Source organism: Homarus americanus, unplaced genomic scaffold, assembly GCF_018991925.1.
Source record: "Homarus americanus isolate GMGI-L3 unplaced genomic scaffold, GMGI_Hamer_2.0 scaffold15500, whole genome shotgun sequence".
NCBI lineage: Eukaryota > Metazoa > Arthropoda > Malacostraca > Decapoda > Nephropidae > Homarus > Homarus americanus.
In genome coordinates, this window is record NW_024719447.1 from 1 (window position 1) to 61,332 (window position 61,332).

At 40.6% G+C, this 61,332-nt stretch overlaps 1 protein-coding gene across 1 annotated transcript; it reads left to right on the forward strand.

The window, feature by feature from the left end:
• Positions 1-25,393: 25,393 nt before the first annotated feature.
• LOC121860073 lies at positions 25,394-56,323 on the forward strand (the record flags this gene model as incomplete). Its single annotated transcript, XM_042357084.1, is given in 12 exon segments — positions 25,394-25,440; positions 25,651-25,864; positions 28,539-28,563; positions 33,698-33,750; positions 33,870-33,962; positions 40,569-40,693; positions 45,788-45,966; positions 46,854-47,050; positions 47,305-47,405; positions 48,260-48,314; positions 56,058-56,111; positions 56,231-56,323. Coding segments are annotated over 12 exon segments (1,236 nt in total), but the record flags the coding sequence as incomplete, so codon positions are not given.
• Positions 56,324-61,332: the final 5,009 nt, after the last annotated feature.

Below are 61,332 nucleotides of genomic sequence, written 5' to 3' on the forward strand. Positions count from 1 at the left end.
GATGTATGGTACAGGTAGATGTATGGTGGTAGTCTGTAGTGCAGTAGATGTACCGGTGATGTAGTACAGGTAGATGTATGGTACAGTACAGGTAGATGTATGGTGCAGATAGATGCTTGTATAATTTTATATGGTACAGGTAGATGTATGGTGCAGTGGTCTTATGGTGCAATTGGATTGTATGGTACAGGTGAATATCTATGGTACTGTGAATGTATGGCTGAGTGGATCATATGGTGCAGGTGGGTGTATGGTGCAAAATTACGGGCAGATGTATGGTACAGTGGATGTATGGTACGGAGTGGTCTTATGGTACGGAGTGAACCTGGTGCAGGAGTGGTCTTATGTTTGAATTGGATTACTGTGGTGCAGGTGGATGTTATGGTACCGGAGTGGATCTTGTGGAGCAGGTGGAGTCAATATGGGTGCAGGGTGGGATGTATAGTGGTGGTTGTATGGTACGGGCAGATGTATGGTACAGTGATGTATGGTGCAGTGAATCCATGTGGTGCAGAATGAATGTGTGTTTTAGATGTGGGTGTGGTGAGATGTAACAGTGTGATGTCTTATGGTACAGGTGGTGTGGTACAAGTACAGATGTGTTTGGAGTGGATGTATGGTACGGAGTAGATGTGTGGATGTATGGTGCAGATGATCTTGTGTTTGAATGAGATGTATGGTGCAGGGGTGGAATGTGAATTGCAAGTGCAGGGTGGATGTATGGTGCAAGTGGGTATGGTGCAAGGTGGATGAGCATGGTGCAGTTTAGTCTTGTGTTTTCAAGTGCAGATGGATGTGTTTTGGGATATGTGTATGTGATTTCCAGTGTTTTAGATGGAACAGGGTGGATGTATGGTTTTGGATGTATGGCACAGGGCAGGTGGATGTGTATGGGGTGTTACAGGTAGATGTATGCATTTGCAGTACAGGAGATGTATGGTACATGTAGATGTATGGTACAGAGTACAGGCCAGATGTGTGTTTGGGTAGATGTATGGTACAGTACAGATAACAGTGTACATTTGGGTGGTGTGTGTAGATGTTATGGTGCAGGCAGATGTATGGCACAGGTAGATGTGTGTGTTTGGAGTAGTGTATGGTGCAGGTAGATGTATGGTACGGGTGGATGTGTGCAGATTAGATGTATGGTTGCAGTGAATGTATGAATTTTTGGTGGAGATGTATGGGTGCAGATGGATGTGTGTTTTGGGTGGATGTATGGTGCAGGTGTGGTGGATGTGGATGTGTGGTACCAGGGTGATTGTATGGTGCAGTGCAGATGTGTAGTTTGGTGTGTGGGTGGTGTGTGTGGCAGATGGTCTTATGGTTGGGGTGGGGAGATGTATGGTACATGTAGATGTATGACATACTGATACAGGCCAGATGTATGGTACACAGGCAGATGTATCTTGGCTGAGGCCAGATGTGTATGGTGCAGGTAGATGTGTTTTGATGAATCAATAATTTTGGAAATGATGTATGGTACGTTAGATGTGTATGGTACAGGTGTTAGATGTATGGTACAGGTAGATGTATGGTACAGGCCAGATGTGTGCAGGTAGATGTATGGTCTGAGAGTACAGGTAGATGTATGGTACAGGTGATCATGTGGTACAGGTGAGTGTGTAGATGTATGGCACAGGTGGATGTATTAATTTTGGTGGGGTAGATGTATGGTGGTGGGAGTGTATGGGGCTGGAGTGAATGTATGGTGTAGATGTGTGTTACCAGTGGATGTATGAATTTTTGGTGGATGTATGAATTAGTGTGGCTGTTGGTTGCAGGTAGGTGTATGGTACGGAGTAGATGTGTAATTTGAATTGGATGTGGTACAGTGGTTGTGGAATTTTGGAGTAGATGTGTTGGGTGGATGTATGGCACAGGTGATGTGGTACAGGTGGTTGTATGGTGCAGGTAGATGTATGGTGCAGGTAGATGTGTGGTACAGGTAGATGTATGGTGCAGGTGGTTGTGTGGTGCAGATTCATGGTACAGGTAGATGTATGGTACAGGTGGATGTATGGTGCAGGTGGATGGTACAGGTGATGTATGGTGGATCTTGTGTTTAGATGTAGATGTATGGTACAGGTGGTTGTGTAGATGTATGGTACAGGTAGATGTGGTACAGGTGGTTGTATGAATACTGGAGTAGATGTGTGTGTTTTTGGTGGAGTGTGTATGGTATGGAGTGGATGTATGGTGCAGGTAGATGTATGGATATGTGGTGCAGTGGTTGTATGGTACAGGTAGATGTATGGTACAGGTAGATGTATGAATTTTAGGTAGATGTATGTATTTTAGATAGATGCTATGGTACAGGTAGATGTATGGGTATATGATGTGAATCTGAATTGCAGGTAGATCTTCATGCAGTTGTATGTGATGAATCAATTTTGGAATTAGATGTATGGTACCAGTGTATGTATTTGAATCATATGCAGATGTATGGTGCAGATGTATGTTTCTAGTGGATGTATGAATACTGAATGTATGGTACGGAGTAGATGTATGGCACAGATAGATGTGGTACAGGTGGTTGTATGGTGGTTGTGCATGGTACAGGGGTGGATGTATGGGTACAGGTAGATGTATGGGTACCAGGTGGTGTATGGTGCAGGTAGATGTATGGTTTGGGTATATGTAATTTCAGTGGGTGAATATTTTGGTGTATCAGAGCTTGTAATTACAAATGCAGTAGATGTATATGGCCTGTGATGGTGTGTGGGCTGTGGTGGATGTATGTTTGGTGAATGTGTAGATGTCTATGATGGGTGAAGTGTATGGTACAAGTACAGGTAGTTTAATTTTTTCAAGTGGTTGTATGGTGCTGGAGTAGATGTATGGTACAGAGTGGTTGTGTATGGTACAGGTGGATGTAGGAGTCATGTGGTACATGCGATGTATACAAGGTACAGGTGGATGTATGGTGCAGGTAGATGTGTGTGTTTTAGAGTGCAGATGTGTGGTGCAGGTGGGTCATGTGGTACGGAGTGGATGTGGGTGTGGATGTGTGGTTACTGGGTGGATGGTGCAGGTGAATCGTGCAGATTGGATGTGTATGGTGCAGGTGGATGTATGGCACAGATGGTGTATGGTGCAGGGGTACGGGTGGATTAGTGTGGGCAGATGTGGTGCAGATGGATGTATGGTGCAGATGTGTATGCTTTGAATGGTGCAGTGCCTGGTGCAATTGTAGATGTATGGTACACGAATTAGATGTGTAATTTTAATTAGATGTATGGTACAGGTAGATGTATGGTACGTTAGATGTATGGCACAGATAGATGTATGGTGCAGATGGTTGTGTGTTTTTTAATTGGTTGTATGGTACAACGTTAGATGTATGGGTACAGGTAGATGTATGGTGCAGGTGGCTGTATGAATTTTGAGATGGATGTATGGGTACAGGTAGATGTATGGGCTGGTGGATGTGTGTTCTGTGTTTTGGAGTAGATGTGAATTTTGGAGTAGATGTATGGCACAGATGGATGTGTATGGTGCAGATGGGTTCTTATGTTTTGGTGGATGTATGGGTGCAGGTGGTGTGGTGGAGATGTATGGTACAGATGGTTATGGTGCGGGTAGATGCTGGTGAGTGTATGGTGCAGGTAAGATGTATGGTGCAAGGCCAGATTAATGTGGGTACAGATGTGAATTTAGTGTGATGGTGCAGGTAGATGTATGAATGCAGGTAGTTGTATAGACACAGGTAGCATTATGGTACAGGTAGATGTATGTTTACAGATGGTTGTATGGTGCAGGTGGAATGCTGTGGTACAGACAGATGTATGGTACAGGTAGATGTAATTTTTTGGAGTAGATGTATGGGTATTGGAGTAGATGTATGGGTATGGGTAGATGTATGTTTTAGGGTAGATGTGTATGGTACAGGTAGATGTATGGTACAGGTAGTTGTATGGTGCAATTTAGTGTGTGCAAGATGTATATTGGGTAGATGTCCATGTTTAGTAGATGTATGTAATTTGAATAGATGTATGGTATGGTGTAGATGTGGTACAGGTGGTGTATGTTTTTGGAGTAGTTGTATGAATTTTGATGGATGTATGTATTGGGTAGATGTATGGTACAGTATATATATGTGTTTTGGTGGATGGTGCAGTGGTGTGCAGGTGTTTTTGGTGGTGTGCAGACCAAATGTATGGTGCAAGGAGATGTATGGCACAGATGGATGCTGGGTGCAATGGGTAGTTTGTATGGTGCAGGTGGTTGTATGGTACAGGGTGGTGTATGGGTACAGGTGGTGTGGTGCACAGGTGGAGTGTGTGAATTTCTGTGGTGTGTGTGGATGTCTGTGGTACAAATTTGGGTGGATGTGAATTTTAGATGGATGTATGGTACAGGTGGATGTATGGGTGCAGGTGGTCATGCAGTGCAGGGGTGGAGTGTGAGTGGATGTATGGTACAGGTAGATGTATGGTGCAGGTGGAGTGTATGGTGCAGGGTGGATGTGTATGTTGCAGATGTGGTGCTGGATAGATGTATGGTACAGATGTATGGTTGTGTGGATGTGCAGGTGGATGTGGTGGATGTATGGTGGTGTATGGTGCAGAATGCAGATTGGATGTATGGTGCAGGTGGATGTATGGTACAGGTGAATGCTTATGGTACAGAATAGATGTATGGTGCAGGTAGATGTATGGGTACAGGTAGTGTAATTAGGTGGGATTGTATGGTAGAATGGAATGTATGGAATACAGAGTAGATATCATTTTAGAACAGATATATGACCTGATTAAATCTTAGGTACCCCAGGTAGATGTATGGTACAGGTAGATGTATGGTACAGGTAGATGTATGGTACTAGGTAGATGTATGGTACAGGTAGATGTATGGTACCAGGTAGGTGTATAACAAGGTAGATGTATGGTACAGGTAGATGTATGGTACAGATGATGTAACATGGTACAGGAAGCAGATGTATGGTACAGGTAGTTGTATGGTACAGGTAGATGTACATGGTACAGGTAGATGTGGTACTGATAGATGTATGTACAAGGTAGATGTATATTTTAAATTCAGAATGTAAGTCACAGGTGAATGTATGGTACAGGTGGTTGTGCTAATTTTTTGGTAGATGTAATTTTGGGTGATGTGTGGTGCAGATAGTGTATGCTTTGAGTAGATGTATGGTACAGATAGATGTATGAAACAGGTAGATGTATGGTACAGCTGAGGCAATATATTTGGAAATTATAATTTTTAGTAGATGTATGGTACAGGTAGATGTATGGTACCAGGTAGATGTATGGGTACAGGTAGTTGTATGATACAGGTGGATGTGTCAACATTGAATCTTTGTTTTTGAGTGGATATACATTTGATGTATGCAGGTAGATGTATGTTAAGGTAGATGTATGGTGCAGGTAGATGTATGGTACGGGTAGATGTATGGTACAGGTAGTTGTATGGTACAATTAGATGTATGGTACAGGTAGATGTGGTACAGGCAGTTGTGTGTTTTGATAGATGTGAATAGATGTATGTTTAGATGTGGTGCAGATGGTCATGGTGCAGACAGATCTTGTTTTATGTAGATGTATCAGGTACAGATTGGATGTATGAACAGAGTGCAGATGGATGTGGTGGAATGATCTGTTTTGGTGTAGTCATATGTGTTTGGGAGTGCAGATTGGATGTAGTGGTTGGTGGATGTATGGTACGGGTGGATTAATGGTGCAGATTAATGGTGCTGGGTGGATGTATGGGGTACAGGTACGGGGTGGATGTATGGTGCAGGTAGATGTATGGGTACCAGATGAATCTTATGTTTGGGTGGATGTGTGTTTGGGGTGGATGTGTGGTGCAGTGGAGTGTGTGGTTTGGTGTGGTTGCAGATGGATGTGGGCCCTGAATGGATGTATGGTGGATTGGGTCTTAGATTGCAGATGGATGTGTGGTGCAGGTGGATGTGGTGCAAGTCAATGGTGCAGATTGGATGTGGTGCAGATTGGATGTGTGGTGTGCAGGTAGATGTATGGTACAGGTATATGTATGGGTACAGGTGGATGTATGGGTGCAGGTAGATGTATGGTACAGATGGTCATTTTGGTGGATGTATGGTGCAGTCAATCATGTTTGGTGATGTATGGCACAGGTAGATGTGGATTGTGGTACAATTGGTCATGGTGCTGGTAGATGTATGGTATGGGTAGATGTATGGTGCTGGTGGTTTTGGTGGATGTATGGTGCAGGTGGATGTATGGGCTGGGTGTATGGTGGGTGGATGTACAGGTGGATCAGATGGGTTATGGGTACAGGTGGATGTATGGGTACCTGATTGGATGTATGTTTGATTTGGATGTGGTTTAGATGGATCTGTGGTACGGGTGGTCTTAATGGGTGGAATTGGGGTCTTATGAATTTTTAGATTGGATCTTGTGGTACGGGTGGATGTATGTGCAGGTGATGTGTTTGTTTTAATTAGATGTATGGTACAGAGTAGATGTGTGTGCTGGAGTAGATGTATGGTATGGGTAGATTATGGTGGAGTGTATGAATTTTGGTGGATGTATGGTACAGGTAGATGTATATGGGCTGGAGTGGATTTATGAATTTTTGGAGTGGATGTGTGGTGCAAATTATGGGTGCAGGTGGATGTGGTGCGTTAGATCATGGTGTGGGTGGATGTGTATGGTATGGAGTGGGTGTATGGTGGATGTGTGGATTTTGGGTGGATGTATGGTGCAGGTTAGATGTATGTTGCAGGTGGATGTATGGTGCAGGTGTGGGTCTTATGTGCAGATGGATGTGTGAATTTTTGGAGTGGTCTGTGTGGCTGGGTGGATGTGGTGCAGATTGGATGTGTGGTGCGGGTGGATGTATGTGGATTGTATGGTGCAGATGGATGTATGGTACAGGTAGATGTATGGTACAGTACAGGTAGATGTATGGGTACAGGTAGATGTATGTTACTGATACAGGAGATGTATGGTACATGTAGATGTATGGTACAAAGGCACAGGTAGATGTATGTTTTGAGTGAATGTATGTGAGTACAGAGGCTGAGTAGATGTATGGTGGGTAGATGTATGGGTATTTTAAAACACAGGGAGATGTATGGTACAGGTAGATGTGGGTACAAGTACAGGCAGTGTGGTACGTGTGGTCTGTATGGTGCAAGTGGGCAGATGTATGGTGCAAGGTGGTCTTAATGGTGCAAAGTACGGGGTGGATGTATGGTGCAGATGGATGTGTGGGAGATGTATGTGGGCTGGTGGATGCATGGTACCCATGTGGATGTGGTGCAAGTGCAGGTAGATGTACTGGGCATGTGGATGTGGGCACAGAGTACAGGTGGATGTTGTGTGGATGCATGGTACTGGTAGATGTATGGTGCAGGTGGATGTATGGCACAGATGGTGTGTTTGAGCTGTTTGGTGCAAGGTGGATGTATGGCACAGGTGTGGATGTATGTGGTGCAGGTGGATGTGTGGTGCTGGTGGGGTGTGTGGTGCGGGTGGATGTATGGCTGCAGGTGGATGTATGAATTTTGGGTGGATGTGGCACGTGGATGTATGGTGCAGATGTGGGTGCAGGCCAGATGTGTGGTGCAGGTGGATGTGTGGTGCAGGTGGATGTATGGTGCTGTAGTGGATGTGTGGCTGGGTGGGTGTATGGGTGGATGTGTGTGGTGCATGTGGATGTATGGGTACAGAGTACAGGTGGATGTATGGTGCATGTGGATGTGTGGTGCAGTGCATGGTACTTTGTTGGATGTGTGGTACGGGTGGATGTATGGCACAGGTGGATGTATGGTGCAAGTACTGGTGGATGTGTGGTGCAAGTGCAGGTGGATGTGTTTCAGTTGGATGCATGGTGCTGGTGGGATGTGAACACGTTGGATGTATGGCACAGGTGGTGTATGGTACAGGTGGGTGTATGGTGCAGGGTGGATGTATGGTGCAGGTGGTGTGCTTATGTGGGTGGGTGTGTGGTTATGGGTAGATGTGTGGTGCATGTGGATGTATGTGGTGCACAGGTAGGTGGATGTGTGGTGCAATTGGATGCATGGTGCTGGTGGTGTATGGTACGGGTGGATGTGTGGCTGGGTGATGTATGGGTACAGAGCACAGATGGATGTATGGTACAGAATATGATGCATGGTATGAGCAGATGTGAATGCGGGGTGGATGTATGCTTTGGGTAGATGTATGTAGGTACAAGTACAGGTAGATGTATGGTGCAAAATTAGATGCATGGTACTGGTAGATGTATGGTACCATGGTCTAGATGTGTAACAGGTAGATGTATGGTACATGTAGATGTGTATGGTACAGAGGCTGGGCGTTGTGTGGTGCTGATTAGATGCATGGTACTGTGTGTGAATCTTCTGTTTGGTAGATGTATGGCACAGGTAGTGTATGGTGCAGGGTACAGCTATGGTACAGGTGAGAGATGTATGGTACAGGTACAACTACTGGTACGGAGTGTATGGTACAGGTAGATGTATGGTACAGGTGCAACTGGTACAGGTAGATATGGGTAGATGTGGTGCAAGGTAGATGTATGGTACGGAGTAGATGTATGGTACAGATAGATGTACGGTACAGGTAGATATATGGTACAGGTACTGGTGAACCTGACACATAGTGCACTTTACTCACCATACTCTGGACTTGGTGTGTGACTTAAACATTTCCTTCTTTACGGCTTTTACATCTGTGTTTTCCTCAAACGTGTACTTGGTGTTTTAAGTTTTCTTTCACTCTTCCTCTTCCCTGCAGGTGTGCCTGTAGGGAAGAGGAAAATGCGACGCATGCGTCACAATCGCTTTTCTTAGTTCACATCTTGATAATGATAAACACTTTTGTCTTTACGTGAAGGCTTGGGTGCACAGAGTATCAATGTCATGGTCACGTGACATTTTATTGTGCACCCCACACTCATCCTGTGAGCGGTAGCGCAAAATGATTACAGAGTAGAGTTTACAGAGGTTATAATAATTAACCCCCGTTGTCAGGATATTATGGCACTGAATGTTACACAGTATTTCATTTACATTATTTGTTTAGTTCTATACATAAAGGGTAACTTATTCACAAATGCGTGAGTACAGGCGTGTGAGGCAGTATGTCTGGCCTCACACTTTGTTATACATTTACGTGGGAGGTATTCAAGCTTACGTATTTTGTATTGGACATGAGAACTGATATAGTTACTAAGTAAAAAAGTGGATACAATTAATATGTCGGCTGTCTTGCCATTAGAGATGAAGTGTTGTGCCATTTCACACACAGTGTGCTTGGACCTGTCCTAAAGGTTCTATCTTCACACAGTCGAGGACGTATTCAAGTGTGTGGCCATATATGTACACTTTATTAGTCTTGTTTACATCTGCTTGAGGAACATACTGCAGAGGTACTTAATCTAGCCGTTACAACATCTTGTAATCTAGTGATCTTGTTACTTGCTCCATATACATGTTTCATGATACATCTCATCATGGTAACCAATGGATCGACTAGTGCCTGTTTGCAGCTTGCGTCAAACTCATCAATGAGTTCTTTCTAATACAATTTAAGGGTTCTTTTTGACAGACCCAAATTGTATTCACCGGTGTCTTTGTTAGACGCGAGTTTGGCGAGGCCTATGTGAGAGGATCCACAACAGTTTGACCCTGACACCCCGGTCAACAAGGCACGCATATTTGTGTCTGGCTTCAGAGACAAGAGCGTGACAACCTGAGTCGAGGGTGTCAGGGGAAATAGTGAGGATAGAGTCAGTGATGATGAGACTGTCAGTAACAGTGGTTTCAATGAATTTAATAGCTGTGAGTATGGTTCAGTTTGTAGAGTGGATGCCCAGTTGTTAATTCTAACTCCTTTCTCAATTATATTGTCAGATTGAGTCACAACAATAGCACTTCCAGCCCTCCACAGGCGGTGTTAAGAGATCCATCAGTGTAGATGGTCTGTGATATTATCATCAATTTGTAGAGTGTGTATGTGTTCAAGAGCTCAATTTGTGTGTTGGAGATAAATGCTTTGTATAATTAATTTTTAGGCGGATACGTCGGTATTGTGATATCGAAGGGAACTGTCCGCCAGGGTGTGGAAGGCTGTTGTGTCTCAACTTTGTACAGGTGGTCTAGTCCAAACATCTTCATATGTGTAGCTGTAGTTTGGATCCATTTAGACTCACCAGTCCCATGGTTCCTTTGGAAACAATGTTATCAGGATCACCACGCAGAAGCCTCAGGGCTATCATGAGGTTGACTTCAATTATTCTATCTTTAACACTGGGTATACGTTCTTCCTCATATTAAGTACTTTAGTGCTCATGGGACATCCTAGGATAATTCTGGGGGCTTTATTTTGCATTTTCTCGAGCTTGTCAACGCCTTTCCGTCACGAAGGACCAGGGCTGGTGCGTGGTAATCTATCAGAGATCTTATATAGCCTAGGTACATTGTTTTAACAATTCTAATATTAGCACCATAGTGCGGGCTGTACCCCTCTACACTTCTAAGAGGTCTCAGTCTGTCAGTACATTGGCGGGTTAGCTGTTGTATGGCAGGTAGGGTACAAGGGACGGAAACACCAAGATAATTAAAAGAAGAAACATAGTGAGTGAGTTAGCGACCACTAGAAGGAGCCTGTTTACCCTGGCGACCCCTCCCAGTAAGTCCCGCCATCGGAAACAGTTATCAATACGTTGTTTATTCCACTTTCTCCTGGGAAGCTCAATCTTGAATTAGTCTGTTTAAATCAACCCAAGTAATTCGCCAGACCTTTGTCAACTGAGGGTCATCTTTGAATGAGTAACAGTTAGTTTGTTTGTAATTATTGTTATTGCGTGAGTAGCGATCACTGGCAAGTCAGGGGTATATAAACTCAAGATGCCCAGGGAGAGCGTCCATACCCTAACTGCAATAGCTACAATAACGGAAATAATTGCAATAGAAAAAAACAGTAACCAGATCAATATAATTTTAAGGGACGTTTCTAAGGCTTTTGATAAAGTTTGGCATTTAGGCTTAAAATATAAAATATTAAAATTGAGACTTAACGAACACTTGCTAAGAATATTGTGTAACTATTTAGATGATAGGAGAACACAAATTCAAATTGGAAACTTTATGGGAACTATGTTTAATCTTGAGAGGAGTACCTCAAGGAGGATGCCTTTCTCCAACACTATACCTCAGACACTCAACCTACCCCTTTAGCGAATATGTAATGTTTGCTGATGATATTACTCAAATAGTATCATACCCAGGAAAATCAACCCAATTTATGGCACTCTACACGATAAGAGCGATAAAAAATATAAATGATTTTGAGAAAAAATGGAAAATCAGGACAAATAAGAACAAATTCAAGATAATACCAATAGCCAAGATCAAAACAAGTCCAGTAATGACCAGGAACTATACCCATACGACACTGAAGGCAGGATGCTTGGACTAACACTAACAAAAGAGGATATATAACATACTTAAAAGATAAAGAACGACAGGCAAGAATAAGATTATCAAAAATAAAAACGCTTTAAGAACCTTAGCATTAATAACAAAAGAAAGATTTGTATAGCCCTTGTCAAATCAATTATGGACTACCCACCCATCCCATTGAACACCCTTAGTAAAACGAGCATTAAAAGGTTACAAACAGTACAAAATATAGCCCTCAGATTTATATATAATACATAAAATATACAGACCACATCAATAATGAACAGCTACACAAGAGAGCAAACCTCTAGCAATCAATGATATACACAACAAAGCTGTAAATATTTGGAAAAAGTGACTGAACTTAACACAGAAACATATCAAAACTGGATAAATAATATAGACAACGAAGAATTCCAAGAACACAGTTGGTTTAAATCAGCCAGGAAGAAAGTAATTGAACCATCTCCTGCCCCAATATACACATAAAAACATATAGAGAGAATAAAGATGAGAATGACCTACCAGCTCCACAAGAACCTGGCAGGCCTCTCCATACAGTGTACCTTTAGACTAATACAACTAACACTTAACTAACACCTTAGCCAAAAAAAAAAAAAAAAAAGACAACCCTCCCATCTACACAAGGACCTGGGCGGGTTACTAACTCAAACAATAAATAATAATAATAATAATAATAAGCAGCATTATATAAATAAACCAATATTAATACAAAGGTCTGACAACCCAAGGGAGCAGAACAAAGATAAAACACCAATAGGAAAGATGAAGCGATCTGGTTGAGCCCAGATTCTTTCTACTTCTACTGTATTTCAGTTTCACCACTTTTCCTTCAACTCCTAATAATCTTTTTTCACCTCATAACTAAAGACCTGTACCGTACCGAGAGCGTCCTCTGACGCTGCTACAATTTGTCTCCAGGTATGATCTGTGTTCCCTAGTCATTCAGTTAATTCAGTCAATTGTAGTGAATATCAGTGTTCACCAGTGTTCATGATTTAACAGTTGAATTGTCATTCACCCAGTGTAGAAGTAATATAACGTAAATACGTCTGTCGTCTAGACAAGAGAGTTGTGTGTGTTGTCATGCTTCCCCAACGTCCTCTGACGCTGCTACAATTTGTCTCCAGATCCCATTGTGATTCTTGAAGCGCTCTACCATCCAACAGCGGCCTCGGATGTAGTAGATGGCCAGCCGGGATCATATATGAAAAGATGGCACCGATGCGGCCTGATTAATGTGCCCCACGACTTCGTTGGGCCAGACCCCAGACCCGCCATGTGTCTGGTCACCATCAACAAAGGTCGGGCCCTAGTGATCTGCCCTGGGTTACTCCCTTAAGTGAATGTCCAGAGAGTGGTGTAACATATGTTAGGGATAATTAGTTGGAAATAATTATCCCATGTTGGGTAGTGGACCCCTGCATATACTAGTGTCATTGTTTACGTATATGTTGAATAATCTACAAGGAGTGCCATGTAATGTACCACCAGTAATGTTGTGAGTAAGAGTAAAGAAGAAGGTACTGAGTTTGCACTAAGCCCAGGAGGTGAACCTGGTAATTATATGATTAATACAATATCTTTTCCCCATTGATTGCATATTAATAAACTTGTTTTTAGAGTGCTTTAGGTGTATTCATTTCTCCCACAGTATTTTACCTTTATTTCCATCCAAGTGACTTGATACCAAAATTACCATACTCACGTGCCTAGACCCTCGACCATGCTTCCAAAAGAATGTCCATGCTACCAAAGAATAGGTGACGGAACTGAGTAAGAGTAAGAACTAAGAGAAGTAAGTAAAGATGAGGGAGGCGGCAAGTGTAAAAACGCCCTCACATCAAGGGTTCGAGCCTCTGTCCGGACACACGTGAGAAGGGCGTTGTGACCCTCGCTACCAAACACCACAGGTTTTCCTGTTCCTGATTGCCTCCTGTACTAACATTGGATAAGCGGGAGAAAGGATGCCCTGTAAGGGGGCAAAGCTTTCTCTTTATTATTCTTCAATATATTTATTCTCTTTATTCTTATATACTTATAGGCTTACATTCTTGCTTCATATCTATATTTTATATTAATCTTTTCTTGTGTATATATATTAATAATTCTAGATTCTGAGTCTTTCTCTATTTAACATAAGAATGGAGGAAACTGCAGCGGGCCTATTGGCCCATACTGGGCAGTCCCGTTTACACCCAACCCCTATTGCTCATATGAGCATCCAACCTATGTTTGAAGCTATTCAGCGTATTCGAGTTAATGATGATATTTGGTAACTTGTTCCATTCATCCACTACCTGTTCCAAAACCAGTGTTTACACCTATTTCGCGCCTAAATCTAAATTTGTCTAACTTAAAACCATTGTTACGATTTCGCTCCTGGTTGGATAGTTTGAGTTCCTTTGTAATGTCCCCTTTGTTTCAGGGCTGACTTCCATTTTATACACCTCTACCATATCGCCCCTCACTCTACGTCTCCAGGGAGTGCACGATGGAGTCTTTAACCTGTCTCTATACTCAAGGTTCCTAATGCAGGATTAGTCTTGGCATTCTCCACTGAATTCTTTCCTGGGATTCTATATCCATTCTGTAATGCAGTGACCAAGAGCCAAGACTGCGTAATCCAGGTGTGGTCTCACTAGCACAAGATAAGTTTTAGGATGACCTCGCTAGTCTTGTAACTAACACTCCTTTGTATGAACGAAGTACTTTATTAGCCTTGTTCACGAGCAAAAAACACATTGTTTACTTGGTTTAAGGTTCCTACTTATCATTACTCTAAATCTCTCTCGCAGTCGGATTTCTCTATGGCATCGTTGTTCATCTGGTGTCTGGTTTCCCTGTTGTTTACATCTCCCTATACTGAGCACTTTGTTTGTCCACATTGAATTTCATCTGCCATTTTCCAGACCATTCAGAAGAATTTGTTTAGATCTTCCTGTAGTTTCTGCGAGTCCTCATCAGATTTAATAACACGTCCTATTTTAGTGTCATCAGCAAATTTACACTTATGTTGCTGTCTATACCGATATCTATATGTCGTTTATGCGCTAATAAATATGTGGTATAAGTACTGAGCCCTGGGGAACTCCACTAGTGACGTTGCTCCAATGAATTAGTGCGTTAATGCTCACTCTTTGTTTCCTGTCCTGTAACCACGCCCTAATCCATTTAAGGATGTCACCTTTGATGCCATGTGCTTCTACCTTCCTAATTAGTCTTTCGTGGGGACTCTGTCCGAAGGCTTTACTTTAAAGTCGAGATATACCACATCATAATTATTGCCCTTCGTCCACCGATTCGAAAACTGATGAAAAAGAATGTTAATAGATTAGTTAGACGCGAACGCCCTTGAAGCCATGTTGGGAATCATTGATCAACATGCTTCTCCAAGGTGATTTCGAATAGAGTTTGAAATGATTGATTCAAGTAATTTGCCTACTATTGATGTTAGGCTGATTGGGCGGTAGTTAGAGGATAGTGATCTATCCCCCCTTCTTGAAAATCGGAATTACATTCGCTATCCTCCAGAAGTTCTGGTACTACACCTGTATTTAAGGACATATTAAACAACTTTGCTAAGGGCATACTAAAGCTCTTCCTTACATTCCTTTTAATACTCTGGCAAATATCTCATCGGGACCAGGTGACTTATTAGGCACTAGATTATCTATTTGCTTACTAACATAAGCTACTAGTCACTACTATCTCGGCAATTTGTTTTCTTCACTATCTCTGTATAGAGTCGGTGCCTCTGGTATCATGTTTACATTTTTCGGTGGTGAAAACTGTTGAAATATGTTTTCAAATTGTACTCATTTCTCCGTCGTTGTCAGTAGGCTCATGAAGTCTGACCGTATTGGTCCAATCTTTCTCGTGTTTTAGTTTGATAAATTAGAGAATCCCTTGGGGGTTGTCTTCGCCTCCCTTGCTATCCTTACCTCATTATTCCTCTTGGCTTTCCTTATCTCGGTTTTTAACCCTACTGCATATTACCTTATAATAATCCTGGAGGTGGTACATACTTGATCTATCCTTCTACCTATAGCCTTCCTTTGGCCAATGATGTTCTTTTAAATAATTATTTTTTTCCATTAGGGTCATTGTTGTCTGATCTGATTTTTTGTATGGTATGTTCTGCCTTTGTTCATTAAAGTAACTCATTATTTAAATTGTCGTGGAACTTCGGCAATCTCAGATCTCGTTATCCAGGTCTGTGTCATCTGTCAGGTTCACCCAAGCGCGACACCCCTCTCTCCAGCTGCCTCTTTAAACTGTCAAGTTTGCCCTTCACAAAATCCTGTGGGTACTTTAGTGGAATTTTCCTTCGTCTGCCCTGAAAATCTAACTAAGTCTAATTTCTTTGTGATCGCTGTTTGAAGTTCGTTCCCTACCTCGACATTGCTAATGAGGTTTTCTCTGTTAGACAGAACTAAATCCAGTATAATGGCCCGGGTGGGTTCGGTTATATGTTGACTTGGAAACAGTCCTGGATAAATATCGAGAATCCTCTGATTCTGAGTTACCGGTAGGTCAGTCAATCTATTTGGCCAAGGTTAAAGTCGCCTACTATACAGACTTTGTTGTGTATGGAAGCCCTGCGCATTTCATCCCAGATAAGTCGCTCGTAACTCTATCAAGATTGGGAGGTCTATATATATTACTCCAGTGATTAATTTTTTCCCTACCCGTCGATTAATTCTATCAAATTGTTTCTGTATTCCTTAGTTTTTTATTTCCTATTTATTTCACACTTCCAGATTATCCCCTAACATAGATTGCTACTCCACCTCCTTTCCTGGTCTGCCTATCGGTATGGACAATTTGTATACAATTTGTTATTCGACCATTAACTCGTGAGTCTAGGTTGATCCATGTTTCAGTAGATACTAGCCCATCATTTTTTCGGCGAATTTTTATGCCAGGCTAATATCATCCATTTTGTTTCTCATGCTTCTGATTCGCGTAGTAGACATTTAAGTTAGTCTTGTTCTCAGTCCTCCTTTACTGCGTTTTAGGTTGAAACTCCCTGTCTGCTTTAGTTTTGGCGTCATTCTAACACTATTTCCCTGTAATCTTTCCGCTGTTTACCCGCTCCCACTGCAGTTTCTCCACCCCGTGCCCATATATGTTTCCCCCCTAGCAGTTTAAAGACTTCGATATCTTTTGAATTGCCCTCTAAAAGAAACCAGCCAGGGTTGCCACCCCATCCTGAGACAGGTGCACCCCATCCCTAACAAGGTCCCTTCTGCCTTAGAAGTTGTCCCAGTTATGCCAAATGAATGGGACTGATATTGACTTGCAATATCCGTCAAGACTGCCGTTGACACCAACTGCCCTTGACAACCATTCATTGCTAACTCTCGCTAGGCAAGGACACCACATATGATGAGGATCCTCTAGTCCTAATACGATCTATAGCTGTCTTGAACTTATCAAGCTCCTCACTCCTACACCGGCCAATATCATTGCCTCCTGCACTGAGGCAGATAATGGGATTTGTTCCCCATTACCAGACAGATGTTGTCCATCCTGTCAATTATATCCCCCCACCCCAGCCCCCCGACAAGCCACACCCCTCATCCTATTTTGTTTTTACCACAAAGGCTCTGTCCAGTACCTTACCTGTGAGTCACCAACAATTGAAGTTTTTATACCTTCCTTGTGGCCCTGTCCCTGCCTGTACTAACGTCCATTTCGTCTATCAAGGGACTGAACGAGTTGGTACACTTAGCTGTTGTTGTCGTTGTTGTCGTATCCTTGGTGTATTTCACAGGCCACCAACATTAGTCCCTCCTCACAACCTTCCATTCGTCATTCACCGGCTTTCCCTGTCTCGTTTCTTCCTTCTCTTTGATATCTCTTCCTTTAATTTCAAGTTTTCTTGCTCTAATTTCAGGTTTTTTTCCTTGGTATTCTGTAACTCGGGCCACAGATGAGCATTACCCTGTTTACAAGTAGCACTAGCCATATCTGGTAATTATCCCCGGGAGTGGAGCTAAGCTGCCGTGACCTTTCCCCTAGTGAGGTCAGAACACAATATTTCTTTGTTTATATTTTCAATGTCAATATTCCTTTCTTTACTTCATTTTTTCCTTCATATTTACTATTTCAATTCAATTTCAATTGTTTATTCCTTGATAGAGGAAGCGGAATATATATACTATTGTATTTTCTTAATTTTATGTCCTTACTTTCTCCTGTTTTTATTGTGTAACGGTTCAGACAATATCTAAATCTCTACGTTACTCGACTTAATTGGCACAGAATTCACTATGTTAACACATGAGCACTGATATTCACCAAAATTGACTAAGTTAAACTGAATTAATAGGCGGCGGGAACACGTTAACATACCTGGAGACGTTGGGGAAGTCACGAATGCGTGATTCTCCCTCGTGTAGAGGTATATACGTGACCCGCTGGGCAGCTTGGGCCTCCGTATTCATACCAGAAGGGTCGATCTTACCAACAACATAACTTCTCTATCATTTTGGACCACTGTATATTGGTTATGAACTCCGGTGTTCTTGATCAGGGTAATTTCTATGTCTATTCATATAATCTAATCAGAGGTTGAGCTTGCCAGGAAAAGGTGGAATACAACGTCGATAACATTAATTCTGCAAGCTCAGGCCTGAGACGAACAAGGCGCTATTCACGGGGGGCGCTAGATCTTGGAGATTATACCAGTTGACAGAATAGTTCAGGAGATTAATGACTTTCTCAAATAGACAACTGACACTAATTAAACTATAAACATCAGATTCTCTGATGTCGGGGCACAAAAATGATATAACTTCAGGCGCGATCAGAAACTCATGGATACCCCCACGGACGACAAATACGCCACTCTGGCTGCAAACTCGACACTCACTTACTTGACACGTTCTACTAACGATAAGGACAGTTGAAGCATTCTACCCCACTCACAATGGATCTTGAATGTTCCAACTGTAAACAGACATATCTAAGTTGACTCAAAACAAAGGTGTTCTCTCACTCACATTCATTTTATAGAGAGGTTGGTTTCAGTAAGTCAGAGAAAATGGGATAACGGAGGACTGAGGTGTCTTGAAGTGATGAGAAAACGGACTCCTCAGGTGGAGGACTCAAACAACCGAGTTACATGTTTTGTGGGCTATTGAGCGTAATATGAATCATTTGATTTTGGCGCTAACTGACGTGTAAGACCGTGGTCATTACAATTGTACCACCAAAACCGTTTTATAGGAAATTATCATGTAGATAGATAAGAAATTTGCCAACTAGACATAATACTGTGCAACCTATGTTGTACTGCTCCCCCATTATATTTTTGTGTTTCAATTCCACTAATTTATGTATATATTAATACTGACACGTTCCTTGATAAGAGAGAGGAGTTTGAAACACTACTGAAGGTCCACCAACCAGATATTGTAGGAGTTGTAGAACTGTTGTACAAGAACAGGAGAATCGACCCAGTGAAATGTGAGCTCAGTATTGCTGGATATGACTCATTTACGAACCTTTCTCAAGAAACTTGCAAGAGGGGTGTGGTTATCCATGCTAGGCAAGACCTTAGAGCCAGCCAGGCGAGGGTACAGGGAGAAGTTGTTTTAGAGGTCCAAGTGCTGAAAATTTAAATTAAAGGAGGGACTTACTTATCGTCGGGTGTATCTACAGATCCCCAAATTGTGGCCCACTAAATCAAAGGAACTTAAGAGCCTTAATAGACAGCGGCGATGCTCAACCCTAGCCACCTCCTTATCATGGAGGACTTTAACTACGGCGACATCGACTGGAGAAACGAGTTCACCCCAAGTGACTTGAATAACCCTGCTACTCTTTTTGTAGAAACTCTGAGAGATAATTTTCTGTTCCAACATGTGAGAGACCCGACACATTACAGAGGGGAGCATCCAAGAGTGCTAAGAGAGTTGTGCCACGAGCTTGCCGAGCCCCTGAAGATCATGTTTTGTAAATGCCTGGACGAACAAAAGGTCCCCAGTGAATGGAAAGTGGCTTATGTGAGTCCTATCTTCAAGAAGGGCGCGATGGAACATCTACTACAAAACAACCTTGTAAAGGATTGCCAACACGGTTTTATGCCGGGGCGCTCCTGCTTAACACAATTGCTCAAGGTACTGGATATTTGGACCCATATTCTTGAACGGGGTGGTAATATCGACAATATTTACTTAGATTTTGTCAAGGCAACGACAGTGTACCCCACGAAAGGCTGAAAATCAAACCGGAAGGGTACTGAATTCGGGGAAATGTCGTGGATAGAAGACTTTCTACATGACCGCAAATCATCGTCCGTATCTGTCACAAGTGGGGTACCACAAGGCAGTGTATTGGGCCACTGTTGTTTGTTTGTTTCATAAATGACATGCCTGACGTTGTACACTCCTCCATACAAATGCTTGCCGATGCCGCCAAGTTATTTCGGGAAACCAAGAACCAAGCGGACTGTGAAGAGCTGCAGAAGGACCTCTGTGGGCTCCAAGAATGGTCGAAGAAATGGCTGCTGAGATTCAATGTCACGAAGTGTAAGAGGATGAACCTGGGGCGTACCAACGGTAAGGAGGCGTATCATATGTCCCAACGGGATGAAGAAACTGCACTATTTGAGACAATGTGAGAAGGACCTAGGTGTGTATGTTGACAATGAGCTGAAGTTCTCGGGCCATTGCGAGAAGAAGGTCCGTCCCTCGTAACGATCTTCAAGAGTGAAGTGCTTCCCCATCTGGAGTACTGTCACCCCGTCTGGTCCCCGAGATATGCTAGGAGTTGCAGTTGGTTGAAAATGTTCAAAGGAGGGCCACCAGACTGGTGCCTGCACTTCGGCACCTCAACTACCCTGAAAGATTGGAGCGCCTGAACTCAGCTTATACTGCACAGACGGGCAAGGGGGACCTAGTTAGGTGTATAAGCATCTCAGGGGCACTACTCAGTTGAGTGTCCTTACTTGAGCTGGCGGACGCTCGCCCCTAAGGGCACAGCTCAAGATTGAAGAAGCCGCAAGTCCAGAAAACTGTGAGGGCAAACTTTTCGGAATGAGGGTTTGTAACTCTTGGAACAATCTACCAGAGAGTGTTAGACGGCACCGAGTGTGAGCTCTTTCAAGACCAGACTTGACCAACACTGGAGCAGGTTCAGGTACATTCAGGAGCCGGTGCATGCCCAGTACTAAATAATAATAATAATAATAATAATAATAATTAACGGTTTATTGAAAGAGCTTGGCAGCCAGAAGGCTGAAAATATACAGTTACATATTTGGGGAATGGGTTTCGAATTACAAATAATATACAAGTAACATAAGTGACACAAATAAGACATATAATAACTAGATGGGGAAAAGCTCAAACTACTTGCCAACAGTGCGTGACAGAGACGTGACCGATCGCCCAAGCGGCTAACGAGCCGATTATTGGTGAAGAGGATAACAGTATTAAGTAAAAGTACATATTTTAAAGTTTTGGGATAAAGGATCCGCCAACAGATGAAGATGAAGGTGAGGCAGAGGATGTGTTAGTTGTCCTAAAGATACATGGTCACAACAGACTTAACAACCTTTTACGTGATGTAAATTATGAGGCTGAGAATTGTAGTTGATGATAAGTGAAAGAATCACACTTTGTAATTAACTTTTATTTTGAATGTAATTCTAGTCCTGGTAAAAAGTATTTGTTGACACACAAAAAAATATTAATTCATCCAGAGTGAATACTTTTGTCTGAAGTGTAAGATAATTTTAATTGTTTTATTTCATGCACTTGTTTTAAGCAAAATAAAAGCATTTCAGTGTGTGTGCTTTTTTTTTAACTTGAAATACTATTTTTCTTGCATAAAAGAACTGTTGTACAGCCATGTAGTTTCGTTTTATAATTTTCTTATACATGACTACATAATAAACAGCATCTTGTAGTATTCATGATTATCCCAGTGTTTTGTATGAAGCCTCGCAGGACCTGTGAGACATGAGGCAAACATTGTGAGGTTACCCCCTGACAAGTGGCTTTACTGCCCACACAACAGGTGGCAGCACCATCGTTTATCTTATATATCATATCCCTGAGTAAACTTTTAATGTTAAATATATCAATTATATATTTCTTTTATTAAACAGGAACTGAAGATATGGTATCCAGGAATTAAACGTTTATAGGATGAAATAATTGAATATGTAAATATTTCGATGTATGATCCCTTGACCCTTCCCCACAGGTGAGTTAATGAGGAGGATAAACTCTACTACTATTAACATTATTTATATCTTATTCATCAGTCATATGAGGTAAACTAGGACCTAACCCTACCTACCATTAGATCAAGTTTAGTTTAGTAAATTACGTGGCCGAGAAATAGTTCCTTAACAGTTAGCCTGGGGGGGAGGGAGCCCAGGGAGGAGCTGTAGGAGGGTCTAGGGTCAGGACTTATGGCAGCAATGGTCCTACAGGAGTATATCGGACGGCCAATCACTTCTCGACTGGTATTTGGTGTCATAAGGTCATAAAAAATTGGTAACCTAATTTAATCTGAGTTAATAGATCGAGTGCATGTACCTAACCTAACCTAACACAACTCAGATTAAATTAAGTTTACTAATTTTTTGTGACTATGACACCAAATAATAATCGAGAAGTGATTCACAGCCCAATTTATGCTTGTAGGACCATTATTTTACTTCATTGCGGCTACATTTGGGTAATTACTCGGACCGTGTTATTGGAGAGTTTATCACAGACATTTTTGCGTGTGTTCCTTCATACTCTTGGCCCTTAATGGAGTGAATAGTATTGTTGCAGTTTTTCACAACCATAGAATCGAGAATTTGTTATTTATGTACCATACTTAAAAGGGCAGGTTGACAATCCCTTACCCCAGATCATTAGGGCCGGGGGGGGTAATTATTCCTAGGCCTACAGTAGGTCCTGTTTCTCATGTTTGATCTTTTTTTCATTCTTGTATATATTATTATTATTATTGTTATTATTGTTATTATTTTTAGTGTTTTATTTTGCATGCCCACCTAAATAACTTAACTTTTTCGAAATTTTGGATAAGGGCTTATCAACCTATAAGAAACTTTGGTCAATTTGGTCTTTATTTTGACATTAAAAACAGGTTTTTCGTCTGGTATTTGATGAGTTTTGAACGAACTTGACATTCATTTCTGCCAGAAATCATTATTTTTAGATTAAACCCCCCACCCAACAATCATAACGGAAAGTTGGATTTCTTTTCTCAAATGAATCACAAATAAAATCCCAACAAACCTAACCTAACCTAACCTAACCAGGGTTGCACCTCTTCTGTTTCTTACTGTTCGGCTGAAGAAAACTGGTGACACCACCAAATGTGTTGTTCTTCACACAGTGTTCACTGATTACAGTGATCCTCGTTAACGAACGCCTCGGTTAACGAATTCATTCTTCCATAAGAATCTTCAGTTCGGTTAATCGAATCACGTTAATGAAATTTTTATGAAATCGTGTCAACATGTTTTCGCCTGACCACCAGCTGTAGTATTAGTCCCATAATACAATAATCGGTTCTAGGGCTAAAATTCGTTCCATTTGAGTAAATATCAAGAAGGTTGTGTTATTCAATAATTTTCCAAGTTTTATATTAAATTTTTAGTCATTTTAACACTTATTTAACATAATTGCAGTACAGGAAACTAGTTTTGGTGAGCCCATCAGCCACTTCACTCACCCACTGCACAAGTTTAGGTCTCTGCTCAGTGGAGGTAACATCTGCTTGAGACTCTCTTGAACATAAACTATTTTTACGTTTTTACAGTACAATTATTGGTCATTCTGAAATTTATTTAACATATTGACAATATATAAGTAGTGTAGTGTTGATTTAAAGAAAATAATCTTGAATTACACCATGAACTTAAATTTTATGGGTGAAATGATCGCATGAAGCATGGGGCGACTTCTCTTCCATCCCCCACTTCCTTCTCTCTTTCTCCCTCCACCCCCACTTATAATTCCCATCAATCAACCAGAAGCCTTCTACATGCACACCTCAAAGTAAGTGTACTTACTGCATTTATTTTAGTTTGTATGTAATTTTCGGTGAGCTGGAACCACTACCAAAAACCCATTGAAACAATGGTTTCGTTAACTAATCGACCTTCTGGAACGAATTGTTTTGTTAACCGAGGAACCACTGTAATATACTTTGGACAAATATGCGTGTTTTATAAAGAGAAAAGAAATTGCCTCACTAGTTTTCTGATGAAAATCGGCATTGAGATAAAATAATCTTATCACAGTGTCGGCACAGCTCATCTGGTACTGAAAATTAAAATTCCGCCCCGACCCACCGCCATTATTGTTAATTGGCTAAGAGAAAAACTTTGCCCAATAATAAGTCTCCTACCGCTATAGCCAATAAACTCCTACACCAACCTCCGCACATGTGTTGTTGATGCTTAAAGCGAAAAGCGGAGGTAAAAGCACTAGTGAGGGGTTCAGACCTTCTCCGGGTCAGACCTTCTCCGGGTCAGGCCTTCTCCGGGTCAGACCTTCTCCGGGTCAGACCTTCTCTGAAATGTAAACAAAACATGGCGTCACTTGTGACCAAATCTAATGATATGAAAAAATTAATATCTCCGTTACCCTTAATTTCCGTGGAAATATCACAGAAGAAAAATGTCTTAGAATTGTCTAAACATTACGGAATACTTACTAATAACAGCGGCACCGCTGTAAGACTACGAATTCACAGAAACTTTTCTAATACTGTATATACCATTTCTGTCGCAGATGTATAATAGCATCATAAATTAAATAATTTATTTACGTAAACACGGCTATAGTTCTAAAACACCAGTGTTTAGTAATGTAATGATTTGGGGCCAAACGCTCTATTTTTACGAGGCAATAAGGTCCAAATCGTTGGATACCCATAACAACACACACAAAAATGTCCATGTTGTAAGAGGTTGAAAATGTAATTTTACAATAAAATAACAATGAAGAACAATCCTTGTACTGTAATAGTTTAATTAGATTTCTCTTTAATAACATCTTCCCATCCCTGGACATGTGAAAAGTTGTTACAGGCAGCACAACTGTTTTAATAAGCTGCTCTTAAAACTCAACAGGAGTTTTTTTTTTGTACAACCAACACTTCACCCCAGATTCATTCAAACCTGGCAGCTCTCCTCCAAACATGTACACTTTATTTTATTGTCTACCTTTCTTCTTTCTTTATTACTTTCTTTCACTGAAACATTTGAATGGTTACTTCTTGTGTTAACAAATAGTTGTGTTTTTCTGACACTTGTTGTAATAAATATGAATATTGGTAAACTACTGTTTCTCAACTTAAATTCCATTATAATGTTTTCCCCCCACACATTTTTGGGTGGTTTTGTAGTGCAAGCAAACTAATTTGTCACTATAAAGGGGCACAAGATTTTCAGTTTATGTACTTTGAATGATTGTGAACACAAAGGAGCCATTAGTAATAATGATAACTGAAAACACAACCATATGAGATGTTGCCCCACAAGTACAGTATAAACAAGTCACTGTGTATGGGAGTGAAGTAACACTACTACAGTAAACCATTTACCTCACATTGCATTGCCTGTATTGATTTATTTCCAGCATGCCAAATGGTGTAGTACATAATGAATTGAAATATTCTAATAACATTAACTAGGTAAGTATTAATAATGAATTAAAAGTCTCATACTGATGGCAGTATAGGGGTATAGGCAAGGAATGGAGTCGCGAGTTTTAAAGCAGTTACTCCTGAGCATTATATAATTTACTAACTTTCTCATACACTAGATGGCGGGGTTTACCGGGGGTAAAAATCGTATTGATAAAGTGTATTTGGTAACCCATCGTAGTATCCGGCTACTCCTGAAGAGCGCTGCACTTTCCTCTTATTCCCTTAACCCTCATTGGGTGTGCCGGTGTAGCAGTTTTAGATGAAATGCGGGTGGAAGTGAAATGCCAGACGTACGACACATTCAGACAGCGGTAGGCTGCTTGACCGTTGCTCCGCAGTCCGCCTAAGTTCTGCTCACATGATGGACGTGGATTCCTCTGACACTTGCGTGCTTATATGTTTGGTATTGCATAAATTATATAATATTAATACAGTTGAGTGAGTGTTACCCTAAGGTCAGGATGTTGTGTGGGGTAGTAGAGTGCATATTGAGTTGTATATAATTGTCAACTCATTTACAGCCCGATCGTGTCTATGGAGGAGTATGAGGTAGCCTGCACTGAAAGGTTTGCTGCAGACAACATCCAGTATGAGAGAGTTATCACCTACCTGCACACTGGAAAACATATTGCTGGTCTTACAAATGCTGAACGATTAAAAATATGGAGGCAGTCAACTATATTCCAGTGGGACTCAACACGAAGGGATTTCTGTGATTTACAATTGAGTCTAGATGTGCTTGTTTTGTTTTGCCTTTCAAAGTAAGATCGACAAGTGCACAAGCTTTGTCTCCCTTTGTGCTGCACCCTTAATAACACTTAACATGTTCTCACCCAGCCTCTAGCATATAATTATGAGGTTAGTTACTGGCCTTTATTATTGCATTTACTCTCATCTGAGTAATTGTGGTAAGTCAGACAGCCCTGTGCACATGCATAATAAATCAGTGTGTTGGCATGCAGTGGAACCACAAAGTACAGTGAGTTACAGACTGCTTGCCAAAGAGGTTGAATGTGACAGAGTTCAGTTGTGTTTGATCAGTTCAGTTGGGTACACTGTCATGTAGGTCTTTAAGTTTGAGCTTATTCCTTTCCTTGAAGTTGTTCACACACCCCAGCCTGTGCTTGGAAGACGGGTAACAGTGTTAGGATAATGATGAGTGAATTAATGATTATTGGGATTATTACTTAGGTACCTAGTAATATTACTCCTTATTTAGATTCCAGTGGTCCCATGCTTGCACTGAGTGCAGCTTAATATAGTGCTTACAGTAGTTAAAACATTGCCTCACTGACCACTTTTCATTTAATTCATTTCAACCTTAGTAATCTCTTTTAGGTAAAGAACATTTCATACAAATGCATGTAACTATTATATGTTATAAAGGTGATCCTATCCCAACAAAGTCCTTTAAATTAGTTGATGATGAAAGAAAGATGGGGACTTGTAATAATCACTGTGTATTGGATATATCCTTAGATATTTGCCCAAGCACTGCTCTGTTCATCCAGTTTTGGTTGTCAAACTATTTTGCTTCACTTGCCTTTGTGAACAGCATGAATAAACAAGGAATATAATTGTGAATTTTACTTTCAGAGGAAGTCTTGTACTACACCGACGAAAGATGGCATAAGGAGGCAGGTAGTCAGAAGTCCTGATGAACGTAATCGCGGTTCCTTCATTTGTATCACAGCAATCCCACAGGAGGAGGACACAGTGGTTGAATGCCACTCTATGAAAAAGTGTCCAAGAATTATTTCTGGAGAAAAATGCAAGATGACGTCAAGCATTATGTATGTACAGTATTATTATATAACTGTGTACACAGTAGATCTATGAAACTTTATCTGTAACTTCCATCATCATTTATCACCACTGTTATGGACAGCTTTTTCCATATTACATGAATAGGTTACATTCACCTGACACTGACTCTTCATCTTATGTCTTCCTCATAGGGCTCCTCACTAACTTCTTCAAATTTCTGCAGGTTGCAACATGTAACAAGTGCCAACGTTATACTCCCTTTAGACCCAGGCCCATACAATGACGCCCATAAAGGTGAAGGAGCCATGGAGTAGACATGATAGGTGAGGATAAGTATTGTATACTTTTGTTTTTACTGTAGCAGCCAGGACTACTTAAACTTTTTTGAGATATTGGGGCTCACTTTGGACTCACGAGAGCTCTTTTGTGGCCACCTGCTGTTTTCAAAGCTATTAATAATCTCTGCAGATGTACTTGGTATGACCACCACCCTGGAGCATCATCCCAATGTAGCTCTATGGTGATGGGACTCAAACTGTGTGTTTTGAGCTGGAAACGACTTTGTAGATGTAGAAAACTTGTTTCATTGAATGAAGAGAATGGCCAACTGGCTTCATTTTTATGTTAAGCATGGTTCTGCTATAACGCGATAATTGTGTTCTTGTAAAATATCGTGTTATAGAAAATCGCGTAATAGAAATAACAGGGCTTATGGAGAAAATAGGGTTAGGTGCAGATTACTCAAAATCGAAAAATTTAGTAGTTAGCCTAACACAAAGGATAGCACAGTCTAAATAAATGTTACATTCATATCTAATAATGAAATCATACAGTAAATTTAACACTTTACCTTGAAAAATATGAATGTAACTTGATGGGGAGAAGGGTGATTTTGAGGTTGATAACATCGAGCTTCTTTCAAGTGTTATATCCTTTACGATAATCCCGGAATTCATCATCAGAACGCTTTTGGAGATATTCTTTTACCATTTCAAGTTAATACCACAAAATTGGAGAAATAGTAAGCAAAATCGCTATAGCAAACAAGCGCTCAAGTATACAAATATGTTCAATTATAAATCAGAGAGAAATGCTATCAAACGCTATAGCAGAACTCACTGCACTGAGAACACTTTAGTGTAAAACATGTGAAAATCAAGAATTTCCATCCATGAATAAAAGTCAACCCCAAAACACACAATCATATCAAATTACAGGCTTCCAATGACTCTCTCTCTCTGATGCTTATTTTATACTTAGTGAATAGATCTGTTTAGAGATTCTTTCCAAGTATCTTTGTCTTCTGTGTAAGTTGCTTCTGCTTTATGTTGTGCCGCTTAAATAATCTTCAGCTTTTGTCTATAATAATGGTTATCCAGGCCCACTCTAAGTCATGCTGGACACAGATATGTTTCTTTGTGGATTACTTCACCAAATTTGTGGGTAGCTAGATGCATAAGGGCTCTATTCACAGGTAATGTATGATAGTTTCAAAGTTTGATACAAATATTAAGTCACTGTATACACTGTAATGAAATATATAGGACACTATACTGTATGATAAAGAAATTTGAATGAATAATTTTAAATTTCTTCCCTTTACATGTGTTTTAGATGGGGCCCACCTGAAGGATACTGACAGACCAGGGACCTGAGTTTGTTCACTGGTAAGTCCTTATGTTACTATAAAACTTAATGTAATACTTTCTTTGTCTATTATTGAGAGGAACTTTAAATAGATTGAAACATGTTAGCTTTGTGTTTCACTGCTGCTGTAACTATTAATTTGTCTTTGTTTATGAGGCCATCTTGACTCCCACCCCATGGTTGGAAGATGATGATATAACAATGGGTAATTAACAATATCAATATAACTGTCCTCATACTTACAGTATACTGTATAGTTAATGATTTGATTTGGATTTTTTAACCCTTACGCCGGCCAGAACACGCGCCTTTTCCTGCCATTGTTTAAATGCCCAGCCTGGGTTTTCAGGTTCCCTCGTGACTATTTGCCTGTTACGCCACACCTCGGCCACAGGGAAGCTTCCTCAACATAATAACCTACTTTTGTTTGTTTCATTGTTTGTCCATTTTATAATGTTGTATCAAAGTAATATTGCTAAAAGTAGTGTAGTTGTATTGTAGTGCAGTATTACTGGAAAATAATGGTATGATTATGTTATAAATGTATTTATTTGTGGAATTATTATTATTCTATGCATTACTTGATCTACCAAACACAGAGACAGCCTGGAGACCGATCATGCGTGTGTGTTGCTGTTTTTTATGAAAAAATAAAGCAAATAAAATATTCGAAATTAATTATTTTTTATTTTTTATTTTTTATTTTTGTGGGGAGGGGGGTAATTAGCCCACCCGGGCACAGGTCAAACGACCCACAGCAGGACCTGGGGCAAAAAGAACAGAAAGAAGTTGAATATAGAAAAGAAAAAGGTTATACTGTACAGTGGTCCCTCGGTTAACGAATTACCTTCCATAAGAATCTTCAATTCGGTTAATAAAAAAAAATTTGATTAACGAAATCCTTACTTAAAATCACATTTTGTTTTGAACATCAGCTGATAAGCTGAGGAGGTACTCAGCCAATTCAGTGATCTCTTCTATGTTTACATTCAAACTAATCACTATCTTATAAGAATTCCAGCAATGCAAATTAAATTCACCTCGGTCACTTCTATTAAATTTTATAAGCAAAAAACAAAAAACTAAATCTAAAGGACATAAATTAACAATTAAAGACTGGACACCACAGGCGCCAACTGTCAAACATGTCACTGCCATCCCTCCTCCCTTCCTCCCCCACTTTCCCGAGATACGTTTGGGGAAAAGCACTAGGCTTACAGGTTTAATAATAAATAATACCTCAGACTAAAGTTAGGAGAATATAATTGGCATTGCTGTATTTCTTGCAAGACAGCGGATAATTTGAATATAAACGTCATATATTTTGCACAAAAGATAAAATTTTTGCTCTCTAATAAAATCTTAAGTTAGATCTAGAATTTGTATGTCTAATGCAAATTATAGCTTGTTTATTTTCAAATTAATCACCATCTTATAAGAATTCTAACAATGTAAATTATATTCTGGCCGGGTAATTTCTATGAATTTTATGAGCTAAAAACAAAAATCTCAAGTAAATAAACAAATTATACTTCACCAGACGACTACTATCTGTCAATCAAAATACTGTACACCTCACACCCTGCTCTTCCCACGCTCGCTGGCTCCCTCCCTCCCTACCTACCCCTGCCTTCCCAGACAAAAGTTTCGTGTTTTCTTTAGGCTTTAAAGTGTTTATCTTATATAATATCTCAGACTAAAGTTAGGAGAATATAATTGGCATTGCTGGAATCCTTGCAAGACAGCCAATAATTTGAATATAAACGTCATATATTTGCACAAGAGATAAAATTAATCACCTGTATCACATTACAGTAGTGATTTAAGAGGTCTAGTGTATATGTACGATATTTATAGTGATTTAAGGGCGATTTAGGGGAATTTTAGGAGTGTTTCTGATTTTATGCGTTTTTGGCTTTACTTTGTATGTACTTTTCTGTGAGCTGGAACCAGTTCTCAATATCCCATTGAAACAATGGTTCGTTAACGAAATTTTCGGTTAACGAACGACCTTCTGGAACGAATTGTGTTCGTTAACGGAGGGACCACTGTACTGTGTTAATCTACACCACTTAAGATGCTGGAAAACCAGCTTTTTAAAGTGAGACAGATTGTATTAGTATGGAAACACAGAAGAAGGCAGAGCATTCCACAGTTTGGCTGTGTGAGGAAAGAAGGAGGTACTATAACGGGTTATTCTCGTGTGACCGACATCCACAGAAAACGGCGGTGGGGCACCATGGCAAGACCAGTGTTACGAACCCACAGCCTTGCCGGTACACAGATGCCAACCACCGGCCATTGCCCGCTAAAGTACCTGTAAAAGAGAGAGAGTGAAGCAACATTAAGTAAGAGAAAGGGAAGAGGGATTGTCAACTAAAGGAGCAGAGTTAATAAGACTAAATGCCTTGATTCCAATTCATCTAACAGTTGAAGAGCCACCCCAGATATGAGAGCAGTACTCCAAGTTAGGACGAATGAATCCTTTTATATACTTGAAGCAACTGTTCAGGAGTGAAGTAGCTATGGCATCTGTACAGCATTCCTAACTTCTTCAGGAGGCAGCTTTAGCTATATTATTGATGTGTGATTTCCAGGACATCTTGGAGGAAATGGTGAGGCTTTAACATATTTATTTTCAGAATTTGGCAGAATGATAGCGTCCTGAAATGTAATTGGTGGAGATCATTAATTTAGAAAGTGTAATTGTAAATACTGAGTTTTATTACTATTGAATTTAACTAAGTTTGTACCTCCCATTCAGAGATGGTGCACAGATTCCGCTAGATAGAAGTAATGATATCAGCTCTAGAAACAGATCTAGTTTGAGAGTTGATATGTAAAAATGAAGAAGAGTAGCATCATCAGCATAGAATGGATAGAATTAGTTGTAGAAGTAAATCTTTGATAAAAAAAGAAGGAAGAGAGTAGGTGAAAGAACAGAAAATCCCTCGACAACAACTGCCATGGATCGTTCTCATGAAGCTAGAGATGAGAAAAACAAAGTGGGGAAGAGAAACCAAAAGAGGGAAGTTTAGAAGTAAAGACTTGTGCTACCCTGTCAAATGCTTTTGCAGATGTCAAGGGCCACAACGAAAGTTTCCCCATAATCCCTAAGAGAGGATGACCAAAGATGGGTGCAATAGGAGAACAAATCACCAGTAGATTTCACCTGGCAAAAGCTAATACTGCGATCCGAAAGATAATGGCGTTCAAGGTGACGGAGTAAATGAGAGTCTGCCAAGATAGTTTAAAAAAATCTTTAGAGAGAGCTGAAGTTAGGACAATGGGGCGATAGTTAGAGGGATTAGAATGGTCACCCTTCTTCGGGATGGGCTGAACCAAGGCATGCTTCCAAGAAGAAGGAAAAGTTGGGGATTTGAGGCAGAGGCGAGCAAGCACAAGGGCCAGGGCTTCAGCGCATCACACCAGAACACGAGGGGGTATTCCGCCCGTCCATGCTTTACTCACATCCAACCCTGGATAACACACCGCAACCCGCGAGTGGAGATTATAGGAAAGTGCATAGGTTCAGTAGGAGGAGCTTTGGGTAGGAGGGATAGAGGGAATCGTCTAAGGTGGAATTAGAGGAGATTAAGGTGCCAAAGAAATTGGCTTTTATCAAGGGCAGAGTTGGCTGTAGAGTGATTGTGATCGGAAGAGAGGAGGAAAAGAAGGAGGTAGAAGCGGTTATGAGATAAGCTTTTTGGTGAAGGATTTACTAGAGGAAGAATTAGGTCAGGACAGCGGCCTTTCTTTTTTATAAAATTCCGCTTTGGGCCTACGAAGAATAAAGGCCTTGCTGATTCCTAGAAGTATTGGAAAGAGGTGTGGGTATTAGGAGGAGATAGTTTCATAGCTCTATATGCCCCATCTCTCACCCTACAAGCAAGAGAGCAGGAGAGATCAAACCATGATTATAATGTGAAAGTTTTAGTAGACGATGGATGTAATACTCACCCCAGGTAGCCCCCAGCACATACCGAGGCATCCCGAGTGGAAAAGCAACATTCATCCCAAGGAAAGTCGGTGAAGGAGGGGAGGTGGTCGTGCTCCAGTTTGATTTAATAGGCAAGGTTGTGATCAGAAGACCCTAAGGGGCAAAATTGAGTATGAATAGTGAGGGGGTTAGAGGTAAAACAAAGATCAAGAATGTTACAAGCTGATCGGTTGACTGTGAAACGCCGTGTAGGGTGTTTGATTATTTGTTCTAAATCTTAAGTAGGGAAAGAGAGTGCCTCTAGCTCCATTTTGGGTCATCCCTTGCAGAGCCAAGCCACTTGTTGAGGCATTGAACTCTCTTAGGTAGAGGATCTGCAAGCTGGGAGGTGTGTGGAGAGCAACGACTCATGACAAGAAGTGAGATAGTCAAAGAGTTCCAAGTAGGTGGTAGAGCTAGAGAACAGTATAGGAAACAAAGAAAAATAGTCACAGTTGGTAGTGACCACGAAGGTCAGCTGTCAAAACAACATTGTCCCTTTATCTCCCTCGCCACCACAGGGAAGTTTGTAGAGGATCAATATATAGTTTTTCTTAATTATTTTGTATCATTTTATCATTTAAAAAAGTAGTTAAAAACTATTTTTGGAAAAGTTTTTATTTTTCTCAATTCATCCTCGCGTGGGGGGGGGGTAGAGACCCTAGCGGCACCCTAGCCAGGGGCGAGGGTTAAGGCCAGTGATGAGTTATGCAAGGCTTACAGAATGAGAAGAAGCATCACATCAGCATATCATCCTCAGACCAACGGATTGGCCGAAAGGACCAATAGAACATTTAAGAACAAGCTCGAAAAATTGTGCAACGAGAGACTGAGCGACTGTAACAACTACATTGAAGAAGTCGTTTACAGCCTCTGAACACACAGGCAGAAAAGTACCGGCTTTACACCCTTTCAATATATGTTTAATCGTGAGCATAGGCCACTTGACCTGGTAAGTACAAACTTTGTGTGTGTGTGTGGCGGGGGGGAGAAGCAAGATGGTCTGAGGCTGTTTTAAGTTTTTAGGGAAGTAAAGATATTGGAAAGGCAGGCCTCAACCCAGTGCTTCCTGATTCTACCACAAGATGGTGGGTGGTGGGCTACATCAATCCTAATCCCTACACTGTTTTAGCTAGGTATATTTCAGTCTTTTAAACTATGACATTAATTTTCAGGATCTATTGATTGTGAGCCAGACAGCCTTAGCCTTCCAGATGAAACTGCTGCTGTAAGTAAAGTACTGCCTCAACTTGTGTATTAGATCACACCAAACAACAACTAGGTGACTGTACATATTTTAGGTGCTTATTTGTGCCTTCTCTAAACTTGTACATTTTCATATTCCAGGCTTCAGAAGATCTTGCTGACCTTCCCAGTGATGAGGAAATTTCAAGCTATGAACAGGATCAAAACAGTGAGCGTGAAGACTTGCCCAACCAGGTGAGTATGAGTTGTGCTTATTTATATTATGTCTGAGTCTTAAAGATAAATGACAATTATTGTTATGATGATAAATCAGTCTGTTGGGGACAAACACAGCAATCATTTGACTCCCTCTACCATCAACTATCCCTTCAAGCCCACTTCTAGCCAGGTCTTCTTCATCCCCAGACAAATCTTGGCAACATCAACCATATATAGTAATTCATTCATAGTAGGGCGGGCCAGTGCGCCGTGGGTGTGGTGGAGTGTCCTCCCTGTTATTGAGGACATACTCGGAGTGTGGGAGCGGGAATTTCTCAGTGTGTCGGTGAATATCGGGTGTCGCCCTAAGCATTGTCACGAAGGTTCTTTTCATCCCTTACGGCATTAATCGCAAATATTCCGTGTGTTCACTGGCGATCACTGCCGGTAGCGAGCGTAGTACTGGGCCGACTGGTGCAGCTGCCAGTGCCAGTGTTGGTAGGCCTACTTTGGTAGGGTGGTTTGAGACTCTCGCCCCTATGGGGCCGAATGTTCTACGCTTGCGTCGTCTCCCTAGTAACGGACACTTCATGTAGGTCTCGCCGACCGTGAATGTATATAACTAATATTACATCAGTGCGACTATAGAAATAGTGGTTATTTCTGCCAAGGATATATAAACAAGTGTTAGGTGTACAATTTCTTTGCTCCCAGTGTATCATTCTGATGTGTGGATTGTCACCACAGGGTAGCTAACACCAACGCCACAAGACGTATGCCCTCTTACCGGACACAGCAGTCCAGCATGTACCTCCGCCCTTTCCTCATAAGAACTAGTTTATTCTTTTGTATGGGACCAAAGCAGATGTCGGAGGCGAATTAACTGTCGCCCAAGGTGCGGAACGCTATGCCGGGTAACAGACATTGTTGCCCGTGCTAGCCAGTACCAAAATTGCACTAGCTGTGAATGTGCGAGAAACAACTGACCATGTGTGGCTTGCAGAAAGGGAAACAATTGCCGACACAGGAGGCCACAGTGGATATTGCCAGGACCCATCCGCCCGATGATATCCTAAATTATAGCAGTGAGTCTACTCAACCTGAAAATGTAGTACAGGTTGTACCTCTCTAGTCCGGCAACCTCAGGACCTGACCGGTGCTGGACCATGGAAATTCACCCTTTTCCTGGACAGATAGTGACTTGCGCTTACGTTAGCACCACTTTCACTGCTTCGTGGTCTCTTTGAAGACATATTGAAGGGTTAAATGTCGACAGTAGCCTCAAATCATGAAGTTTTTAATTCAATGTTTTTATTTGGACACACAAAAACACAATACATAATTTAAAATTTACGGCCGAACTCAAATTTCGACGGGTTTGAATGGCCATAAGCGTTCAAATGGCGTGCTATCGTGTAGCGTCATTTCTCTTATTACAAAAGATTCATTATTGTTTATTACTGAATGTCTTTTTGATTGAATTAATGTTTATGTGTGCAAAATGGGCAATACAATTCATTAATAATCATGAGAATATTAAAACACACGAGGAAATGAGACAGCATTGTTTTCGTTGATTACAAAGCCAGTGACTGACTGGTTCTACATATAAAACTGAAGAAAATAAGACCTTGGTTGTAGCTGTAGTAAAATTAATGTAAAAAATTAATATGGTTGTTTGAAGTAATGTTATTTAATGTTAATAAATGGAACAATATAAGTAGCTAACCATTAATGGTAAAGGAATAAAGTGAGACTGCGGCATTAATAACAAAGTGTGTAGCTATCGTCATTACTCTCATAAGAATATGAAAGCAACACTTATTTACTGCTCATATATATTGAAGGGTTAAATGTTGTACTCTGTATAGACAAGCAGAGAAAAGAAGAACAGCGGAACTGCGGGATGTAAACAAACCTTAACCCTTTTTTTACGAGGATTAGCCCACCGGGCTAGGTCACTGACCCACATTGGGGCCTGAGGATGAAAATGTAATACTCCTGTAATAATAATATATAATAATTTAATAAGTAAAAAAAAAAAAATAACTATCTACCTATTGGGAAAAACTAACATCGTTCCGGACCACGGAGTTTCGGATCACAGAATGCCGGACTAGAGAGTTAAACCTGTACTAATAAGCGCTGCGGCCGTAGCAAAGTCACGAGGTGAATGAGAGACAGCCACCACAGTGGAATGGCATGTCGATGGAAAATCTGGACATATGGGTTAAAGAAACCTACTCAGAAATTGTCAGGTGGTTGCCAGCTAACCTGTTTGAACCACCCAAGTGTGCGGCCACCAAACATAAGAACATAAGAAAATAAGGAGTCTGCAATAGGCTGGTTGGCCTGTGCATGGCAGCTCCTGTCGAGAGTTACTACCACTCTCTATCATCCATGAATCTATCTAGCCTCCTTTTGAAACTTTCCAGGGTTCCCGCACTTACTACAAAGTTGCTATTTGTTCCACTCGTCCACCACCCTATTTGTGAACCAGTTTCTGCCTATCTCCTCCTAAACCTAAACTTATCCAACTTGAATCGTTGCTCGAGTCATCCTGCTCGGATATTATAAGAACTTTATCTATATCCCTTGATTCCTTTCACCCATAAAACTTCTATCATATCTCCCACACTCTTCGTCTTTCTAGGGAATGCAAGTTAAGTTTCTTTAACCTATCCTGATATGGAAGGTTTCTAAGTCCTGGAATCATTTTGTCATTTTCTTAGCTGCGACTCTAGTGAATTTATATCCATCCTATAATAGGGGCACCAGAACTGAACCGCATAATCGAGTCTTTGGCCTGACTAGCGCAAGATATAGTTGCAATAAGACCTCTGCACTCTTGTTACTTACACTTCTAGATATAAAACCCAAAGAAATGATTCGGGAGATGATTAAGCCTCATAACTGAGTACACCCAGGACTGCTTCCTTGACCCTTTGGCTCTTCAAATACTGGCAATAACACCACATCTATTCTGTCAGAGGACACACACAAAGAAAATGCGGCAGCAATGAAGAGAAGATTGACAATGTGGCAGAATGGGGCCCTTGATGATCTTCCATGTGAAGCAAGAACAATGCAGGAGAGACTAAAATTTACAGGTGACGGAAAGCAAAACACCGATGACGTTGCAAGAAAGTTTGGAAACAAAATGCGTGTGGGAAAAGTGTCTTTGGCAGTAAGATCTCTCACAGAGGAATCCTCCGGTGGGGTTCTGCCAACAAACAGAGAGACATTAAAACAACTGAAAGAAAAACATCCCCTGCAAGTGAAGACGAAGGCATCAGGTTCCAGGGTGACTATATCCCACCAAACGCTGTCCTGTTCGAGAAAATAACAGGAGGGATGGTGTGGAAAAAGGCACTGAAGACTCGAGGAGGAGCCGGCCCTTCAGGTCTGGATGCAAACGGTTGGAGAGTCATCCTCAGCACAAACAAGTTTGGCCCTGTAGCAAGTGATCTCTGCACTGCCATTGCCGTCCTTGCAAGAAAGCTGGCAACCTCTTGCTGCCATCACCTCCATGCTTTGACGGCCTGCCGCCTCATTCCCCTGGATAAGAATCCAGGATGTAGGCCAATAAGAGTGGGGGAAGTGCTGAGGCGTATCATCGGAAAATGCATAATGGAGGTGGTAAAGGACAATGTCAGGGCAGCAGCAGGGAACCTGTAAGTTTGTGCTGGTCACCAGGCTGGTGGGGAAGCTGCCATTCACGCCATGAGAACGATACAGTATTACCCCGCTTTACACGGTTTCACTTTCCGCGATTTCTCGCGGTACCTTGCCAGAGCCGGACTTTCACTTTCCGCGGTGCATCTACTCATATACGCGTGAAGTATAATTTTTTTTTTTTTTTTAGCTCATAAAATTCATACAAATTACCCGGCCAGAATATAATTTACATTGCTGGAATTCTTACAATATGATGATCATTTTGAATATAAACATCATGGATTTTGCATTAGACATACAAATTTTAGATCTAATGTAATAATTTGGTTTACACAAAGCAAGTATTTTATCTTTTGTGCAAAATATATGAAGTTTACATTCAAAATATTCCCTGACCTGCAAGGAATCCAGAAATGTCAATTATATTATCCTAACTTTAGTCTGAGGTATTATTTATTACTAAACGTTAAAATCTAGTGTTTCACCCAATCATTTCTCAGAGAGGTAGGAGCTAGTGAGCTGGGAAGAGGGGTGGGGGGGGGTTTGAGTCCATTATTTGAATGGACATTAACCTGGCGACTGTATTTCTCTTAAACATTAATTGTGTGAGCATACCATCATAAAATTTAGATGTTATTTTTACTACAACATAGGTATTGTGTCAGAAAAAGTGGAGTTTGGGGGTCGGGCCAGTCTCTATTGGAATTAATCCCATATGTTCTGTTGTTCACTTTACGCTGTTTTCACTTTCCGCGGTACCCTGTGGGTTCAATTGACCGCGTAAATCGGGGTACTACTGTATTTGAGCAGCGTGAATGTGAGGCCGTTCTCCTGGTGGACGCTTCAAACGCATTCAACATTCTTTACTGCAAGGCTGCACTGCACGACATCAAGATCAAGTGTCCAAGCTTTGCAATGTACGTTGAAAACACCTATAGGAATCCATCAGACCTCAATATAGTAAACAACAAGGCTCTAAGAGGTGATACCATCATACAGTCAACCAAGGGAACAACTCAGGGGGAACCCTTTGCAATGGCATTGTACGCAATAGGCCTATCAGTGCTCCAACACACAATAAAATTTTAAACAACTGAGGTCAAACAAGTGGCATATGCTGATGACCTTACAGGAGCAGGAAAAGTGGAGGGCATCAAAAAGTGGTGGGACCTGGTAACATCGCAAGGTCCACAAATAAGGTACCACCCAAACGCCAGCAAGTCCTTCCTCATTGTGAAGCCAGAACGGGCAATGGAGGTGTTCGGTGGAAGTGAGGTCAAAATAACAAAGGATGGCCAAGGACACCTAGGTGCTGTAATAGGCACGACGGACTTCAAGACCGAGTACGTAACGGGAAAGGTGAATGAGTGGGTTAAGGAAATCCAAGCTCTGTCTGACATTGCTAACACAGAGCCACATGCGGCTTTTGCGGCATTCACCCATGGAGTCAAGCATCGCTGGAACTACCTGATGAGCACTATCCCTGATATCGGACCCTTCCTCCACCCTCTGGAAGAAGCTATCAGTGTCAATTCTATTCCCAAATTAGTGAAACACCCTCACTTAACCCCAGCAGAAAGATCACTCCTTGCACTACCACCGAGACTGGGAGGAATGGGATTGGCCAATCCAGAGGAGATTGCTGCCACCGAACATCAAAACTCAGTTAAGCTCACGGCAGCCCTCACGGACCACATAATAGCTCAGAACGCAACAGGGGAGGTGGATACCAGTGAAGTAAACAAGATCCGAAGGTCCATTACGACAGAACGACAGCACAGCCAAAGTGATAAATTGCAGCAACTGTTTTTGCAAGTACCAGAGAATTTCAAAAAAAAGTAGCTATAGCGCAGGAGGTGGGTACCTTGAACTGGTTAACTACGTTACCGATAAGGGCAAATGGTTTCAGTCTCAATAAACAAGAATTTACAGATGCCATTGCTCTAAGGTACGGTCGGCCAGTAGAAGGTTTACCCTCCCGCCATGATGTGCAAGAAAGGGGACTTCATATGCATGAGGCATGACAAGGTAAAGGACCTCACAGCAAATATGTTGAAGGAAATCTACCGGGATGTCATGGTAGAACCGACCTTCCTTCCATTCGATGGTGAGATCTTCCAACACAGGACTTCAAACACATCTAACGAAGCCCGTGTGGACGTCAGTGCTCGAGGATTCTGGACGCGGGGACAGCGAGCTTTCTTCGACATCAGGATTTTTGACCCTATGGCTGCATGTCACCGTAACTTGGCTCTCGATGTTGCACATAGGAGGAACGAGAACGACAAGAGAAGGGCGTATGGGGAGAGAATTCAAAACGTTGATCAAGGCAGCTTCACTCTTCTCGTGTTCACAACCTCTGGTGGGATGGGACCAAGTGCAATATGTTTCTACGCCAGACTTTCGGAGGTGATCTCCGAACAGAAGCAGCAGCCCAGAAGTTACGTTACAGCCTGGGTGAGATGTCGACTGTCTTTCTCTCTCCTTCGGTCAGCTTTGCTCTGCCTCAGGGGAACGAGTGCGTCTGCCCCTACTCCGACAACTGCTGCAGATATTGACTATGAGGCTACAGTCACTGAATGCCGCATAGATCTGCGGCTCAACTAATTTAACACAGATAGGATAGCTTCTTATGTATTAGGATATTTAATATTAAGGTAATAAAATGTCAGCAAAGGTGTGGCTATTGGGGGAGGCTGGAGGCCACGTTTAAAAAAAAAAATTCATTCATTCACTATTGTAACCCAATTTCCTACTGGGAGTGGTGTTAGGGATCTACCACCACCTCAGGGGCACCACCCTAGAGTGTGGCAGGAGTATTGTGAAAATATCAACCCCAGCTAACAAGGACTTGAGTAATGTAGTGTAAGGTTATGTTGATATGTAATAGATAAGACGTTGTTTTTGTTGTTTCTTTATTTATGTTGCTTTTTTCCCTGATTTTTTTTCTTTTCTTTCATGCAGAGTAGCAAGAATGTTGCAGCAGCACAAGAAAAGCAGGAGGTTCAGTTCAAAAACAGTGACCTGCTGAATGACCCCCCTGATGTGCAACTCTCCACCAACCCAACACCTCCCAGCAGCCCCACATGGTAAACAACAACTTAACTTATTGTTCTAAAACGATCTTTTAACTTTTATAATTAATGTTAGAACCAAGAATTGAGGTTATATATTAATAACATTGTTATTGAGTGGCAGTAAGGCACAGGTAGATGTATGGTACAGGTAGATGTATGGTACAGGTAGATGTATGGTACAGGTAGATGTATGGTACAGGTAGATGTATGGTACAGGTAGATGTATGGTACAGGTAGATGTATGGTACAGGTAGATGTATGGTATAGGTAGATGTATGGTACAGGCAGATGTATGGTACAGGTGGATGTATGGTACAGGTAGATGTATGGCACAGGTAGATGTATGGTACAGGTAGATGTATGGTACACGTACAGGTAGATGTATGGTACAGGTAGATGTATGGTACAGGTAGATGTATGGTACAGGTAGATGTATGGTACAGGTAGATGTATGGTACAGGTAGATGTATGGTACAGGTAGATGTATGGTACAGGTAGATGTATGGTACAGGTAGATGTATGGTACAGTGGATGTATGGCACAGGTAGATGTATGGTGCAGGTAGATGTATGGTGCAGGTAGATGTATGGCACAGGTAGATGTATGGTACAGGTAGATGTATGGTGCAGGTAGATGTATGATAGATGTAGGTAGATGTATGGCACAGGTAGATGTATGATCTACAGGTAGATGTATGGTACAGGTAGATGTATGGCACAGGTAGATGTATGGCACAGGTAGATGTATGGTACAGGTAGATGTATGGCACAGGTAGATGTATGGCACAGGTAGATGTATGATACAGGTAGATGTATGGCACAGGTAGATGTATGATACAGGTAGATGTATGGTACAGGTAGATTTATGGTACAGGTAGATGTATGGTACAGGTAGATTTATGGTACAGGTAGATGTATGGTACAGGTAGATGTATGGCACAGGTAGATGTATGGCACAGGTAGATGTATGGTACAGGTAGATGTATGGCACAGGTAGATGTATGGCACAGGTAGATGTATGGTTCTCATAGGCTTCAATCGGAAATCCCCTGAAACATTGGCACCAAGCAATAGAGTGAGACGATCCTTCATGGGTTTATGCCCAGGTAAAGAAGCTTCATCTCTGGTGATGAATGTCCTTTTGGGCATTTTCTTCCAGAACAGCCCAGTTTCATCCACATTAAACACTTGCTGTGGAAGATAATTCCCTTCATCCATCAGTTCCTTGAACTCCACTACAAATTTGCTGCTCCTTCTTTGTCTGCACTGGCAGCTTCACCATGCCTAACAACACTAAAAATGTCACTTCTTTTCTTAAATTTATCGAACCAGCCCTTGCTGGCCCTAAACTCTTCAAACTCAGTTTCAAAAGATCTAGGTTGATCTTACTTCAAATGTTCGTATATTTCCCTGGCTCTTTCACAAATAAATTCAGTAGAAGTTGAATCTCCTCTCATTTGTTTTTCCTTAGCCCAAATAAGAAGTAACCTCTCCGTTTCTGAAATTAATGATCTACCTTTAAACACTGGTAGATTTATCTCTCACTTTCATTTCTTTAAATTTTTCTTTCTGCGCATGAATTGTCGACACAGTTGATGCCAACATGCCATATTCTTTACTTAGTACATTTGTTCTAATGTCTTCTTCATGTTTCTTAATAATTTTCTGTTTCACTTGAATTGAAATTGCCTTTCTAGATTTCTTTGGACCCATGCTGGATGCACTACAGTAATTTCACCACTAAAATTTTAAGTTCACTAGCTGTAATAATAAGATTATTGTATTTAAATCAACACTGCCCTATATATTATCAATGTGTTAGATAAATTTCAGAATGGCCAATAATTGTACTGTAAAAACGCAAAAACACTCTGTGTTCAAGAGACCCCCAAGCAAGATGTCTCCTCCACTGTACAGAGAGTTAAACAGACGCCTTGGTGGGTGAGTGAAGCTGCTGATGGGCGCACCAAAAACTAGTTCCCTGTACTGCATATATTATCAATATGTTAAATAAGTGTTAAAATGACTAATAATTTTATTATAAAACTTGGAAAATATTAAAGAGCTCAACCTTCTTGATATTTACTCCAATGGAAACGAATGTAAGTTAGAACCGATTACTGTATTGGCGGACTAGCCTATCAGCTGATGCACAAGCCAAAACATGTTGACATGTTGTAGTAAGGATTTCATGAATCAAATTTTTGTTTGTTAACTGAATTGAAGATTCTTATGGAAGGTAATTCGTTAACCGAACCGCTCGTTAACCGAGGGACCACTGTACAGTGGCCCCTCGGTTAACGAACTCAATTCGTTCCAGAGGGTCGTTCGTTAACCGAACCCATTGTTTCAATGGGATATTGAGTAATTGTTTCCAGCTCACAGAAAAGTATACACAAAGTAAAGCCAAAAATGCATAAAGTCAGAAACACTCCTAAAATTCCCCTAAATCGCCCTTAAATCACTATATATATCGTACATATACACTAGACCTCTTAAATCACTACTGTAATGTGATACAGGTGATTAATTTTTATCTCTTGTGCAAATATATGACATTTATATTCAAATTATTGGCTGTCTTGCAAGGATTCCAGTAATACAAATTACATTCTCCTAACTTTAGTCTGAGATAATATATAAGATAAAAACTGTAAGCCTAAAACCCTGGCTGGGGGAGAGGGAGGGAGCGGGAGGTGAGGTGATACAGTTGACAGCGCCGAAGGTCTAGTGAAATATTTATTTATTTATTTATGTCCTTTAGATTAAGTTTTTATTTTTGCTTATAAAATTTCATAGACGTGGCCAGGGAGAATATAATTTACATTGCTGGAATTCCTATGAGATAGTGATTATTTTGAATATAAACAAGCTATAATTTGCACTAGACATAACAACTTTAGTACCGTTAGTACATGTACACTACAGGTTTGCTTTAGGTCATTTATTTCTTTTAGTATGGTGTGTGCATGTAAATGAATGAAAATAAATGAAGAAATTTATGTAAATCTACCCAGAAATACAATTGAAAACTTTACATTATAAAATGTACTTATGTACTAAAAAATATTTCTCCTGTGCAAAATATATGACATTTATATTCAAATTATTCACTGTCTTGCAAGGATTACAGCAATGCAAATTATATTCTCCTAACTTTAGTCTGTGATATTATATTAGATAAAAATTTAAAGCCTACTGAAAACCACTAAACCTTTGCTGGGAGGAGGAGGGTAGAGATGGAGGGAGGGGTGACAGTGACATGTTTGGCAGTTGTGCCGAAGGTCTAGTGAAGTATTTATTTGTTTATTTATTTCCTTTAGATTAAGTTTTTGTTTTTTTCTTATAAAATTTCATAGAAGTGACTCGGGAGAATATAATTTACATTGCTGGAATTCTTATAAGATAGTGATTAATTTGACTGTAAACATGCAATAGTTTGCACTAGACTAAAATTTTAGTAATCATTTTGTACATTATTCTGATTACATGTACAGTACAGCTTTGCCCTTAGGACAGTGTGTGCATGAAAATGAGTTTCAATAAATGAATAAAGTTACATATATGAGCCAAAAATAATAGTTGAAAAACTTCATGTAGACAGAGCTTGGATGGCTAAATTTTAGAATGACCAATAATTTTAATATAAAAAATGCACAAATATTAAAGAGCACAATTTTATTGATGTTTACTCCACTGGAAACGAATGTAAACATAGAACAGATTTCTGAATTACTGAATTGGCAGACTAGCCCATCAGCTGATGCTCACAACAAAACGTGATGTTCGTAAGGATTTCGCTAATCGAATTTTTGTTCGTTAACTGAATTGAAGATTCTTATGGAAGGTAATTCGTTAACTGAAATTTTGTTAACCGAACCATTCGTTAACCGAGGGACCACTGTATATATACATACAGTCATGCGCCGGTTAACTTCCTAGATACGTTCTTGGAAACGTGACGTTAACCGAAATGGACGTTGTCCGATCATCACATAAACTTTGTATTTATACTTACGTGTATGTGGAATACTACTGTATATACATACATATACACTTTTACTCTTAAATCACTACTATAATATGATACAGGTGATTAATTTTTGTCTCTTGTGCAAAATACATGACGTTTATATTAAAATTATTCACTGTTTTACAAGGATTCCAGCAACGCCAGCAGATGGGGGAGAGGGAGGGAGCGAGCGAGGGGGCGTGGGGGGAGGGGAGGTAGTACGTTTGACAGTTGGCACAGGCCCAGGTCTAACGCGTGTATATTTATCAGTTCTTAGGTGACTAAGCTTCTCTCTTATAAAAAGCCAGTGAAATGACCTGGGTGAATATAATTAACATAGCTGGGATTCTTGTAACATACTGATTAATTTGAATATAAACATGCTATAATTTGCACTAGACAAAACAATTTTAGTACCGTAATCAAATTAGTACATGTGCACTCCAGCTTTGCACGAAGAAATCTATGTAAATCTAACCAAAAATACAGTTGAAAAACTTTTTTTTATAAAATATACTCCAGTACTGTACACTAATGTACAACAATTTTTATCTCTTGAGCAAAATATATGATGTTTATATTCAAATTAATCTCTGTCTTGCAAGGATTTCAGCAATGCAAATTATATTATCCTAACTTTAGTCTGAGATATTATATAAAATAAACATAAAGAAATCACCAATCTTTTATCTTGAACATGAGGTATTATTTATTACTATACCTTAAAATCTAGTGTTTTCCCCCAAACATTTCTCACGAGAGGGAGGAGCCAGCGAGTGTGAGAAGAGGGGGGGGGGGGAGTTGAGTCCATTATTTGAATGGACATTAACTTGGCGACTGTATTTCTCTATTTCTCTTAAATATTAATTGTGTGCGTACCATCATAAAATTAAGATGTTATTTTTACTAGAACATAGGTATTGTGTCGGGAAAAAGTGGAGTTTGGGGGTCGGCCCGGTCCCTATTTCAATTAATCCCATATGTTATGTTGTTCACTTTAAGCGTTTCTCGCTTAACGCGGGCCTCCGTGGGTTCAATTGACGGGGTAAAGTGAGAGTTCACTGTGTATATATATAATTGTCAAATCATTTACAGCCCAATCATGTCTATGGAGGAGTATGAGGTAGCCTGCACTGAAAGGTTTGCTGCAGACAACATCCAGTATGAGAGAGTTATCACCTACCTGCACACTGGAAAACATATTGCTGGTCTTACAAATGCTGAACGATTAAAAATATGGAGGCAGTCAACTATATTCCAGTGGGACTCAACACGTAAGTGATTTCTGTGATTTACAATTGAGTCTAGATGTGCTTGTGCCTTTGTTTTGCCTTTTCAAAGTAAGACGGACAAGTGCACAAGCTTTGTCTCCCTTGTGCTGCACCCTTAATAATACTTAACATGTTCTCACCCAGCCTCTAGCATATAATTATGAGGTTAGTTACTGGGCCTTTATTATTGCATTTACCTCTCATCTGAGTAATTGTGGTAAGTCAGACAGCCCTGTGCACATGCATAATAAATCAGTGTGTTGGCATGCAGTGGAACCACAAAGTACAGTGAGTTACAGACTGCTTGCCAAAGAGGTTGAATGTGACAGAGTTCAGTTCTGTTTGATCAGTTCAGTTGGCACACTGTCATGTAGGTCTTTAAGTTTGAGCTTATTCCTTTCCTTGAAGTTGTCTACACACCCCAGCCTGTGCTTGGAAGACGGGTAACAGTGTTAGGATAATGATTATTGGGATTATTACTTATGTACCTAGTAATATTACTCCTTATTTAGATTCCAGTGGTCCCATGCTTGCACTGAGTGCATCTTAATATAGTGCTTACAGTAGTTAAAACATTGCCTCTCTGACCACTTTTCATTTAATTCCTTTCAACCTTAGTAATCTCTTTTAGGTAAAGAACATTTCATACAAATGCATGTAACTATTATATGTTATAAAGGTGATCCTATCCCAACAAAGTCCTTTAAATTAGTTGATGATGAAAGAAAGATGGGGACTTGTGAATAATCACTGTGTATTGGATATATCCCTAGATATTTGCCCTAGCACTGCTCTGTTCATCCAGTTTTGGTTGTCAAACTATTTTGCTTCACTTGCCTTTGTGAACAGCATGAATAAACAAGGAATATAATTGTGAATTTTACTTTCAGAGGAAGTCTTGTACTACACCCGACGTAAAGATGGCATAAGGAGGCAGGTAGTCAGAAGTCCTGATGAACGTAACCGTGTCCTTCATTTGTATCACGGCAATCCCACAGGAGGAGGACACAGTGGTTGGAATGCCACTTATGAAAAAGTGTCCAAGAATTATTTCTGGAGGAAAATGCAAGATGACGTCAAGCATTATGTATGTACAGTATTATTATATAACTGTGTACACAGTAGATCTATGAAACTTTATCTGTAACTTCCATCATCATTTATCACCACTGTTATGGACAGCTTTTTCCATATTACATGAGTAGGTTACATTCACCTGACACTGACTCTCCAGCCTACACAATCAGAGCTTACAGAGTCTTTATTTTAATGTATTGTCCTAGCACTTCATCTCATGTCTTCCTCATAGGGCTCCTCACTAACTTCTTCAAATTTCTGCAGGTTGCAACATGTAACAAGTGCCAACGTTATACTCCCCTTAAGACCCAGGCCCATACAATGACGCCCATAAAGGTGAAGGAGCCATGGAGTAGACATGATAGGTGAGGATAAGTATTGTATACTTTTATTTTTACTGTAGCAGCCAGGGACGACGAAACTTTTGAGGTATTGGGGCTCACTTTGGACTCACGAGAGCTCTTTGTGGGCCACCTGTTGTTTTCAAAGCTATTAATAATCTCTGCAGATGTACTTGGTATGACCACCACCCTGGAGCATCATCCCAATGTAGCTCTATGGTGATGGGACTCAAACTGTGTTTTGAGCTGGAAACGACTTTGTAGATGTAGAAAACTTGTTTCATTGAATGAAGAGAATGGCCAACTGGCTTCATTTTTATGTTAAGCACTGAGAACACTTTAGTGTAAAACATGTGAAAATCAAGAATTTCCATCCATGAATAAAAAGTCAACCCCAAAAACACACAATCATATCAAATTACAGGCTTCCAATGACTCTCTCTCTCTGGATGCTTATTTTATACTTAGTGAATAGATCTGTTTAGAGATTCTTTTCCAAGTATCTTTGTCTTCTATGTAAGTTGCTTCTGCTTTATGTTGTGCCGGCTTAAATAATCTTCAGCTTTGTCTATAATAATGGTTATCCAGGCCCACTGCCTCTAAGTCATGCTGGACACAGATATGTTTGCACCTTTGTGGATTACTTCACCAAATTTGTGGATTTTTTCCACTTCAGGTCAAAAGTGCATGTGGGGTAGCTAGATGCATAAGGGCCTTCATTCACAGGTATTGTATGATAGTTTCAAAGTTTGATACAAATATTAAGTCACTGTATAAACTGTAATGAAATATATAGGACACTATACTGTACGTATAAAGAAATTTGAATGAATAATTTTAAATTTCTTCCCATGTGTAACCTTTTACATGTGTTTTAGATGGGGCCCACCTGGAAGGATACTGACAGACCAGGGACCTGAGTTTTGTTCACTGGTAAGTCCTTATGTTACTCTAAAACTTAATGTAATACTTTCTTTGTCTATTATTGAGAGGAACTTTAAATAGATTGAAACATGTTTAGCTTTGTGTTTCTCACTGCTGCTGTAACTATTAATTTGTCTTTGTTTATGAGGCCATCTTGACTCCCCACCCCATGGTTGGAAGATGATGATATAACAATGGGTAATTAACAATATCAATATAACTGTCCTCATACTTACAGTATACTGTATAGTTAATGATTTGATTTGATTTTTTTAACCCTTACGCTCCGGGCCAGAACACGCGCCTTTTCCTGCCATTGTTTAAATGCCCAGCCTGGGTTTTCAGGTTCCCTCGTGACTACCATATATCTCGGCCTACAAGGCGACAGGGTTTATATGACGACCCCAAAATTTCCATTTAAAAAGTAGGTTTTTGAGCTCTATTTGCTGTATAAGACTACCCCAAATGTGACACTTACCATTAGGAGCTTACTGACCCAGTAGTCCTTTACCAACCATCCCATTGACCAGTGCTGTTTACACTATACTGCCAGATTCTGGGGTCACTAAATCTAAGGGGATAACTTAACTCTTATCTTAATTTCTAAGGGTCGCTGCCACCAGACCCCCTCTGGACAGCATGTAGCTCGTTAGGTAGCGGGCAGAGTGAGCTAGGCATTGGGTTAGGTTTTCCATTGACCAGATCGATAAGGGGAAAGAAGGGTGAAACCATAACATGTCTTAATTAATTTATTCCTTATAAAACACACTGGTAAAAACACATACAACCACACTGTGGACCATAATTCCAAGGCCTGTCCCAGGGTATAGCACTGGCGCCTCTAACAACTGTTGTTGTGGTCGGTTACACTCCGACCCGAGATGGGTTTGGGGCCTCGGCCCACGAGGTAGAGTAGAGCCGATTAATCATGCCGAATCAGCGCCATCAATCCTATATTGACCACTGCTGGGTATCCACCGGCTCCGAGCGACCGGTGGGTTTCAATTAAGCCCACCCTCGACCTGGAGACAAACGGGAATCAGCGTCAGGGAACGAGAAACATGACAACACCAACAAACTCTCTTGTCTAGGCGACAGACGTATTTACGTTATATTACTTCTACACTGGGTGAATGACAATTCAACTGTTAAATCATGAACACTGGTGAACACTGATAATCATTACAATTGACTGAATTAACTGAATGGCTAGGAAACACAGAACCTACCTGGAGACAAACGGGACTCAGCGTCCGGGGACGCTCTCCCTGGCCATCTTGAGTTTATATACCCCTGAGTTGCCAGTGATCGCTACTCACGCAATGACAATAATCACAAACAAACTAACTGTTACTCATTCAAAGATGACCCTCAGTTGACAAAGGTCTGGCGAATTACTTGGGTTGATTTAAACAGACTAATTCAAGGTTGCGTTGGCCAGTAGAGAGTGCAATAAACGTAGTGACAACTGTGTTCAAAGGCGGGGCTTACTGAGAGTGATCCTGAGGGTAAAACGCTCCTGAGATTCTACAAGCGCGGTGGATTTGAATATTATGTAGCGTAATATGAATTAAAACGGGTTTTTAGGAATGACAATGAGGTGCGCAGTACAACACATCCTTGGTTTTTTTAAATTAGGCCAATTCACTGCAAGTATTGGCATCAAATGTTACCGGCTGGTGTAGTGTAAACACTATTGACGTCACTTAAGCGTCTGTTATTTAACTGGAATTAATGTCGGTGTCAAGTAAAATTTTTCCATTTAGTTGAAATGAATTTACCGATTTATTTGTTTATTTATTTTTTTATAATATACTGTAATATATTAAACACACTTGTTTCGTGACAAAGGAAGGCTATACCTGGTAGGTGAAGTTTACCCGATACATTTATGGTTGCATCATCATTAAGGATCGAACTTCGAATCAGATGACGAGACTTCGGCTTCTTCAATCTCATCCTAAATTTAGCACGAAGAAAACTACCACTGTCGGTAGTTTCCAGAATTATCGCAGTCATTTACTGAATATTCTTTGTAAAAAAACAAATTTTAAATGAAATATTTATAGGCGATAAGTATTATGTTCAGTAAATATACAGATATGCATTACTGGCCACTTGGGACAAAGACGGGCTAAAAGTAGCCCTATATCCCCCTCTTACAGCGGCCAATGGGAAGCATCGTGGTAATTGAATTTTGTTTGTTTATTTTCATTGTTTGTCTAATTTATCATGTTGTATCAAAGTAATATTACTGAAAGTTGTGTAGGTAGTAGGCAGCTACCAAACAGGGAGGTACTACCGCCTGGGAAGACATTGGAAGCATAATGTGTTGTCTAATGGTAGGCCCTGCTGCCATATGGCATCACGAAAATTGTGACCAAGTCCCAGGTTGATGATCTGACTTTCTGCCTCATTTACACACAATTGCAGGGTCTCAATTGTTTCTCTTACTTTAACAACACAACATACATACAGTACTGTATATTGTTTCTCACTTTTGATCTTTTTCCATTTTTTATTTATTTTTGGTTCTTTATTATTACTATTTTATTTTAAATTTTGAATTTTTGTATTATAAGTTTTATTTACTATGAATTATTATTATTATTATTATTATTATTATTATTATTATTATTATTATTATTATTATTATTATTATTATTGTTATTATTATTATTATTATTATTATTATTATTATTATTGTTATTATTATTATTATTATTATTATTATTATTATTATTATTATTATTGTTATTATTATTATTATTATTATTATTACAGTATTATTATTATTATTATTATTATTATTATTATTATTATTATTATTATTATTATTATTATTATTATTACATTTTCGCCCCCCAGACCCCGATGTGGGTCAGTCACTTGTGCCCGGGTTGGCTAATCCCCGTTAAAAAAAAAAGATAATGCAATGATTGTGTTATAAATGTATTTTTTTGTGGAATTATTATTCCGATAATTATTTGTAAAACCTACGTGGTCTCCCAAGGTAAAGCCTGACGACAGTCTGCGTGGGTGTGTCGCTGAGAACTTCTTATAAAGAGTAATGCAAATAAAATAAAGTCTACATGAATTATTTATGGGAAATGCGTATTATGATCAGTAAAGAAATGCATTATTGGTCAACTCGGACACAAAGGCAAGCGGGAAAATGACCCCTAGAAGTGCGTAGTGACAGTGAGCGCTGGATGTAAAAAAAAAACACTTAACCTTTTTTGTCTCGTCACTGGCAAATGGCGGGCGGTGCGTGATGATAGCTGCGTTTATTACCGGGGTATGTTGTTATTTTACGGTATGTTAGACAGGTTTATTATACATTTTTATTACAGTTGGGTCTTCATTTACGCGGTCAATTGAACCCGCGTTGTACCGCGTAAAACGAGAAACGCGTAAATGAAATAACAGAACCTATGGGATTAATTGAAATAGAGACTGAGCCGACCCCCAAACTCCACTTTTTCTGACACAATACCTACGTTGTAGTAAAAATAGTATCTTAACTTTATGATGGTATGCACACACACATAATATAGAAGAGAAATATCAATAAGAGAATAATATACTGTACCAGGTAAAAGAAAAATCAAGGTTTAACATTTACGTCAGGTTAGGTTAGGTTAGAAAAAATCAAGGTTAGGTTAGGTTTAACGCTTACGTTAGTAGAAGAGATGGGTCAGCGTACGGGAATGGCGGCTGGTTCCGAGGCAGAGGGCAGATTACTGGCCCTCAGGTGAATCACCATCACTATCCACCATAGTTGTCAGGGCCTCCCTGACAAATCCCTCAAAGTCACCATCACTGTCACTATCACTGGCTTGGGCTGGCTGTGGTGGGTTGCGGGCGAAGAAGTCTGTGATGTACGCTGACGGTTAGTGTTGATGTTGTCGTGATACACCTGGATGTACGGCTCCATAGTTTGCAACAGCTGGGTGGTGAAGACTTCATAGCGGTGATCGTCAGGGTCGTTGGAAAGGATGAGCTTCAGTTTCTCTGCACACTCGATGGCATCCTTAACATTACCAGGCTTTAACTTGTGTTCTCGGGATGACGCACCACCTGCCTCTTCACTGACGTGATCGTCTTCTAACATCTCGTCGGCAGTCACCTCAGGATCCCTTATCATCTCCATAATGTCGTCGTTGGTGGTCTCGGAGAAGCCTGCAGCTGTAACACTCTGCGCAGCTTCTCTTGCAAGGTCCACTGCCACTGCAACAGACTGAACCTCACCAGTCACAGGTTGACTCTGCCTCCCACCTGGGATACCTTGCAACACATGCCGCCATGCGTGACGAACCGTTGCCACAGACAGCTGCTCCCATGCCTCCACCAAGAAATCAACAGCTTTCTTGACGTTAAATTTCTTCCAGAACTGTTTGACCCGAATTTCTTGGTCCGCCAACTCTTGTTCCTCGTCCTCGTCGTCGCTCTCGCTACCGTTGTCACCCAGGTTACGCAACTCATCCTTGGTGTTGGTACAGTCGTTTAGGAGCTTAAACTTCTTTGTAGAGAATGCAGCCTTAACGTTGCATATCAACTCCTGGTCCATGGGCTGGATTAACAACGTAGTGTTTGGAGGAAGGAAGACCACTTTTACGTTGGGGTGACGATCTAACAGTAGGGGCGAGTGTCCTGGTGCGTTGTCAAGGAGCAACAAGATGTAGAATGGAACATTCTGTTGCTCGCAGAATTTCTTGACGTCGGGAACAAAACAGTCGTCAAACCAGGAGAGGGACATAGCAGTGAACATCCACGCCTTACGTGCAGGTAGCCAGTGGACATTTAACTTGGTCATGTCCATGCTCTTGTAGGCGTGCGGCTTGCGTGCTGTGTGGATCACCGATAACTTGAGTTTACAGGTACCGGAGGCATTGGTGGTAAACAAAATGGTGATGCGCTCCTTCTGCAACTTCCCGCCCCGACACTTGCTGGCAGACTTGATGTAAAGGCCTGGGACTTAGGGATAGAAATCCCTTGCCAGACTAATCAGGTTCTTAATAAAGGAAAGTCAAGGACCATGGTTTTCCGAGGAATAACAAACAACCGTTTGAGATTGACATCTCTTTACTATAAAAAATATAACACAAAACTCTGACACCACTCAACAAACATCAAATAATTACGGGAGTCAAACAATTAATGCAGTAAACAGTTAATGGAGTCAAACAATTAATGGAGTCAAACAGTTAATGGAATCAAACAATTAATGGAATCAAACAATTAATGGGGGTCGACAACTGATAGAATCAAACAATGAACGGGGAGTCAGCAATTAAAGGAATCAACAACAAAAGAATCAAACAATGAACAGATATTTCCTATGGCAGCGGCCCTGGGGGAAGGTTCTGGAACACGGTGATCCACACTCAGAGGAGGAAGCGTCCATTCAACTCCACGCTCGAGTGACAGTGGCCGATGTCTTGAAATGGCAGGAGAACACCGGGGCACAGACGGAGGAGATGAACTGACAGTCGTGGTATGCGGTAGTGGTATATGACCAGAGAATTGACAGTCGATAGGTGAAGGTCTGGGGACACAGCCCACGAGTCCCGAGCCTTAATGAGATCACAGCCAGAATTTGACGAACAGCGGGATAGCTAGATAGTGACTGTATGGCGGCTGGGGTGAATCTGACGGCGACACAGGTAGAAGCGCCGTTTAGGCCTCTGTCCAACCCCCCCCACAAGTGTTGGTCACACCAGCAAACAAGCGAGTAAGCAGCGGTAACGAGCAGGAAGATCGTTTCCGCCCTTACAATTGACAACTAAGGTCTTGGAAGGTAGCTTTTTCCAAAACAGACCGGATTCATCCATGTTGAACACCTGGTCGTCGGTGTACTGTCCTTCCTCCATAACGTCACGTAAGAACGGATGATAATCACTAGCCACAACACGGTCAGCACTCGCTCCTTCACCACCAATGTTAATGTTGGTGATCTTGTTCCTCTTCTTAAACCCTTGCAGCCACCCAGAGGAAGCATTGAAGGGTTTGGGCTCTGCAATTCCCATCTTAAGTGCCACTGCTACGTACAGTTCACGTGCGTACTCTTGAACCGACCGCGTGTCCACCGCCATGTTCCGTCGTGCCTGAAGAATCAAGTAGCTCACAAGTAAATTCTCCGTCTTGAGAAGCACCTTGTTCTGGCAGTACTTCACCATTGAAGCACCTGCAGACTTTGTGATGTTCATGTGTTCTTTTACAGTAGAAGTCCAAAAATCCGGACTGCTTGGGGATTGGGTGTGGACTCAACAATTTAATCGTGCCAAATTAACGACATCTTGCAAGGTAGCCAGCTGGTGTGCAGCTACCGGTCCCCCGGTGACTGTTGGGTATTCAACTAACACACACACTGTGCCTGAGATACTGATGGAGAAGCGTGAGAGATGTGATAATAATAACTCGATCACAAACAATCTTTCGTCTGGCAACGACAGACAATATTTACGTTACATTAATTCTTTCACTGGGTAAATGACATTTTCACTGTTACAACATGAACACTGATATTCACAAAATTCACTGAGTTAAACTGACTTAATATGGCAGGCGTGGGAACATACACATACCTGAGATATGATGGGATAGCATCAGAGATGTGATGCTACTCCTTGGGCACAAGTTTATATACGGCTAACTAGCATCTCAGGCCTGTGCGCTACACATGCCAGAAAGGCTAATCAAGCAATGACAGAAATTACATTCAACTCAGTCGCTGTACATTTAACTATGAAAATCAATGCCATGGGTCAGGTGAATTTCTTACGTCTATTTTTATAATCGAATCAGAGATTGAGCTGGCCAGGAAGAAGTGAAATGGACGTCAAATACATACACTGTTAACGTCATTCTCACAACATCAGCGGAATTTCTAGACAAGGAGCCTCTATGGGTATGCGTTGAGATGTTGGAGATAAGGAGTTTGACATGTTCTTTTCAGAAGATTAATGACTTTCTTAAATAGACAAGTGACAATAATCATACTGCAAATATCAGATTCTCTGAGGTTTGGGCATCAAAATAATTAACTTCAGTAGCAATTGGAAATTCATGGTTATCCCCAGGGACAATATCATGGGATGCCATTCATACTGGCAGACTCGACACTGACTTACTTAACAAGTGTTACTAACAATAAAGACACTCACAAAGGATCTTCTATGCTTTAACTGTAATGAGACATCTCTCAGTTGACTCAAAACAATGGTGTTCTCTCTCACATTCAAACTCACTTTATAGAGAGGCTGGTTTCAGGAAGTCAGAGAAAATGGACGGCACCCACGCTTGGGAGCGATGAGAAAACCGACACCTCAGATGGGAGACTCGATAAAGAAGAAATAGCTACATGTTTTGTGGGCTATTGAGCATAATATGAATCGTCTGATTTTACGTTAACTGACATGTACAACCGTGGTCATTACACCGGCTTCACACTCTTTCAATTAATGTTTAATCGTGAGCATAGGCCACTTGACCTGGTAAGTGGGTAAGTGTCAAACTTTTTTATGTGTGTATGCATGTGGGGGGGCGGAGGGGGGGGGGGGCGAGCAAGAAGGTCTGTTTTAAGTTTTTTAGGGAAGTAAAGATATTGGAAAATCAGGCTCCCAACCCAGTGCTTCCCTGATTCTACCACAGATGTGGTGGGTGGTGGGGTTGCCATCAATCCTAATCCCTACACTTGTTTTAGCTTAGTTATATTTCAGTCTTTTTTAAACTATGACATTAATTTTTCTGGATCTATTGGATTGTGAGCCAGACAGACTTAGCCTTCCAGATGAAACTGCTGCTGTAAGTAAAGTACTGCCTCAACTTGTGTATTAGATCACACCAAACAACAACTAGGTGACTGTACATATTTTAGGTGCTTATTTGTGCCTTCTCTAAACTTGTACATTTTCATATTCCAGGCTTCAGAAGATCTTGCTGACCTTCCCAGTGATGAGGAAATTTCAAGCTATGAACAGGATCAAAACAGTGAGCGTGAAGACTTGCCCAACCAGGTGAGTATGAGTTGTGCTTATTTATATTATGTCTGAGTCTTAAAGATAAATGACAATTATTGTTATGATGATAAATCAGTCTGTTGGGGACAAACACAGCAATCATTTGACTCCTTCTACCATGAACTATCCCTTCAAGCCCACTTCCAGCCAGACTATTGCGCCGACAACATGCTCCTTTTTGAAAACAACCTAATGCATGCTAACTGGGATCTTGTCTATGCCTCCAACAACCCTAACATGAACAGCTGTAACTTCTCTTGCATCTTCAATGCTTGCTTTGATAAATGCTTCCCACTCAAGACTAACTCAATGAAAACTGTATCCATTTCCAAACCCTATATCACTAAGCGAAATTAAGATAATAATAAAGGAAAAACACAAACTCCAAAGAAAATTTGCAAAAAGACCCATAACTTCCGGTGATGCTTACTGAAGTACTATCAGAAATAGAGTAACTCAAGTAGTTAGAAATGCCAGACGTAACTACAGTAGAAGTCCAAAAATCCGGACTGCTTGGGGATTGGGTCGGTCCGGATTTTCGGAATTCCGGATTCTCAGGCAGTACTTTTAAAATTCAAATTTAAGGAGGAATAAAGAAGAGATGAACAGGTACATTTTGATAGTTTATTCATTAGCAAATATAGCATGCTTCATTTATCAAAACGAGCAGTTTTAATGAAAAAGCTGTGAATTCTAGAATTTTATTCTTTGCCTTTTTTATATCATAAATTGTAGACTTTCCAATGTCGTATGTTTCCATTAGAACAGTATTGCTCACACCGCGTTCTAGTTTCTTAATTATTTCAAGTTTGTCACTCAATTTCAACGTGTTCTTCTTTCTCTTCACACAACGAAGTTTATCTACTTTAGGAGCCATTATTATGGGCTTCTTCAGTACTCTGTAAATGGAATGAGTTGGACTCAAAATTACATACAGTCCGTTGTCACAGTTTGATTGCTTGTTTTAAAGTGGCAACCGCGTGGTCGCTTGTTGTTGCTGTGGTGCTCACGACTGCGCACATACACACAAAAGCCAGCTAAAAAAAAAGTTTTCGAAAAGTCCGGATTCTCAGGTGGTCCGGATTTCTGGCATCCGGATTTTTGGACTTTTACTGTATGATACAAATAAGCTCCAGTCAGCATCAGGCGACAGTAAGAAAACCTTTGAATGTCATAAATTCTATTCAGAACAGGAACACTCAGCCTTCGGCCCCCCACTCGGCTTTTATGATAAACGATTCAGTTATAACGTAACCCTCCCTCATTGCCAACCACTTCAATGAATATTTTATTAACGTTGGCAAAAATCTTGCAGAGAGCATCCCTGATCACCATTAGGAATTTAGAGCCTACCTGCAAAACAGACAGCATAATGAGCTGTTCTTATTCCCTGTCACAGCAGATGAATTACTGGCCATCATAAAAATGTCTAAAGATGCAGCATCAGGCGAAGACAATACTGTATAACAATGAGCATCATCAAGAAAGTAGCCCACTTATTACTACCTGTTCTTCTACACATTCTAACTCCCCCTTCACAAGTGGTGTCTTTCCGGTTAAACTGAAAATTGCTAAAGTTCACCCGGCATATAAAAAATCTGGGGACAAAGGTCTCTTCAAGAATTACCGCCCCATATCAGTCCTCCCAGCCTTGAGTAAGATACTGGAAAAGCTAGCATGTAATAGACTAAATTCCTTCTGCAATGCCAATAACATCTTTACAGACTCCCAGTTTGGATTTAGAGCTAGAAGGTCGACTGAGAGTGCTCTGCTATCCTTTACTAATGACATCTTAAATTCCTTTGATAACAGTCAGTTCACAGTCGGTATATTCTTGGACCTCTCTAAAGCCTTTGATACTGTTGACCATACCATCCTCCTTTCAAAGCTTGAACATTACGGCATTAGGGGCCTGTCCCACAATTGGTTTACCTCATATCTGTCCAACAGGATGCAGTATGTCTGCTACAATAACCACCAATCTGACTCCTCGCCAATCTTGTATGGAGTCCCCCAAGGTTCAATTCTCGGTCCAGTACTTTTTTGTTGTACATAAACGACATAGTCCACGCCAGCACTCATAAAATACAACTTATTTGCAGACGATAGTAATCTCTATGCCAGCAACGCAGACCTCCATTCCTTGATGAGAACTATGAACACTGAATTGACTAAAGACGGGACCTGGGTAATACGAAATAAACTGACCGTAAACCTTGAGAAAACCCACTACACGATCTTTCACAGAAGAAAAAACTTCCCTCCAGACTTGGAACCCCTGTACCTTGGTAATACAGTCCTCAAACGCAAACAAAATACTAATTTCCTCGGATTTATTGTTGATGAGAAACTTAACTGGAGAAACCACATACAAGCCATTCACAGTAAAATCAATAAACAGTGCGGTATCATGTATCACACTCGACAGTCACTCACTCTCACAGCAATGAAAGAAATCTATCATGATCTTGTTTACCAACACCTGATACACTGTCACACACTATGGGGGGCCTCTGGCTCTTCAAAAACAAAATCTCTGGTTACTACACAAAAGAGAGTTGTACGGACAATGACCTACTTGAAAAAAACAGATCACACAAACGAAAAATTTGCTATATTGAAATTTTTAAAATTCGAGGATATTAACACTTACTGCTGCACCCTCTTTGTTTACAAATCTATCAATCACTTGCTGGACAATAATTATTTCCAGTTCCAGAATAATCAGAGATACAACTTCAGGCACCCAGAGCTACTAAGACCACCCCCCATGTGCTCCTCTCAGTCCCAGACCTCCATAAAATATCATGGTGTGAAGGTGTGGAACAACTTACCCCCACACATCCGAGCAAAGACTACGCTCCCTTCCTTTAAATCATCTCTAAAAAAATATCTATTGTCGAAGTATTAATATTTCTTGTAACACTTACTATATTTACAGTACCTGCTTTTATTGTACCATCAAAACCGTTTTATCGGAAATTATCATGTAAATAAATAAGTAATTACCATTGCAATAAACATAATTGCCAACTAGACATAATCCTGAAAGCTCTGTCCTCTTGTTCAACCTTATTACTGTACAACCCAGGTTGTACTGCTCCCCCATTATACTTATGTTTTTAAATTCCACTCTAATTTATATGTGTATGTGTGTATGTACCGTATATCTCGGCTTATAAGACGAAATTTGAACATTAAAAAAATCTGCCCAAAGTTAGGGGGTCGTCTTAAGCAACACATATAAAATTCTTACATCTTAAATATTGTGTCAAGAGTGGTGATGGAAACATCGTAAGCCACTCACAAAGTCCTACCAGTAATTATTTTATACTGAAACTTACGTTTGGCAAGCTGGATTCAAATTAAGATTACCGGTATATTAAAATAATAAAAATGTATTATAAACCTGTCTAACATACCATGTAATAAACACAGCTGCTATCATCACACACCCCTCCCCACGCCCCCTCCCCCCCCCCCATTTGCCAGTGAGGAGACAAGAAAGGAAAAGTGACCGCGAGATTGGGCTATTTTTAGCCGTGGAGGTGGTCAGTAATGCATACCGGGTATCTGTATATTTACTGATAATAATATTTATCTCCTATAAATAATTGATTTAAAATTTATTTTTTTTCAAAGAATATTCAGTAAATGACCCTCTGAGTGCATTAATTCTTGAAACTATCGACGGTTAATTACAGACGCTCAAGTGACGTCACTAGTGTTTACACTACACCAGCTGGTAATATTTGATGCCATTACTTGAAGTGAATTGGCTTTATTTTAAGTAACTAACTATAAATAAATACAAAAATTAAAAAAAAAGATCAAAAGTGAGAAATAATATACTGTATGTATGTTGTGTTGTCAAAGTAAGAGGAACAATTGAAACTGCAATTGTGTGTAAATGAGGCAGAAAGTCAGGTCAGCACTGAACCTGGGACTTGGTCACAATTTTCGTGATGCCATATGGCAGCAGGGTCTACCATTAGACAACACATTATGCTTCCAATATCTTCCCAGGCAGTAGTACCTCCCTGTTTGGTAGCTGCCTACTACCTACACAATTTTTAGTAATATTAATTTGATACAACATGATAAATTAGACAAACTGAAAATACACATCAAATTTAATTACCAAGACGCTTCCCATTGGCCGCTGTAAGAGGGGGAGATGGGCTATTTTTATCCCGTCTTTGTGTCTGAAGTGGCCAGTAATACCATATATTTATTGATCATAATACTTTTCTCCTATAAATAATTAATTTAAAATTTATTTTTTTACATAGAATATTCAGTAAATGACTTTTAATTCTTTTAACTACCGACAGTGATAAATTTAGGATGACAATGATGAAGAAGAAGTCAGGTCATCTGATTCGGAGTTTGATTCTTAATGATTACCATATATGTGTAAGGTGACCACGTCAGGTCATGTGTAAGGTGACCACGTCAGGTCATGTAACGGTATCTATCCCCAAACGTGATACCCCTTCTCTCATTTGCCTTGTCCAGTTGTTGAGTTATCACTCCATAAGCAATAGCACTCTCTCCGTGTGAACACTACGGTATATTAATACTGTATCCAGCTACCACAAAACCTCACCATGGCTCCAATTGTTAAACGCATGAGATATGAAGCTTGTTTTAAGCTGAAAGTGATAGCATATGCCCAGTCACACAACAATTGTGCTGCTTCAAGAGAATACGGTGTAACTGAGAAGATGGTGCGGGATTGGAGATCAAAGGAACACTTACTACGAAGTATGCCCAGGAATAAATGTGCAATGAGAAGAGGCACTGCACACTGGCCGATTCTAGAGAAGCACGCAGTAGACATGGTCCATGAGCAGCGTCAAAATGGGTATATTGTATCAAGAAACATGATACGTATGTGGGCACTTAAGTGGGCTAAACAAAATCAAGAGCACAGCAAAGACTTCAAAGCCACGGCTTCATGGTGTAGCCGTTTTATGGAAAGAAGCAATCTGGTACTGAGGCAG